Source organism: Ochotona curzoniae, unplaced genomic scaffold (assembly GCF_017591425.1).
Source record: "Ochotona curzoniae isolate NIBS_2020 unplaced genomic scaffold, NIBS_Ocur_1.0 scaffold_4701, whole genome shotgun sequence".
Taxonomy (NCBI): domain Eukaryota; kingdom Metazoa; phylum Chordata; class Mammalia; order Lagomorpha; family Ochotonidae; genus Ochotona; species Ochotona curzoniae.
In genome coordinates, this window is record NW_024467122.1 from 39,883,142 (window position 1) to 39,943,117 (window position 59,976).

The following is a 59,976-nucleotide window of genomic DNA, read 5'->3' on the forward strand; positions in this document are numbered from 1 at the left end:
AGCCATTCCTTTCCAATTTGGCAAACTTAGGGCCAGCATAGCACAGGAATGTGTGTGATCCTGTAACTCACCTTACAATCCTAATTCATAATTCAGTGTGGTAACAGGGCTTATCCTTTTGTGGTTGGTTTGGGCTGACCTTGGCAAGAGAGCGCAAATGAATCACATTCCTGTTTTAGCCCCTATTAAGTCTGTATCCTTCAAAGGAGACCTGAAAACAATCCTGGAAGAACCTGACTTTGAGTCTGATTCTTTGGTACTGAAATCCAAACAGAAGTCTTCCAATCACTCTATCACATTTTCCCTCCTTGTTTCCTAAAGTTGGCAGGAAAGGCCACATGCAGCTCAAACATTTCTCATTTCCTGTGACTCATCCCCTCCCATGGAGTTTTGTACTATATATTCTCTGCCTTGCTGAAAAATCCTTTATATCCTACCCTCTTTTTTTTTTTTTTTTTTTCCTTTTTTTCGCTGAGGCTTTCACTTCTCCGTATGTTGAGCTGGTAGGAGAAAAGATGAGACTTTGAAACCTCTTCATACTTGCTGAGTTATCAAGGGGTAGACAGAAAAGAACGGCTGTCGGACTTTAACCCATTTGTAACAGCCCTTGCTACGAAAGCTCTGACATTATCATTTTGGAAGAATTTAAGTACTCCTTTAACCCTTGAAACTCAAAGTCTTTACAAACATTTTTTCAAAAGGCGAGACCAGATTCCTGCTAGTGGTTAGTTGGGGAAACTTTTTTTGAGACGGTATTGAAAATAATTTTTGCATATTCGATAAGACTTAAGATAACTTCATTTTAGACTTAAATTGTTTGCACTGTTGTCTCATACTGTTGGTTTCTTGATTTTCTTTTTCAGTACTTTACAATTTGTACACAGGCAATTGTTTTCAGGGAGTTTCTGGTGACATTCTTCAAGAGAAGGAAATCAGGGAACTATGTGGAAAGACATTAGTTATCTCCCGCCCCACAATCAGGGAGGTGCTGATATTTCCCTTGCCTGCTTTTCAAATGTTAACTTAGCACAAATTGGGGAACTAAATATCTGAATCTTTTTTTCTTCTTCTTCACGTGTCAACCAGGCCTGCATAAAAACTACCACTTCCTGGTGCTTTTAGTTTTCTGTCTACTCTTAATGGCTCACCATCACACTGAAATGAACGTCTTCCCCATTTTTCGCAATTCCTCCCCACCAGGGGATCGCTCCGCCCTTCAGACAAACTTGAAAAAGACGCCCTTACAAGCTACCTTCTTGTATCCCCCAAAGATTCTGCCCCAAACGTCCACTTCTGGGGCATTCAATTGCGGCCGCATAACTGTCCCTTTATTGGATCCTAAACGCTCACTGGCGAGCGCTCGGCAGAACACCTCGGCATGCAAGGTCGCACCTCGGCTTCGCGACAAGGACAAAGACGGAGAAAGGCGACAACGACCAGGAACAACATCGCTGTCCATTTTCCCGGCGCTCTTGGTAGGGGCAGGGGAGGGCTCTGTCCTCAGATTTAAATGGCAAAGGAGGGAGGAGACGCGCCCGAGGATGGAGAGGCGCAGAGGCGGCGGTGTCGGGGCGGAGCCTGGTTCAGCGAATAAAACCTCCGGCTCCCAGGGACGCACTTGAGCGTGCGGAGGAACCACTCGCCTGCAACCCGCCGCGATGGGGGCAGCCTGAGCCTTGAGCTACGAGAGCCGAGCGAGCGAAGAAGCAAGGGCATTAAGACGGAGCGAGCCAGAAGCGGGCCTCTGGGGAGAGCGGAAGCCGGAGCCCTGCAGGGGAGAAGAAACGCACAGCAGGTGGAAACCAGATCTGGCGCGAGCGAGCTGGTCGGGTCCTGCGCTTGGTGTTAGGTGTTTTTTTCGGGGGGAGGCGAAGAAAGTACCCGAGGATCGCCTATTCGGTTAATGAAAACTACTTTTACCCTAAGCCTTAGAGGCTAAAGGGGGAGGTCAAGGCAGTCTCCGTGCCATCAAGAGGCGAGCTGAAGGGAACCCAGGACTGTTTGTTTGGATCAGGCAGCGGCTCGCGCGTTGAGGCGCTCCACCCTCGGGAGAACACATCCTTTTCAGGAACCGTCCAGTCGGAGCCGCTGGTGCAGGTCTATTTTTATACTTACATCTATATGCTCTCCCACCCCACCCCCTATTTCCAAAACCCCCCAGCACTTTCCTGGTGTGTAAGCACGCGTGATGAGAAAGTGTCGATCCAAAGTATGGGTGAATTTTCAAGCCATGCACCTGCTGGTCTGTTGTAGACCGTAGAAGCGGTCCCTATTTTGGGGAAGGGGCATTTTAGTTTGAAAGGCTCTTTCTCCTCTTTTCTCTCTGTGTATTTATACGCGTACGCATTCACACAGAGAGACAGCTTTTGGAGGGTGAAAATCTACTGAAAAAAAGATGGGAAAAGGAGCCAGGCAGCGACATAATGCCGAAAAGAACCATGCAGGTGGGAGTGAATCCCCAGCTACACCCGAGACCGGCTCCGGAGGGGGCGGAGTAGCCCTGAAGAAAGAGATCGGATTGGTCAGTGCCTGTGGCATCATCGTAGGTGAGTACAGTTTCTCTGCCCCATGTCCCCTCGGCCTCTATAAGGTGGGAGTAGGGGTGTCCTTTCTTGTGGGATGCTACGCCGTCTAAAGTACTGTTTTGGTTTCATTCCTAACTTTAAAAATTTTTTTGCAAGACACCTGCCTCCCTTGATCAAGTTTGAGAGGTGTTAGAAGTCATGAAAGTTAGATGTCCGCCCCCCTCCCCCCCAAAGCCCCTGTTCAAAGCAGACTGAACAGGGCTGCCCCGAGCGTGCACAGAATGGAGCAAATCGGGGTCAACGCACCTGCTGATTATGCGTCTTTGCGTCCTGCCTTGGCCTGGCACCTGGTTGAAAAGAGAGGCCCCCAGGCCTGAACACTAGGTCATTCTGATTCAGTAGGCTTAAGGCTGAACCGAGGCACCTGAGTGTTTAACAAGCGTAAGCAGCCCCTCAGTAGGCTGTGGACTGGTTTCAGGGACCACATCTGTATATGGTGCACATATCTTGTTGGTTTGTGTCATATGAAACTGTGAGACATGTCCTCAGAACAACACTAGCAGCCATTGTCAGGCTTGGGCCTGGAAGCCTGTGTCCCCTCACGCAGCCACTGTGTGACAGAGATGCACTGGCTGGATTCGTGTTCTCACTTCACAGATTGGGACCTTGTGGGAGAAAAGAAGAGATAGGTTGAGGTTGTGCCTTTCTGTAAATGGAGCATTTGCTGTTGGTTTGTGTAGTCACTCAGTGGAATGAACCTGCCTGGGGAACACTCTGAGAAGACCCATGAGGGAATAGGAAGTAAAGAGAAGCAGAGTTGAGTGAGAACTCGCAGGTGGAATGTGTGCATGTGTGCATCTGGAGGTGGGGATCCTGGGACCCGGAATGGCAGTGCAGGCCACTGCCTTCTGCAGGGCACCAGGAGGTCGGGGGTGAGAGCGAAGTACTATAGCTTTGTCTGCAGACTGCACCTCCACTTGAAGAGAGGAAAGACAGAAAGATCTTCTACCTGCTGGTTCACCTCCCAAATGACTGCAACGGCCAGAACTGAGCCAAACCCAAGGCAGGAGCCAGGAGCTTCTTTTGGGTTTACCATGTGGATGCAGGGTCCCAAGGCCTTGGGTCATCCTCCACTACTTTCCCAGGCCACAGCAGGGAGCTGGATGGGAAGTGGAGCTGCCGGGATTAGAACCGCGCATAAAGGATCCCAGCGCATGCCGGGCCCTAAATCTCTATCCTTCCAGAATCCCTGGTGAAGGCTAATAGTGTCATGGTGCCCACCAACGGTTTCTCTGGCGAACACCGCGTGCCATGCAGCAGCTCAGAGAGGTTTTTGGCACCTGAGCCATGGTGACACTGGAGAACTCTCTGGAAATCAAATAAAATCACAACAGTATTCAGTATTCAGATAATCCTCTGCACCTTTCCAGCTCCCTCCAGTGTCTTTTCCCAATGGAATCCCACTGCAACTCAGTCCCTGGAACTTTTCCAGGTATCCCCAGTTAGAAGATAATATTCTAGGGGGGAAAAAAGGATATCTTGGATCCATATTTCTCTTTACATTTTACTTTTCGTCTCCTTTACTTTATCTCAGTTGTTCTTAAAAAATGAGATCAGCCAAGGACTCATTATGTATAGCACATTGCCAATTCAAGGACTATAAATAGGTCGGAGCCTGTTACCTCTCTCACCAGTTTGACTAATACAATGAAGCAATTCTGCCTGCCTTTGGGAAGGTTCTGCTTCTGACCCCCAGGGCAGACCACCCTCTTCCTGTTTCACCTCCCCCACCTCTCCCTGCAGGTGGGCAAGTACCACCTAAAAGGGTATTTTCCTGTAGATGGAGGTTTTCATCTCTTTAGGAATTTTTCCCCAGACCATGAGAAAATGTGAGTGTTAGGGATCCTATGGACAGTTTCCATAGAGTGATTTGTTCGTGACCTCATGGGTGGTTGTTCAATATGACATGAGTCCCCAAAGTCCCCAATGGTGGCATTACAGTGACAGAGAGGGACAATTCTGGTGTTCCGTGGTGAAAAGACATTCTAGATATGTGATTTCAAAGAAATCAGGACATGTTCCCCAAAATGGAGGGTCACTGTAGGCTTTATCAGCTCAATTCTACTCCCATACAAGATAAGGTGAAACCCAGATGTCCCTGGTAGGATGATACAGGGACAAAACTCTTTCTGTTTTCGCTCATGCCCAAATGTCAAGGAGCAGATGGGCCGGCGAGCTGTGCTGCCCTCATGTGTAGGGCTTTCCAAGTGCATGAGAGCAATTCCAGTTTTTCCAACACAAAATGCAAAACTGGAAGCGATATTTTCCATGTGGTGTTTAGTTGCCTGGTGCTCCATGTCAACATATGATAGAATTACAAGGCACAAAGAGGGGTGGGTGTTGTGGCACAGTAGATTAAGCCACTGCTCAGAAAGCACACATCCTATATTGGAGCGCCAGTTTGAGCCCCAGCTGCTCGTATAGTCCAACTTGCTGCTCAAGGTACTTAGGTGCCAGGCTCCTGGCTTAGGCCTGGCCTGATCATTGTGCTCCTCAGGAGAGTGAACCAGCAGATTCAATGTGGATCTCACTTCTTCTTGGTTTCCCTTGCTTTTTGTCACTTTGCCTTTCAAGTAGATTAAAATAAACAGACATGCAGGGAAATTTGGAAGAAAAAAAAAAAAAAGGCAAGAAATTTCTCAGTGACTCAAGTCATATGGTATAGGAAAGTAGCATTTGTCCCAGATAGGTCTCATCCCCCACTGAGTTACAGGATTATGCTTCATGCAGGTTCATGAGACTAGTAGTCATTGTGGATGATCAAAAGTAGGAATTACAGAATGACAGATATTATAAGACTATAAAATGAACTAGCAGAAGATTCGTACTCTGGAGTTGTTTATAAGCTGATCAGATCCGTGGGTATTAGAAAGAGAACATTGACCATTCTCGATATGATGGAGTTGTGTAAGAGCTGAAGGAGGACAAAGTCAGGTGAATGATAGGAGGCCCAAAGAGGAGGAGGCTCTTATATACAGAATTAGATTAAGAAACCTCTTGAAGATATGTGCAAAGAGGAAGCGAAGAAGATAATTCAGGAAGATTTTAGAGTAAGAGGCTAAGGACTAAACTTATTTCTTTGAGCAAAAGTTATATCTTATGCATCTTTAAGTCTACTACTACTGCCACTACTACTATTATTAATTTACTTGAAATTTACTTTACATTCACTGGCTCACTCCTCAACTGAGCACAATGGCTAGGGCTGAGCCAAACTGCAGGAATTGGAAGCTGCAGTCAGATCTCCCACTGGGGTTCAGGGGCCTAAGTGTCTGATACAGAACAATTTCTTGAATGATTGTTGAGTTGACATGGCTCCTGTACGGACATCTGAAGATGCTGGTAGTCAGCAGCACTTACCTAAAGGGCTCCTGGGGGCTTGGCTTGGGAATCTTTATGCTAGGAGTAATCTCATCACCTGAACAATTTGTTTGGCTCATTTTTATTTAATCTTATCTTTATTGATTTGCAAGGTAGAACTCCAGAGAGAGACACACTCAAACACACACACACAGATCTTTCATACACCAGTTCTCCACCAATTAGCCACATCAACCTGGGCTGAGCCAGACCAAAGCCAAGAAACTGCAGCTTCTTCCAGGCCTCCAGTGTGGGTGCAGAGGCCCAAACATTTGGGCTACCTTCCAAGGTACATTAGTAGGGGGGCTACATCAGAAATGGAAAAGCAGAGTGACAGGCGGCAGCTTAATCTGCTTTGCCATAATGTTAGCCTCAGCCCATTTGAGTTTTTTACCATCACCCTTGCCCTAACCTAGTAAAGCTCCTGCTCTCTTGGCTAAGGAAACTCACCAGCAGCCAATCAATCTCTGTAAATGTGGAGTACCCCCTAAAATCTTTTTTTTTTAATATGTATTTATTTTTGTTGGAAAATCAGATATACAGAGAGGAGGAGAGACAGAGAGGAAGGTCTTTTGTCCATTGATTTCACTCTCAAGTGACTGCTACTGCCGGAGCTGCGCCAATCTGAAGCCAGGAACCAGGAGTTTCCTCCAGGTCTCCAATGTGGGTGCAAGGTCCCCAACGCAGGTGCAAGTTCCCATAGCTTATGGGCTGACCTCGACTGCTTTCCCAGGTCACAAGCAGGGAGCTGGATGGGAAGTGGAGCTGCCAGGAATAGAACCAGCGTCCATATCCTGGCGTGTGCAAGGCAAGGACTTTAGCCGCCAGGCTACCATGCTGCACCCTCTCCCCCCCCCCCCCGCCTAAAATCTAAAACAGGTATGAAGGATATGAAGGACAGAAAAACTGCCAACACCATGTATATTGGTGCTAAGCCACTTGCTCTATGCCAGGTGCTCACCTTATTACCTAATATGCCTTAGTTGTTCCTCAAAATAAACTGTGTAATAGGCACTTATCTCTTCGTACCGATAAATAGGGGCTCAGAGGGATAAGCGACTTGCCAAAGGTCATACAACTAAAAAGTCTACAGAAAAGATTCAGACCTGCACTTTCAGTCTTGAGTCAAGCTCTCTCAGGCAGTGTTCTCTATTATTTCTTTTCTTTTTTTAACTATTTCGTTTTTATTTACTTGAAGGGTAGAGTTATACAGACAGGAGGAGGCATTCAAATATATACAGAGTAACAGAGATCTTCCATGTGCTGGTTAACTCCCTGATTGACTACAATGGCCAGAACTGGGCCAGGCCAAAGTCACAAATTGGGAGCTTTCTCTGAATTTCCCAAGTGGTTGCAGGGGCCCAAGAACTTAGGCAATCCTCTGCTGCTTTCTCAGATGCGTAAGCAGGGAGCTGGATCAGAAGTGGAACAGCTGAGGTTTGAACTCTCACCTCTCTGAGATGGCAGTGTCACAGGCAGAGGCTTAAACTATTACGTACACCACAACACTAGCCCAGTATTTTGTGCTATTTCTATTTTTATATCCTAATGGATTTTTTTTTTCTCTGAAGAACTAGGCCCAAAACTCTTATTTGTTTTTATAGAGGGAGTAATTAGTGTTGTATATTTCCAGTGAGGGGGGTTACTGGTTCCAGGAGTAGGGGTGGCTGGAAGTCAGCTGGGCATATTGAAATGTCACACTCTTAGTGCACCCATAGAAGGACTCAAGGCCACACTGGCCGGTGTAGACCACGCTACCATGAACTCTCCTTGTACACACCTCTCCTATAGTGCCCCTGCAGCATTCCTGACGGCTTCAGTAACTCTGTGCTAGTCACGTATTTAGGTAAACGGGAGGGCTGAAGGCCAACAAACTGGCTTACGGAGCCTGAAGAGAAATGCTCATGATCTGATTTTAGCACAATGAATACTCATCGCAGACTTGCTATTTTTGTCCCAAAACAATGCCAGAATCAGGTCTGTTATCACTGTCTCCCAATACACATGAAATTTTAAATAATTTTGAAGGCTTACAGGCTTGTTTCTTTTTTTAAGGCAGAGAATTACAAAGAGGAAGAGACAGATCTTTCATCCACTGATTCACTCCCTAAACGGACAGAACAGAAAGGCCTGGGGACCAGGAGCTGAAAGAGCTACATCCAGGGCTTCCCCATGGGTGGCAGAGACCCAGGATCTTGGGCCATTCTCTTCTGCCTTTTCAGGTGCACGTGCAGGAAGATAGCAGAGCAGCTAGAACTGGAACCACCATTTCAGTGTGAGACGCCAGCATTACACCCAGGGGTTTAACATACTGTGTCACAACACTGGTTCCTAAAATTTGTTTTTATTGCGGTCTTACTAACTATCAATTCTGTGCCATAGGCTCTCCTTTTCAGAAATTTTATCTGACCATACTCCTAAGGCATTTGATAATACAATTATCTTATGGGGAGATTGGGTCACGGAGCTGGTAGTAAATTAGCCCGGAGTCGTATAACTGACAAACAGGTGGTCTAGTTTTATAGTGCAAATGCTTAACCGTTCCCTGGTTTTCACTGGTACGCAGGAGAGAAGGGAGGGAGGCTGTGAGTAGAATCTGGTAAAACAATGAATAGCTGATGCTATAAAAGCTGAAGGACAACTTTTTATACCAAAAAAAAAAAATGTCTGTCTGTAGAGATGTGTGGCTGTAGGCATCACTGAACTCTAATGGCATCTGTTGACTTGGAAAAACTTCAGGTCCCAGAGTGTTCAAACCAACATGGTCTGTTCTGCTTTGAAGATTTTATGTTTTTAGTTTCTAATGTGATATGTTAGCTTCTAATCCCCAAAATGTCTAGTGGATGCTGATCAGAGGGACAGAATAGAAAAGTTGCTTCTTGATTTTGTACTGTACTTCAATTAAAAAGAAAAGAAAAATGTAGGGATTAGGATTTGGTTCATTCAAGATGAAAACATGATTAAAACTCCCATTGTTACCAAAGAAAACTCTGGGACAGAAGCCAGTGGGGAGGATCAAACACACACACACAACTTGGTGAGTAAGGAAAGGCCAAACTCAACGGTGTCAAAATAAGCAGCTACCTTTTGTTGAGCACTTGGTGTGCGCCAGGTACATAGCACCTGACGAGTACTTCGTGAAAATTCTAAACCCATGCAACAAATACTTTTACAGAAAGGTTTAAGTAGCAAAGTGACCCAGTGGTGGTACAGTTCATTAGCCACCCTGATCACTACTGGGCTGGACCGTATGCTGTAGAGCATGGTGGAGTCTAGAGCGGCCAGGATCAGGGAGCACAATAATTTGGTTGAAGCTGCAAACATCAGGGTTACAATATGTTCTCTTGAAAATATATTCTTGGGCCCCGGCGCGGTGGCGCAAGTGGTTAAGGTCCTCGCCTTGCACCCCGGGATCCCATATGGGCGCCGGTTCTAATCCCGGCAGCCCCGCTTCCCTTCCAGCTCCCTGCCTGTGGCCTGGGAAAGCAGTCGAGGACGGCCCAAAGCTTTGGGACCCTGCACCCGCGTGGGAGACCCGGACGAGGCTCCTGGCTTCGGATCGGCATAGCATCAACCGTTGCGCTCATTTGGGGAGTGAATCATCGGACGGAAGATCTTCCTCTCTGTCTCTCCTCTTTGTATATCTGCCTTTCCAATGAAAAAAATAATAAAAAAATAAATCTTTAAAAAAAAAAAGAAAATATATTCTTGTACAGAATGAGAAACCAGCAGGAGTAGGGGAAAAATGGGAACCCAGCAGGTTAAAAAAAAAAAAAAAAAACTGTATCCAAGAAACAGAACCAAACAGCCTGTTTGATTTAGGAAAACAACCATAAAAACATCTCTTGCCCAAATCAAATGACCTCAGAGAAGCTGACAGTATATCCAAGTGGTTTTGTTTGTTTACTTATAAAGATTTATTTTTTTTTTTAATTGGCAACTCAGATTTACAGAGAGGAGAATCAGGGAGAAAGATCTTCCATCTGCTGGCTCACTCCGGCAGAGTGGCTGTAACAGCTGGAGCTGAGCCAATCCAAAGCCAGGAACCAGGAGCTTTGTCCAAGTCTTCCACGTGGGTGCAAGGTTCCAGAGTTTTGGGCTGTCCTCAGCTCCTTTCTCAGGCCACAAGCAGGAGCTGGAAGGGAAGTGGAGCAGCCTGGATACCAGCCAGCACCCTTATGGGATTCCAGCACCTGCAAGGCAAGGACTTACAGCCACTAGGCTACCGTGCCAGGCCTGTTTGTTTTTTTAAATGTATTTATTTGAAAGGCAGAGTGACAGAGAGAGATTTTTCATCCACTGGTTCATTCCCCCAAATGGCTACAACAGCCGGTACTGGGCCAGGCAGAAGCTAGGAGCCTGCAACTCCAACCAGATTTTTTCCCCCTCAATCTTGGACATGGATGGTAGGGACCCTAGCACTTGGGCCATCTTCAGCTGCTTTTCCCATTAACTGGGAGCTGGATTATAAATGGAGTATTCAGGACTTGAACTGGAGTTCATTTGGGATACTGGCATGACGGCTTGTGGCTAACCCCCTGAAATATAATAATGCTGGGATGGGGGAGGGGAGCATATCTCCGGTTTTTTTCTGAATTGAATTGGGTTATGGAAATGTAGAGAGATTTGGAGAACATGGGTTGGAGCTTCCCAAGTTGCAATGCTTGCTCGGTTTTCCTCTGAGAGCTAATCTATCCCATGGCTGCCCACAAAGAATGGCTCAGGAATTTCTGTTGTTGCTATTATTCTACTGTTATTCGTGATGGGGTGGGGACAGAGGTGAGGAAGCAGATCTAGAAAAGCAGGCTTGAGCAAGTCATTCCAGGAACAGATTGTGAACTATAGAAAACAAGACCAGGGGATAGAAAATCTTTCCTCCCAACCTTGAACTCCTTCCTTAGCAGAGCAAGGAGGACCAAGCCTCATTCCCCTCTTGGAGAACCCCACCACCTTTACCCTGGGGATCTGGAGCTGACTGAGTGCAGGCTGCTCCCTGGGTCAGGGCGGGGCGGGGCAGGGCGGGGGGGGGGGGCGGTGTGTTGCTCCTCCTAGGATTAAGGGTTGTAACACACTTTGAGCACAAGACAGGCGAGGCCCCTGTGCTGAACCCTGGTGAGTTTGATTTCTAAGAAGCCAAAGAATACCACACTCTATTTTAAGCCGTTTTATTTATAGAACGAATGAAGTTAGAGATAAAGAGCTGCATCGATCGCATCTCGGCTCTCATCCTTTGTCACAGTCACAAGTATTCCCAGTGGTTGGCTCCCTGCTTTAAATATCTCTGGCGTGAGCGATGACATCACTTGGGGTGGAGGATGGCTTCACCACGAGCCTGAGGATGCATCAGGCAGCCTCACACGGGCAGTGCACATGGGGAAGGACTATCATTGTTCCAGAATTACCACTGTACCTTTCTGATCTGTGTGTTTTTCTGTGTGCCTGTTTGTATATCCAGGCATTGCATCAGTACTTCAGCTGCTTCTTTCAGGTACAAGTCTGCCTCGGGTCTGTAGCAGCACACAGTATAGGCAGTCTGAAAGAGGCAATGGGATATGGTGCTGTGAGTAGGAAGCTTGAAATGTTTTTCCGTGATTTGCAGCAGTGTATTGGGGAAAAGGAAGAACCCTCAACCATCTTAAAAGAATAGGATCCACCTTGGTGATGCTGTTGAGTTTTGCAAACTCTTTCCCTATTTACAACCTTAGCAGCCTGAAACAAGTTAATTATTGGCTTACTGGAAGGTTCTTATGGAGTAGTAAAACAAAACCCCTACCCTCTAGGGTGGTTCCAGTAAATGGCAATTTCTTTTGGTCCCTATGGTCTTTCACACACTCATACTCAACTGGTTTGGAAATGTTTAAAAGATTTATTTATTTGAAGGTAGAGCAGCAGAAAGAGTGAGGGAGAAACAGAAAGAGAGGGAGATTTTCCACCAACTGGTTCACTCTCCAAATGGCCACAGCAGCTAGAGCCGGGCCAAACCCAAACCAGGTGCCAGGAACTCCATCCAGGTTTCCTGCTTGGTTGTCAGGGGCCCACGCACTGAGGGCAGGAACTGGCACTCTGATGGAGAATGCCCATGTTTGACCTGCTCTGTTACAGCACATTTTATTCCCGGAATAAATGGTTCAGAAATTTGGACTGTGGTGAAGTGAAAAGAAGAGTTAGCCATCTCTGCTCTCAAGTAGGACCTGCTTAGCAAGCAGCCAATTGCTTTTCCTTTTCTCTCTGTTAATGTGAGTCTTTTCCCTCCTCAACATCTGTCTCATTCCCCTGTCTTTTCAGGAAGCCTTTTCTCCACAGCCCATCCTAGTGACCTGTTCCGAGCCTAATACCTTGTCATGTTTGCAGTAGCGCTCATGCCCCCTCCGCCCTACCTCATCAGCTCCGTGTCTGCATACGTGCGTCTTTCCTTCTCCAAGAAATTCCTAAAGATCTTCCCTTTTCACCTGGCTCTCCCCTGTCCCCCATCTTGCTGCCTTCCCCTGCCCTGGCAGTCCCCCATCCTGGCACCATGACAGGAGACGTCATGGTCCAGGAGATGTCCCTTCTAGTTTTCTCCCCTTCCACCCTTCACTTCCATTCCTACCCTATTGGAATAAAAGGACCTCCTTAAAAAAAAGGAAGAAAGAAAGAAAGAACAAACATAGTACATAGTACAGCAGCTGCTAAGTGCTGCAGTGACAAGATTTGTTGAAAACACCCAGCCCAAAACCAAATAATCCACCAGCACCAATTTCACCACCACGTGAATGCATGCACTTGACAATACCAAACTATAGGCTTCAAAACGGGTGCAGGTGTCCATTTATCATGCATTTGGACCACAACAGAGTTATTCAGATCTTAAAAAAAATATTTTAAGATTTACTTATTTTTATTGGAAAGGCAGACTTGAAGAAAGAAGGAAAAGACAGAAACAATGATCTTGCCCTGTTGGTTCACTCCCCAAACGGCTACAATGGCCAGGGTTGAGCCAGTCTGAAACCAAGAGCCAAGAGCTCCTTCCAGGTCTCCCATGTGGGTTCAGGGTTGCAAGGCTTTGGGCTATCCTGTACTGTTTTCCCAGGTCACCAGCAGGGAGCTGAAAGGGAAGTGGAACAACCAGAACATGAACCGGCACCCATATAGGATGTTGGCACTTGCAAGGTGAGGATTTAGCCATTGAGCCTTTGTACCAGGCCCTAGAATTATTCAGTTTTAAAATAGCTGTTCCCATGAACAATATATTTTTTGTGCTTAGCTTTAAATAAATAAATAAATAGCCATTCAAAAAGAGACTTTGGGCTTACCTACATGGTGACATTGACACTGGAAGGTACAGAGTAAGGTTTCTCAGACCAGGCACTGTTTTACTATGAGAAGCTCTCCTGCTCATGGTAAGATGTTTAATAGTATCTCTGGCCTCTGTATCCATCCCCAGGTGCCAGTAGCACCATCACCCCATTGTGATAATCAAGGAAATCTCCAGACAGCTGGGTTCCTGGGAGAGGGAGGCCAGGGAACAAAATTGTCTCTGGTTGAACGTGACAGACAGACCAAGCTTCTCATTGCAGTTGCTTGCCTCCCAGTCAGCCAGGGAAATGCTGGAAGGGGTGCTGGGGGGTTGGGAGGCAAGATGTGTATCTCATGTGCCTATCTTCACATTGCTGGTGGGTGGTGGGTGGCTCCATTTATTTCATTAAAAGTCTATGTGTGGACAAGTGCTGCACAATTACCTTCTAAAGCAAGCATGTACAGAGTGGGCTCTCCATAAATACTTTCTGAGATGCAATTACCTGCTGTCCGCCCACCTGCAGCATCTCCAAGTTGTATCTAGACCGACAGACCAGTGACTCAGGAGGGTACTTCACGGTCCTGGCTGTGCAGGGCTGTTCTGAAGCCAAGTCTCCATTCCCTCCTGTTACAAATCCTAGTAATCCTCCATATTTGTCAGCATTTCATAGATGGGGAAGTGCCTCAACTTGATCCCCTGGAAAGTAGTCAGGGCAGAAGCATTCCCCTTCTGCAGTAATCCTCAGCAGATCTCAAGTACTGTGGCTGGGGAGTGGCAGAAGAGGCAGTGGCAACTCAGTGGCCCATCAGGCTCTGAGAATAACATTGTCTCACCTTTCCAGTAAGGAATCCCAGAGTCCCCATGCATCCTCCACAGCTCCATTCTGCAGGAGATAGATAGCAACTCTGCACCTGCTAGACTCTTGCCCCATCCTTTCCACCCCCAAGATACCAGTTTGTACAATTCTGATGCGAAAGTGTATGGGAGTGTAAGAAGCGTGAAGCACCTGCCAGGCCTGGTGTGGGGATCAAAGCCCAGCTTCAGCAGGCCATACTGGACTTGCTTCCACTCCGTTCTGCCAGGCCTAGAAAACTCCAAGACCTCCCAAGACACTTGATAAAAGAAACAGAAAGCATGTTTTTGGAGCCTGTTGGAAATAGCTGGAACCTCCAAGCCTCAAGAAGCAGCTGTGGCTGGATTCCAAGACTAGTATGAGTAAGGGAGGAAGGCCAAAACCTTCTAAACCTTCTAGGGCCTGGGGGCTCCTTTAGCGTTACAAGTCTGTAATGCTTTGCCCTAGGAAATCATTTGATGGCTCCAGCATTCTAGTGGAGACAGGCCTGGGTGTGAGTAATGTCTTAATTGGAGTCATATGGATATTGGCCTCTCCGTAGGTGGGGAAGTCAGTGAATAGTAAGGGTAAATGTGGATTTTCTCAATTCCAGTAATTTTTCTAGTAAAGACTTGCCGACGGTTAATGCTTTTTAATGGCAGAATGAGCCAATCGGAGCCTCATTGTCCAAGTATTCCAGAACTTTTTTGCCAGAGACGATCTTTGGATAAGATGGTTATCACGGGGTGAATGGGGACAGTCTTGAGTGTCTGGCTGTGCCAGACAGCTGTGCTTCTCTTTTTCAAACGGCTTCACTGGAAATGAATCTAAGGCAGCGAAGGGAAAAATCCCCACAAGAATCCAGCGCCCTTTCTCATCAACAAAGGTTTCTAATCCAGGCACATAAGTCGTCCCCAGTTCTCCTTCAAAGCAACCCAGGAGAAGTGTCCTCTGGACATTGGCCAAGTTTCAGAGCCCTGTGGTTAGTGTCTATCCCAGAGGAAATCCTGGCCTCCCAGGCAGCCCTTGCTGCTGAGGCTGCACATGCTTTCCCGCAAGCCTCCCGGTGTCTTTGAGCCTCAATTCAAGTGAAGTGGGAAAGTGATTGGGAAGGAGCTTCAAAAAGTCTGTGGAAACATGAGATGGAAAACCAAATGTCTTTTGGTGAGAAAAATTATGAAGGCCATGCCTAGTTTTTCATAATGCACGTTTCCATGAACTTTTTCAAGACACCTCCCTCCCCCCCAATAACTGCCCTGACCACCTAAGAAAGTTGTTATGGGGATTGAGTAAGGTAATGACTGTTTTAAAAAGAGTTACTTATTTTTATTTAAATGTACTTATTTTTATTTGAACAGCAGATCTACAGAGCAGAGACAGAGAGTTCTATCCAGTAGAGTTCTGCTCTACTCCCCAGATGGCCAAAACAGCCAGAGCTGAGCTGATCCGAAGCCAGGAGCCTGGAGCTTCTTCCGTGTCTCCCATGTGGGTGCAGGGTCCCAAGGCTTTGACCCATCTTTGACTGCTTTCCCAGGCCATAAACAGGGTCCTGGAAGGGAAACAGAGCAGCTGGGACATGAATCAGCTCCTATATGGGTTGCTGGCATTATAAGCAGAGGATTAGCCTTTTGAGCCACTGCACCAGCTCTACTTATTTCTTTTGAAAGATAAAACATTAGAGAGAATGGAGGAGAGAGAGAGATTCCATCCCTCTTATTCCTTCTCCAGGCTCGGTCCAGGCCAAAGCTAGGGGACTTGAACTCCATTGTGGTCTCCTACATGGGTAGCAGAGACCCAGTACCTGCGCCATCCTCTGTTGCCTTCCCAGGCACATTAACAGGATACAGACCTGAAATAGAGCAGCCAGAAATTAAGAGCTGCATGCATACTGGGATGGCAGCCTCGCAAGTGCCCCCTTGATTAGCTGCACACAGTGCTGGCTGCAGTTGCAGTACTGAAGGTTTTGGACACTTATTCAAAGAGGTCCTGCATCAGGAGGCAGGAATTCACCTCTGTGTTCTAGCTCTTTAGTGAATGCTCTGTGAATTGCTTACAGAGGGACATGTGTAAGATTGACCCCAGTGACCTTGACTCTTAAGGAAATGCTGGAGGCTGTGTTGCAGGATTTAAGTTCTAGCCTCAGCTCTAACTCATCCTAACCTGTCATCAAAACAAGTAGCTGAGACCTCCCTAGGCCTGTTTGCTTTTCCATAAAATGGGGATATGAATCTCTTCCCTCCTATATTTTCCCCATTTGGAAAATAAGGAGAATAATTGCCCCACTTTCTGGCACTGAATTGATGATGGCAATAATTTTCTTTTCTCAGTGGCCAAATAGATGGTTGTTTTACCCATTTCCTTCTTGTACACAGTATTCTCAAAGCATTGGAGGTTTCAATGAAAGGGCACATTAAATTGCTCTTTGGAGATGCAGTGAGTGATGTCAGGCATCCTATCTATCTGTCTGTCTATCTATACATGAGATCTGTTTTAGGGGCACGTACTGTGGCATAGTGAGTTAAACCACCACCTGCAGTGCTGACATATCAATATGGATGATTTTTTTTTTGTTTCCAGATGCTCTACATCCTATCCAGTTCCCTGCTAATGTGCCTGGGAAACAGAGGAAAATGGCCCAAGTGCTTGGGCCCCTGCATGAGTGCAGGGGCCCCAGAAGAAGCTCCTAGCTCCCTCTATCTCTGCAGCTCTGCCCTTTGAATAAAATAAAATAAATCCTTAAACTCTTTTTCTTTAAAACTTGTTTGAAAGACAGAGTTAGGGACAGACTGACAGAAAGTAATCTTTTATTGTTCTGGTTCATTCTGCAAATGACCTCAGTGACCAGGCCTGGGGCAGGCCGGACCTAGGAGCTTGGAACTCCATCCAGGTCTCCTACCTGGTGCAGGATGTGAAGCACTTAGATCATCTTCCATTGTTTTCCCAGGTTCACTAGCAGGGAGCCGGATCAGAAGTGGAGAAACCAAGACTTAAACCAGCTCTCATACATGATTAGATTTCACAGGTGGTGACTTAACTGGCTGGGCCATGAACACTTTTTTTTTTTTTAAGATGTGTTGATTAATTTGAAAGTTACAGATAGAGGGGAGAGACAAAGAGAGAGGTCTTGTGTTGGTTCACTCTTTTCTCTCCAAGTAGCTGCAATGGCCAGGCTGGAGCCAGGAGCTTCATTTGCATCGTCTGTGTGGTGGCAGGGGCCCAAAAAGTTGGGCCATCTTCAGTAACTTTTTCCAAGCAGTTAGCAGGAGGTTGAATCAGAAGTGGAGTAGTCCAGACATGAGCCAGAATCCCTATGGGATGCTGGCATTGCAATCTGTGGCTTTATACCCAGTATGCCCCTCAGATATAATTTTTTTAAAAAAGTATAATTGGCATGGTAGCCTAGTGGCTAAAGTCCTCATCTTGAATGTGCCAGGATCCCATATGGGCGCTGGTTTGTGTCCTGGCAACCCTGCTTCCCATCCAGCTCCCTGCTTGTGGTCTGGGAAAGCAGTCGAAGACAGACCAAAGCCCTGGGACCCTGCACCTGCGTGGGAGACTGGGAAGAGGTTCCTGGCTCCCAGGTTTGGATGGGCTCAGCTCCAGCCGTTGCGGTCACTTGGGGAGTGGACCATCAGACAGAAGATCTTCCTCTCTGTCTCTTCTCCTCTCTATATATCTGCCTTTCCAATAAAAATAAATAAAATCTTAAAAAAAAAAAAAAGTACATTCATTTATTTGAGCTGAAGAGTGACAGAGCAAGAGGGAGAGAGAATGATCTGCATTTACCGGTTCATTCCACAAATACCACAAATACCTACAACAGCCAGGGCTGGGCCAAGCTGAAGCCAGGTGCCTGAAACTCCATTTGGGTCACATGAGTCACATGGGCCATCTTCCTCTGCCTTCCCAGGCACATCAGCTGGAAGGGATCAGAGGCTGATGGGCTGCAGCTGAAACTAGCACTTCAATAGGGGCTGTTGGTGTCCCAAAGGGAGGCTTAACTTGTGTCACAGCACCAGTCCCCAAAGCATCATTTACGAAGTCAACATTTATGTACTGTGCACGAGGTGACACTGCACAAAGAAAGCAGCACAGTCCCTGCTCCTGCAGCTTACAGGGAGGAAGATAAATAATCAAATAGTCACACCAAAGAGTGTGCGTAGTAGACACTACTTTGGAATAAAGGTAAACGTGGTGTAAATTTTCTTTCCGCTCCAGACTATAGCCTGCTGGGAGTGACGTTCCTGCCCCTGCCGGAATTCCAGAGGCTGCAAAGGTGGAGGAAATGTGCTCCAATTCTGGTTTGCTAGGGAGTGGCCTCCTAGAACCACAGAAAGGTTTTCCTCTGTTTCCTGTTCCCAGGGGCTTGGTCTAGCATGGCCCAGTGTTTAAACTCTTCTTTACACTTAGTTTAGTCGGTAGTAAGACTGGAATGGGGAGCTCAGCCTTCTAAATCCTCATGTCTTATCTACAGTGACCCCCCTCCTCAAACACATGTGCCAGTCATTCTAGGAACCTCCAAAAGTGGAGGCTCGAAGTGGGTTAGACCCTTCAGGGGACACTTGTGTTGGATGTCCCGTGTGCCACGGACTCATGGGACCCAGGACAAGAGAGAGAGCACACATGTGCTGTGGAAATGTCAGAGCTGACTCATTCCTGATTTTCTGATCCCTAGTGGGGTACTTGTTTTCCAAGAACTCTTAGTGGAACATTGACTTGCTTCATTCCTGAGAAGATCCAATCTTTTCCATCACACCCACCTCTACATTCTGCCTTGCGGCGCCGTTCCTGGCTCTGAGAAAGGCCTGGCTAGCCCTCTGCTTTCTCAGTACCTACAGGACCAAAGTCAAACCTTGTTTTTCTCCTGGTGCTGGTTGTTTTTCTAACCCCTGGAGCTTATTTTATAACCCTAGTTGTATTGCTCACCTCTTGGCTGCCTTTGATATGCCCTATAGATCTCTCTGTCGATAACTTCCTGCTAGGCAAGAAATTTACTATCATCTGGCAGCAATATTAGCAGCTCTGTCCCTGGTTTTGTCCTTGCCCCTCACCTGGTGGCTTCCTAGGAATAGAAGCACCGTTAGTTTGGGTGGGTGAAGTGTCATTTGGCCAGAGGAACATGTCCTGAGGACTGGGGTATTACAAACAGGTCTTTTGGTCTCCACTAAACCCAACACTTGTATTTTTATTTTTATTTATCTACTTACAGAATGGGTTTGATGATGGGATTTCTTTTTCTCTTTAAGTTTGAGAGAGAAGAAATCTAGATCCACTAACTCGTTTCTCAATGCTTGCAGCAGCCAGATCTGAGCTAAGAGCCAGGAACTCTGTCCAGGGCTCTCCCCTGGCAGGCAGGAGTCCAAGGACTTGAGCCATTACCTGCTGCCTCCCATGGTGCACACTGGCAGGAAACTGAATAGAAAGGGTAGGAGCCAAGACTTGAACCAGGCACTCCAATATGGGATTCACATGTCCCAAGTGAGCTTAACCATTGTACAAGTACATGAGCCTTCTGTTAGCTCCTTTAAAAAAATGATTATTTGTTTATAGGTTTAAGTAACAGGGGTGAGGGGGAGAGAGACAGAAACAGGGATCTTCCATCCACTGGCTCATTCCCCAGATGGCCACAGGGAGTCAGGAGCTTCATTTGGGCTTCCCACATAAGTTCAGGGGCCCAAGCAATTCTGCTGATTTTCCCAGGCCATTAGCAGGGAGCTAGATTAGAAGTGGAGTAGCTGGGCCCTGGCGTGATAGCATAGTGGTTAAAGTCCTCGCCTTGCACGTGCTGGGATCCCATATGGTCACTGGTTCTAATTCCCATCTGAAAGTCAGGTTTTGAGATTTAAGCATAAGACTGTATTCCCTCCAGCTGGTTGAAAACCACGGACAGGAAAGGGTGGGCGCCCAGAGACCTTCACCGGCCGCGTCCGGCTGGCCTCACCATACACGGGGGCCTCTGTGTCTTACCTCAGGCGTTCAGTGCCATAGCTGGGCAGAATATGAAGTGAGAGCTTTCCCAGAAGCCATCCAAAGCACCCTGGTTATCACCTTTAATCCCCACAAGTGGACAAAGGAAAACTTGGGAAGAAGCATGTCAGGAACTGCCCAGCACTAACACCTACACTCCTCCCCTGCTTGGCACAAACAACCTGAGAGCCAACCATTCAGTCCTTGCTGCTGGCCTCACCTCTTAGGAGGCAGAAACAGCCTGGAGCATACAGAAGCAGAGGTGGATTAGTGGAAAAAGCATGGGATTAAGCAGCAGGAGACTGACTTTAGGATCCGATTTTACCCATCAGTAGCTGTGGAATTTGGAGAGAGCCACTTACATCTATATCTCGGTCTCTGTGTTTGCAAAACGCTTGATCTTAGCCAAAAGGCTGAGAAGCGATGTGTGTTTGCAAAATGAACACCTGCCCTTCCGCCTCTTCTTGACTCCCAGAGTTGTTTGTGAGGGTTCCGTGGGATGGTGAAAGGGAATGACCTGAGAAAGAACCAGGTGCTGAGGCTCTGCATGGATTGTACCCCTACAAACCACCTCCAGACAAGAAGGGTTGTGTCTGTGTGCTTCTTGCATGTTCTGCACCAAGGGTGGGGCTGCTGTGTCTGGTGGCAAAGCCAGCCTCCAGGGGTGCTAGCTATGAGAACCCCTAATCAAAGGGGTGTGGCTGCAATCTAGCCAAAAGAGACTGCCCTTGAAAAGCTTTCTAGCTGGCAGATGGTCTCTGAGAACCAGTCACCGACCCAGGCCTGCCATCTTCAGCGTCTGGAGCCCTCAGGAGCTCAGGTGGATACACCACGTGTGGCCCAGTCCCAGGGTCCCAAGCTGTGAAACTCATGGCTTACTTGGTGATAGTCCACTTGCTATCACCAAGACTTAGTTGTGTCTTCTGCAAAATGTGGGACATGATTATAGGTGTGACTCTACAAAGAAGCGGCCAGTATGTGACACTGCCCTATTCCCTTTGTCCTACCTGAGGGATCATTTGTACCAGACGCCCCTCTGCATGAAGAGCAACCAGCTCAAGGTACTCTCAGGGCAAAACAGACATGAAACTAGGCAGCCAGCTGCCCTTACTCTGCCCCTCTCGGTTCCTTTATGCAGGAAACATCATTGGCTCCGGGATCTTTGTCTCGCCAAAGGGCGTGCTGGAGAACGCCGGCTCAGTGGGCCTTGCCCTCATCGTCTGGATCGTGACTGGTCTCATTACAGCTGTGGGAGCCCTCTGCTATGCCGAGCTCGGGGTCACCATCCCCAAATCTGGGGGTGACTACTCATATGTCAAGGACATCTTCGGAGGACTGGCTGGGTAAGATGATCTTAGAGTTTTGAGGAATGGTCCAAGAGGGAAGGAGAAAGAGCCCAGAAAAGACGTTAGCTCAAGAGAGGAAGCCATGGCAAAGCTCTGTCTCCAGTGAATGTGCCTCCACTGGGCAATGTGGCTCTGTGTGCTCTCGATGCCCCTGAGAATGACCAGGCTGTAATTCGGAGCTCTGTTGATCTTATGGGCAAAATGCTTGGAGTGAGAACAAATAGAACCAGAGGTCACACAGACCATGAGCACCCTCACAAAACAAAACCCTTTGATTTTGAACAATGGGAGTGACCACTAAGATACACCCACCCGTGCCCTCTTCTTACAATGCCAAGAGAAGTGGACTTCCGGGGAAGTCGGGCTCTGAGTTTCTGGTTTCTACAAACCCTGCCATGGTAGTCAAACCTTCCCATGGGCCAGAGGAAGAAGGGCCCAGAAACCCGCTCTCAGTGCAACCCCTGGAAGTGGCTTAAAATGCAGTTAGCCTGCTGTGACTATCAAAATTCTGGGGTTGCAAATTCTATATTTGCACTGTGGGCTGGTGGGAGCCCGAGTGGTTAGAGGAGGGAGGATGAAAGCCAAGTACAAAAAGGACACGCCAAGAGTGTGTTGGAGCTCGTTGAAACGCAGCTCTGGATTGTTAAACCATTTTATTGTCATCGCCTGGAGCTGGCTGTCTCCTTAGAGGGTGGGGCTGGGCTGGACTCTTTTCAGCATCCCTAAGCGAAGCTGGGAATGCACCCATTCAACCCTGCTAAGGGAAGGGAGGAGGCCCCACTTGCCCAGGCTTTCCCCATGACTGACCCCCGCCCTGCCCTTTGGCGGTGTCCTGTTCCTCCTTCAAGGTTCCTGAGGTTGTGGATTGCTGTGCTGGTGATCTACCCCACCAACCAGGCTGTCATCGCCCTCACCTTCTCCAACTACGTGCTGCAGCCACTGTTCCCCACCTGCTTCCCCCCGGACTCTGGCCTTCGACTCCTGGCTGCCATCTGCTTATGTAAGTGTCTCCAAAACCTCGCTCGCTTGCTCATGGGTGGTATGGCCTCTCTGGCCTTCATGGAGGGCCACCCGCCTCTGATTCTCCTTCTTTCCCGCCTTGGTCTACACACACATACACACACACACACACACACATCGCCCCCACCCCATTCCCTGCTACTTTTCTATGAACGCACAAGTGTTTTGGGTGAATGAAAGAATTCTGCATCCAATTATCTGGTGTTAAGAAAAAAAAACTTAAATAGCACAATTAGCTATTTAAAGATTGCTCTGTCATTTCCTTTCTGTTTTTAAAGATTGATTGCTTGATGTGAAAGGCTGAATTACCAAGAGAAAGATATCTTTCATTTCCTCACTGGGCTGGGCCAGGCCAAAACCAGGAAGCTGGAACTCCATCTGGGTCTCCCACATGGCCAATTTTTCACTGTCCTTCCAGGTGCCTTAGCATGGAGCTGTGATTCATTCTGGCTGGGTTTTTCATGACACAAAGCACTTTCACCTCTATCATCTGATTTGAGCCTCATGCCAGATCTACCATGTCAGCTGGGCCGGTTTTATCATTTTCCTCAAATAGATAAGGGAACAGGGGAACAAGCAAGTGCCTGCCCCAAGAAGGCAGCCCTTGAATGGAGTCTAGATCTCCTGATTTCTCCTTCTCCCCCTCCTAGCACATAGTGTCCATGCTGGCCTCTCCCAGCCACTGATCCAGAAGATGATTCTGGCCTATGGCAGTGAGTCTTTGTCTACTACCTCACCTTGCCCAACCACACTTTATAAACTTAAGGAGGAGAATGTGTCCATGGTTATTCCCCTAGATGGCTTTTCTAACTGGAGGAAATCCTGTGTTTAGGATTCACCTGGAACCGTAATTCAGTAAATAGGGAAGGCTCTCTAGAAAAAGATAGGGACACTCCATGAAGAAGTTCTGCAGAGGAGCCAAAACAGGTAAAGCTGCCATCTGCGATACCAGCATCTCATGGGCACAGGTTCAAGTCCTGGCTGCTCCACTTCCTATTCAGCTCCCTGCTAATGTATCTGGGAAAGCAGCAGAGGACGGCTCCTGCCCCCCTTGGATCCTTGGGCCTCTGCTGCTCTTGTGGAAGACCTAGAAGAAGCTTTTGGCTCCTGGCTTTGGCCTACCCATCCATGGCCATTCTGGCCATCAGGGGCGTGAACTAGCGGATGAATATCTCTCTGACTTACAAATAAATAAACTAATGTTTTAAAAAGTTCTGCAGAACATTGTACCAGGAGCAATTGGTGCATAATTTCTATCAATAACCTCAAGGGATTGGAAGTATTTTCCATCTTTTTTAAAAATAAAGGTTTGTTTATTTGAAAAGCAGAGCAGCCAGCACTCCAGCCAATGCCCAGGTAGGATGCTGGTGTCTCAGGTGGCGGCTTAACCAGTTATACCACAATGCTATCCCCTTATTTTCCATCTTTACCCAAAGACTATTTTCTAAAGTAGGGCGTGGCTGTGTTTCCTAGGCTGTACTTCCAGAGCTCGTTCAGCACTTGCCTTCCCCCACCTTTTAGACACTCACCAAAAGAGTGGCCATCCCAGGCATACCTCTCCCAGATCCCGATACTTCTGTCTTGCTGGTGGATGGGCAGTGAGGGGTAAGGGGATGTTCTGCATCAACTCGTCCTCACAGTAACATCTCGCAGGCCAGGTGGTTGAGACCCAAGAGGTTCTTGACAAGCATGTCCTCTTTGGCCCTGATGGTCAGCCCTGGTCATAGCAGGTAGCCAGGTTGTAGCCTTGGCTACATGGGAATAGGTTCCTCCCACCGGATCAGATCAGATCAGATCATACCTCTCTAGTGGTGGAGGGGGATGCACCCAGGATGGGGCTGCCTGGGCCTGTGTGTCCCCTCTCAGCCCCCTTCCCCCATGTAGGAGACTGGCTCCAGGAGTGCCAGGACTAGGACAGCCCAAGGGAAAGAATGAGACATTCCCGGCCCCCCCCCCCGCCCCAATCAATCACTAAGAGTGGGCTAGGGCATCATGTGGTAAGGCTCTGCTTCCTTGTTTCCTAGCTGGGGCCAGAGCAGGTGGGGGCAGGGAGGAAGGAGGCCGTGGGAATGCAGGAAGAGTGGCAGTTTCTGCCATGAGACAGGCCAGTGGGGGGTGATGGGGAGGAGGACCACAGGAGTGCTGGCCGCTGCTGTTTTGGTGTCTTGTGCACACAGACAGCTTCCTTTTTCCTGCTGACGCTGCTGAAGTAGCTCAGACAAGAGGCTGTCCCTACCCCTAGGACAGGAGCCCCGACACGGCCATGGCCAAGGTCAAAGCCATGGGCTGCAGTTCCTTTGTCTTTTCCAAACCACCATATGAAAAAACCCTCTCCGTAGGCCGTGACCTCATTGCAGGTGGGGAGGTGAGAGCCCCTTCCTACCCACAGCCCCTCTGCAGCCTAATATCCCATCACTCAGCACCAACCACCTAGCACCAAGACCCATGAAAACACACACACACACACACACACACAATTCTGCCCTCTGCTTTTCTGGCCATCAAAGGTTCCATAAAGTGTCAGGCCTGGGCTGTCTCCGAGATAAAGCGCCAGGAAGCCGGCTTCAGCTTAGCAGCCGTCAGAGCCACCCCCAGACAGGAATTTTTCAGTGTCCTTGAAATCTGTGTTCAAGAATTTCCCACAGGCAGAAGCAGAAAAATCTTCTGAAACCTTTTTATTGCCAAGCGGATTTGGAGAACAGCTCCTTCACTCTCCCTGGGTAGTGTCCCTGCAGGGTGCACACCTACAGGGAAATGCAACCCCCCCCCAACATACACACACTTCCTCTCGCCTCTTCGTTAAGCCAGACACTCCCTCCCAACTGCTTTGAGTCTGGTTTGTTGAATTTTTTTTTTTTTTTTTTAGACACTACAGGCCCTGAAATTGTCTTAATGTAGTCAGTAAAAGATTTGGTGGATAGCTGTCTTTCATGAAGTGCTGGCATCCATTATTTTAGCACCCACCCACCACCACCATCCTACCCACTCCATCTTCTTAGCAGGTGCCGGGCATGCCAGCCTAGCCATCCTCTGGAGAGAAGCGGGAGAGAGCGTGGGTACAGCCTGAAGGTCCCTACATAGGAAACTCAGCTTTCTGTTGTCTCATTTTGGCACGTCCGCTGAGCTGTGCAAAGCTTTGGGGAAAGGCCACCACCCTCTGCGGGGAGGTCACCGGTGTGTAATGCCAGGCGCTGCCGGAGGACAGGGCATGAAGCCCAGCAGGGAGAGTGGCTGTAGCCAAGGCCCTGGCTAGGGTTTGCTGTGAGAGGGGAGGAGATGAGGTCAAGTCTGGTTCTGTGGTGGGGCCGTGTTTGGAAGAGATCTGATGAAAAAATGAAGTTGGGATGAGCCAGATGGTGGGGGTGGAAAGGCAAAAAGAACCTGCTGTAACTGGCTTGCCTGCTCGGGAGCCTGGAGGGGGTGGAGGAGAGGAGAGGAAGGAGAGGGAGAGCCAGAAGGAACTACAGATTTGGAGCACGCTTATGCAACTGCAGCCGACCCTTTGGATTTCTTCTATGATTTAGGTCAAAGCCGATTATTCACTGCTGAGTCAGCAGAATATCCCTGGCTTCCAGGCAGTAGAGAAAATATTTTACATTTTAATTAAAGGAAAGGCCTTTTTCCTTTCTTCAGGGCAAGTGTGGGAGGATGAGAGGGAAGGAGGGAAGACAGAGGAGACTGGGCCTCATCAGAACCAGGGTATTCATACCTTTCTGTTTTCTTTTTGGTTATTGTTATCTCAGAAGCAAAGGCTGTGTGACTCATGTCAGAGATTCACGGGGGGCACAAAGGAGCTCAGTAGTGCTGCAGAAATAGCGGTTGGGTGCCTAAATAGAAGGCATCAAGGTGTGGGTCTGAGTAGCTCACCATACACATTGACAGGTAGATATTCATGCACACATCTGGGTAGATCAGCACATACACATGAACAGGTTGTTTCTGTAACTTGCCCTTGTATCATGCAGTTGAACCTTTATGGTGTCAGAAAACAAAGTTGCAAACCTTTGAAGATCTTAATTGGCCTTACTTTCAGTTCTAAAAGTCAGCAACATTTCAGAAAATAGGGTGAGTGCTCCAAGGACCCAAGTTGAGATTGTTTGTTGTAGGTTTTCTGTTTGTTTAGATAAAGAAGATCTCGGAGAAAGCAGAAACAATGCAAAAAAGCATTGATTGTTTCAGTTACTTTCCCTGGCCTGAGGTGGAGGTGGGGTGGGGGAATGGGGAGGCAGGGACAGAATGAAATGAAGATAGCTAGTTAGCCAACCTCTGTTACTTCTTTTTTGTTCTGGGGATTAAAGCAATGTCCCATTGAGTATTTGAGAAATGTGGCCGTTATCTCTCTAATCCTGCCTGACGGGTCAGATCAAAGGTCTAGTTTCAGTTTGGTGACCCGAAACTTTAGCTTGAGTGACACCATTTTGACTTTTAGTTCGGTCTGGTGGGGACCAGAGCCAAGCTGTGTCTAACACAAAGACTTTTCCTGTCATTTTTACTTAAAACACCTGTGCTACCCAGAGTGGCCATGGTGACACCTAGCACCAAGTACGTGCCTGGAGGGTGGGGGAATATCCTTTCTTACATTTATTTATCTTTGTGTCTTGTCCCTAACTTGGATTTTCCATTGGGGTCTGTCTGTCCTGCCTTCCTTCCCCTAGGGACAGAGCCACCTTTAGCTGAGATCACTCCAGGCCTGCTCCTCTTTTGGGGCTGGGGTCACATCTCTCATCTCGGTAGCACATTCTCTCTGAAGATCTTGCCTCCCAGAAGTTCCTTCTTTCTCCTCACCCCTCAACAGAAAGGAGTACCCTGCAGCGCATTTCACAAAGGAAAAAATGCTTATTATCTTGTTTTCTATCTTTCTGCTGAGATTCCTAAGAGGCTACTTTTCCAGAGCTTCATATTTCTCCTTCTCCTTCTTCCCTGAGTTATTTGGAAGGCAAAGTGCTTCACCTATACCTTCTGATCCCAGTGGTTTTGCAATCCCTCTGCAGAAACTGTGCCACTGCCTGAAGCCTAAGGTTGCATGTTATTTTGTAAGTTTCTTGCAAATGAATCCTTTTACCAGTAAAGGCTTCGGCACCCTTCTCTAGTATTTAAATCTCCTCCTCTTTGTTCATTTCCTCCTCCACTGCACACCCCTGCACCGTGCCAGCCTTCATATTCTCTAGCTGCAAACTTCCCATCCCCAAGTACTAAGCCTGTTGCCCCAAATACCTGAACAGTATTGCCTGTCCTCTTGTTCTTCCCCCAAAGAACTCTTTTGGCGTCTGAGCAGCCTTACCTGTAGGAATTCGGAAAATACAATCTGGTCAAGATTTTGACCTCTCTTTTCTCTGTGCTTCCTCTAGCTAACCAGCATTAAACTCTACATGCACTGAACATCTCTTGAGTTTTATTCAGGCTAAAAATCTCATTCTTCATTTTTATGATGTCCTAAAACGAAAACCATTCTGGGAATGGTTCTTGGGAAAAGGAAAGAAACTAGAAAATGCATCAGTTAGTTACCCTGTTTGGCTCCTACTTTGAGTGGTGATGAGACATTGCTGCACAGATAATTACAGGACAATGTGATAGAGAAAGTCTGTCCAATACAGAGAAAGGTGCTTGGAAGTTGGTAAGAGAGTGCTAGAAATGGAATGGCTCCCAGATTGGGCTATATCTTTTTTTTTTTTTTTAAGATTTATTTATTTTTATCACAAAGTCAGATATACAGAGAGGAAGAGAGACAGAGAGCAAGATCTTCCATCCGATGATTTACTCCCCAAGTGACCACAATGGCCGGTGCTGTGCCGAACCGAAGCCAGGAGCCCAGATCCTCTTCTGGGTCTCCCACATGGTGCAGGGTCCCAAGGCTTTGGGCCGTCCTCGACTGCTTTCCCAGGCCACAGGCAGGGAGCTGAGTGGGAAGTAGGGCTGCCGGGATTAGAATCGGTGCCCATATGGGATCCTGATGGGTTCAAGGTGAGGACTTAAGCCACTAGGCCACTGTGTCAGGCCCTGGGCTAAATCTTAAGGTAAGTAAGAAGGTGCTACATGAGTATAAAGTAAGAAGGTCAGGTAGAGATTAGGTCTCAGGCTAGTCTTAGGATCAAGTGTAAGGACAGGTTCAAGAAAAATAAGTACTTGAGTAGAAGTGAGGCTGAACAGGTGGGCAGGAAGCAGATCTCAGGATCCCGTATATCATGCGGAAAAGAGCAGATGTTATCCAAGGAACAGGGACCACAGAAGGATAGCAGGCCGAGGAGTAACATGATTAGATTCACATTTGAGTGAAGGAAACATTGAAACTTGAAGCGAGGTGACAAACAAGTATGTGTCCAGGCCAGAGAGGTGATGACCTGAACTAGAAAGAAATAACAAGGATGGAATGGTGACAGAAACAAGAAAGATTTAGGAGTAGAATCAGCTGGTCATGCTAATGGATTGACTACTCAGGAGGAGCTATCTGGTTCTATCCGGTTTGCCTACAAATCAAAATGAAATATGTTACAGTGTGCCTCCAGTGTCTGTGCGGAGCTGGGAGACAGTTCTCTCTGTCCTCCACTTCCTCTCTGGGGTCCTGAGGGGTGCTGAGCAGTGTTACTCAGAAAGGGACTGGCACCCTTGGGGAAAAAAATGACAGATAGCTGAGAATTTCGACAAACTTTGCTCATCCGACCAACATTTATCAAGAGCCAGGAAGAGGTAGATCCTGTCCTTGGCACAGGGGCCAGAACAGTGAACCAACAAGCCCTCATTTGGATTCCAAACAGTAGCAGCAAATTAATTATAACTTCTCTCTTAACTACCAGGAGTCTTCAAGAAGTTCATGGAAAAGTGTATTAGGAAAAAATTGGATTTCAAAACATTATGGTGCCAACATAAAACTATCTTCTACCTCCCATTTTTCCGTGAACTTTTTGAGGCACCCTCCTATTTGCTGAATCTACGGTGTTGGCTACAGTCCCACAGGGGACACAGGACATTTATTATCTCCAGGCACTTTCAAATATTGGAGTGTCTGCTCTGCTCCAGGCGCTGTGCTAGAACTGGAGAGACAAGTTCCTGTACTGAAGGACTCACAGTTCATAGTGAGTTCCCTGGGAAAGCAACACTAAGGGTCTAGGTGTAAGAAAAATGATGGGAGTGGACTGAAGTGCAAGAAAATTGTAAGTGGAGGCTAATAAAATAAAATCAGCTGGAAACAGCCAAGCAATGACCTACTTGAAGAAAAGGGAGGAGTAGGATGCAGTGGGGACAATGCTCTTGCAGGAAGGATTAACAAATGCCAAGGTATGGAGGACAAGAAAGAGCATGACCCTGGGGGAAGTTACAGGTTTAGGGTAGCATGGCTTGGACTGCAAGGGAGGAAGCAGGGAGAGAAGCAGTGTCCATATCATGAAGGGCCTTTCTGGTCGGTGTTGAAGACAACTGGGCTTTGCTCTGAGAACCGGAGGAAGGCAACAAACACTGCAGGGTTATAAGCAAAGGAGTTACATTAGCATATTTATTTTAGAAGAATCATCATGGTGCAAGGGTCGAGGATAGCTTGGCAAAGAAAGAAGATCAGAGGCAAGAAAACTGATGACAGTGCAAGAACCCAGGGCAGGAACAATGATGTGAACTGTGTATGGGGCAGAGGCAGAGTAGAAAAATAGATACTACATGGCATTTAGGAGGTAGAGTTGGCAGAACTTGGTGATTAAGGTTCAAAGAGTCAAGAATGAGGCCTGACGCAGTAGCCTGGTGGCTAAAGTCCTCGCCATGTATGCCCCGCGATCCCATATGAGTGCTAGTTCATTTTCCAGCTACTCCACTTCCCATTCAGCTCCCTGTTTGTGGCTTGGGAAAGCAGTCGAGGATGGCCCTAGGCCTTGGGATCCTGCACCCACGTGGGAGACCCAGAGGAAGTTCCTGGCTCCTGGCTTTGGTCAGCTCAGCTCCAGCCATTGTAGCCACTTGGGGAGTGAATCAGCAGACAGAAGATCTTTCTGTTTCTCCTTCTCTCTGTAAATCTGCCTTTCCAATGAATAAAATTTGGAGGGCACAGTTAGAAAGACGGAGAGATCTTCTATTCACTGATTCACTGCTCATGGCTGTAACAGCCAGGACTGGGGCAGGCTGAAGCCAGGAGCCCAGAGCTTCTGGGTCTCCAACATGGGTCTAGCAGTTGGGTCTGTCCCCTGCTGATTTCCCAGGCATATTAGCAAGGAGTTGGATCAGAAGTGGAGCAGCTGGCACTTGAGCAGGCATCCATATGGGATTCTAGTGCTGTAATCAGAAGCTTTGCTCACTATATGACATCATGAGGAAAGCTCCCTTCCCCCTGGTCATCTTTCTACATCTCATTGGTGTACTTCAGACTGATTGACTTGGCTCTTCTGTGTTTGCCATTCTTCCTAAATCAGTGGCACAGTGCTAAAGTTGCCACTTGGGATACCTCCATCCCATATCAGGAGCCTGGGTTTCAGTCCCATCTGCACTCTCTATTCCAGCTTCCTGCTAATGTGCATGATGGGAGGCAACAAGTGATAGCTCAAATTGGAGACCCAGATTGCATGCTTGGCTCCTCCTTGTGTCCTTGAACATTGGCATTTAAAAAATGAACGGACAGATGGGAAATCACTCTGTCGTTCAAATAAATAACAAATAAGAAATATACATTTTTTAAAAATTTTTATTTTTATCGGAAAGTCAGATTTACAGAGAGGAGAAACAGAGAAAAAGATCTTCCATCTGCTGGTTCACTCCCCAAGTGATTTTGAACTTCATGTCTGTAATGGCAGAATAAATGTCCACTCATTTTCCTTCGATGCCTAAAATCCCTTGGGTACTGGGTACAAAGCTTATCTCTGTTACCCTCATTTTACATTTCAGTAATAAGCATTCCAACTTGATTGCCAATAAGCAGCACAGCTAGTGGTACCACGGTTTCTAGTTTCTGTGGCATAATAAGCAGCTGTGAACACCATAGAGAATTCAAGCATTTTCCAGACATCTTCCTTCCTAGTGATGCACTTGTGTTGGACACTTCTGGTTTGAAATCCTAACTGTTCTCGGACCAGGTTGTTGCTGTTGGCAGTGGTGGTGTGTGTATGTGCTTTAAGATTTATTTATTTGAAAGGCAGAGTTACAGAGAGAGAGGGAAACACAGGCATCTTTCATCCTCTGTTTTACTTCCAAAGGCTTGGGTTGGACTTAGTCAAAGCCAGGAGTCTGGAACTTCATGTTGCTCTCCCACATGGGTGGCAGGGGCCTTCGCACCTGGCACATCTTCTCTTGCCTTCCGAGGTGTATTAGCAGGGAGCTGGTTGGTACATGGTGGCACCCAGAAGAGATGTGGCGACTTAACTGGCTGTGCCACAAGCCAACTTCTTGCCTCCCTCTGGCAAACTGAGAAGCTTCAACAAGCTTCAGTTCCTGCTCCCTCCCGACTTCCCCGGGACCTCTGCTGGTCTCCCGCTTTTACTGTCAACCTGGAGTCGTGTCTTCAAAGGGTGAACCCTCACAGCCACATCCTGAGGGAATAGTGTGTGGGATCAAGGTTCCCTAAAGCAGGAAGCTTTCCTGAAGTTCAGCTTCCACCAGGTTATGCCAGCAGCTTGTTTACTTTCTTGAACCAGCCCAGCAGCTCACATTCTCCTTGGGCGGGCACTTTGTTGCTGACTTGAAAGGGTCACTTGTTTTTTCCCAGGGGAGCCAGCCCCTGGGTAGATAGTCACCCATTCGTTGCATCTGGTGAGCTTTTAAGAGTTAGCAACAACACAGTTGTACAGGAAGAAAGAAAATCTCTCATCGGCTGGTTCAGATGGCTGAAACAGGATTGGGCCAGGCTCAAACCACGAGCTCCATTGCTGAGCTCTCTGCCACATGCATGCGGGGCTCAAGTACTTAAGCCATGCTCCGCTGCTTTCCCAGGAGCATTAGCAGGGAGCTGGTTCAGAAGTAAGACATCCAAGACTTGAATTAATGCCCATGTGGTATGCCAGTGGCTCTTCAGACAGCGAGTTAATATGCTGTCTCAGCCCATAGAGCTGGCTTCAAAAGCCAACAAACATTTACATCACATACCCCAGAGCACAAAACTAGGAGACTTGTGGGAGGGAAACCTAGAAGTACTGGAAAGTGGGTTATAACCATCAGCAGTGGGTTTTAGAGCTCTGTGTGATAACATAGTGGCTAAAGTCCTCGCCTTACGTGCGCCGGGATCCCATATGGGCACTGGTTTTTGTCCCAGCAGCCCACTTCCTATACAGCTCCCTGCTTGTGTCCTGGGAAAGCAATTGAGGATGGCCCAAAGCCTTGGGACCCTGCACCCACATGGAAGACCTGGAAGAAGCTCCTGGCTTATAGCTTCGAATCAGCTTAACTTCGGTCATTACAGTCCCTTGGGGAGTGAATCAGCGAATGGAAGATCTTTCTCTGTCTCCTTCTTTCTATATATTTGACTTTTCAATTAAAAAAAAGTGGGGTATAACTTAACCATTTGGGGAACTCTACACCAGATTTCTAGACCTTGGTAAACACTAACAGATCCCACAGCCAACCAGTCCCACAGACCAATCAGATCTCCCAGGTCCCACTCTTGTTCCCACCCCCTCCAAGACAGGTACATCCAACAGCTTACTGCCATCCACCTGGCTTGTGTCTTGGGAGAAGCAGCTCTGGCCATCAGGGTCTGAGATATTGAGCATCTTTCTGGCCCAGGCTGGAAAATTAATGAATAGGATGAAAAACAGGCTCCCTGAGGTCACATAGCATGTCAGCCAGGTCACCCCTGGCTTGTTTGCAGGGTGACAGAGTTCCGCTCTCCTCCCCTGCTCCACCCAGCTCAGAACCATGTGCTCCCGCTGAAAAGAGAACTACTCAGCTTTTGGAAAACGCTGAGCTGGGACTTCGGGCTTCTTGGCTGAACTCAGCCATGGGTGGTGATTCAGCAGAAATGCCAGGTCCAGCAGCTGGCACCTGAGGGGACAGGGCAAGAAGGAAGGGGTAGGGCGAGGGCAGCCTGGGTGGGAGTTTAGCTGGAACTGGAGGAGACGCTAGGGAATTCAGGAGCTCCCCAGGTTCCATAGCTCCTCTGCCCCCACCCACTCCTCCCGCTGGGCTTTGCCCTGGCAGGAGCCATGCCCCTCCTGAGAGAGGCTCTGAGATTTCTGAGTCGGTGGTGTCGCTGCCCTGAGATGAAAAGGGCTGCAACAGACAAAAATGTTAATGGGAAGATCAAGTTCTAAAGCAATTGTGTGCTTCCCAGAAGCCGGGATCAAAGCTGCATGTCCAAGGAAGGGCCACTTTGATATTTTTTTTTTCATGGTTACTGTTTTGATGTTTATTTGCCTTTCACGGGTCCAGCTGTTTATCCATATAATTTTACCCCGCTGAGTCATAGGACAGATACAATACTACAAACCTTTGTTTTAATTCCCCGGATGCCTATCTTGGGTAGGAGGAGGGAAACGGGGAAGGTTTCTAGAAGGGTCACCCCACTCTTACCCTGCTTCCCGAAGGCTACCCCGAGGTCTCACAGTGGACAGCATGCCTCGGGCAGAAGTGAAACCTCCCCCAAAGCCTCGGGTGGCATGCAGACCGCAAAAAAAGACTATGGTTTTGGTTTTTTTTTTTTTACCCATCCGGGCCTGCTGGCTGCCGCGACTGCTTACCTTGTAGATCACAGAACGATTGCAGTTAGACCAGCTGAACCCAGCCAGCTTTTCCACAATTAGAAACACGTGCTTAGTGGCTGCCACGCGCGAGCGGGGAGGCGGCCCGGGAGCGAGGCCCAGCCAATGGCTGAGCCCAGTGTCACCACACACCCCCGCGGGTTGCAGCAGCCTGGGCACCACAGGGCCACTCCCAGGGCGTGACTAAGGGAGCTGGCTGCCCCCATGCCACCCCACCCACCCCGTCCCGCCCCAAGCAAGTGAGCCCCAGGTGAAACCTCGGCTGTTTGCCAGGACCGCGCTGCATGCCGGCCAGGCGCTTATTTTGAAGTTCAGAGGAGGAACAGGCTGTTCTGATTTCTTCAAAGTGGCGTCACTGCTTCCTGTTTCTGGGCCTGTCTGCTCGGTACATTCCATCTTTCTGGTCAGTGGCCCTGGCCTTCTCTGTTCTGCTGATTGTCATGTGGCTGTGGGACTCTCCCTCTTCTTCCTCTCCTGGTCTCCCAGATCCACTCTCCCTGCCTTCTCCACCATCTGCACCCTTCCCCTCCCATTTCTACCGTGTGTTTTCACTTATCCCAGGAATCCCAGGAGGAGGGCAGGCCTGGTTCTGTAGATGTTAAAGGGAAGCCAACCTCTCAAAGCAGGCCTATGGGCCACTCCTGGGAGACCCAACGTGAAAGGTAGATTTACAGAGAAGGCAAGAAAGAAAGAGGTTCCATTTGCTAATTCACCCCTCAAATGACAACAGCTAGAGCTGAGCCAATCCAAAGCCAAGAGCTTCTGGGTCTCTCATGAGGGTACAAGGTCCCAAGACTTTGGGACATCCTCTACTGCTTTCCAAGGCCACAGGCAGGGAGCTGGATGGGAAGTGGAGCAGCCAGGACACAAACAGGCACCCATTTGGGTGCCGGGTTTGGAAGTGTAGGATTAGCCAGTTGAGCCACCACACCAGCCACATCCTATTCTTTCCTGTGTTGTCCCTTACACCTCACATACCTCACCATTTACTGAATCAGGATGGGTTGATTCAGGCTAGAGAAATCACACAGTGAGCCCTGCCATAGTGTGCTTGGTGTTGTCCATGCCTACGTGGTAACACAGGAAAGGCCCTTTCTGTACCCTGCGACTGTGGATGTTGGGATGAAGTTCTCTCAGTAGGGAAGACGGGAAAAGCACACTGGTGCTAGGAAGGGCAAGGCTGTTTGTGACCGTGCGGGATAGCCAGGGGGAGGCCGAGGAGGTGGTATCCACTTGTTGCAGGAGCCCTGCTGGAGTTGGGCCGCTGCCATGGGGTGGGGAAGTGACCGGCTCGCTTAGCCCTCAGGTGACCTTGCCTTTGCTCCCCACCTCCTGGGGGGCCCTCCGCTTTCCTCCTGGTGTCCCCACCCCTCTTTGGGGTCTAAGTATGTGTTTCCTGACTGTGCTTTCTAGACTGTTCTCTTTCAGGGTGTGCCCCTGCTCTCTGGTCCTTCTACCTGTCCCTATTTTGGTTTCTCTTGATACTATATCAGATAACTGCAGATTGAGTGGCTTCACACTGCACTTGTTTTTGCATTCTGTAGGTCAGCACTCAGGTGCAGGAATGGGTTCCTTGTTTTTTCTAGCCTCTGGCAGTCTCTGCCTGAATGCTTTTTCTGTGTTCCAAGCCAATAGTAGTTGCCTAAGTCCTCTTGCTCCCTAACCTCTGTCTCGCTCCTTGGGCTGCTCCAATCTCCCACTTGTACAGAGATCATGGGTCTCTGTGATAACCCAGCCTAATCTGCCCATCCCTGGATCACAAACCTAATGGTGCCTGCATGGTGCCTTTAGCACAGTCACCAAGTGCAGAGACTGGGATGCTGGCACTCCCGGGAGGGCCGGGAGTCCACCTTTCCAAGACCCCGTGAGTGCCACTGTCATTGTCCCAGGGAGGAAGGCAAGGACAGGCTTCCTGCGATGCTGTGGATCAAAGTCTGAAGGGCAGGCCTCTTGGTGTGGGGGTGCTGAGCTGCTAGCTCTGCAGAAGCAGGACTTATCCAGCTCTCTGCTGGGCTAACATGGTCCAGGTTGGCATGGAGAGGAAGTACAGAACCCGTCTCTGCTGCTCTGCTACTTAGCTGTGAGCGGCCCTGGGCTGCATCCAAAAAAGTCACCAGTTTGCTGGTCTGATATTTTCCTTTCCTGCCTGCTCTTCTTTTTTTTTTTTTTTTTTTTAATTGAAAAGGCAAATTTACAGAGAGAATGAATGAAAGACAGGGAGAAAGATCTTTCACTTGCTGGCTTACTCCCCAGATAGCTGACGTGAAGCCAGGAGCTTCTTCCAGATCTCCCATGTGGTACAGGGGCCCAGAACTTTGGGCCATCTTCTACTGCTTTTCCAGGCCATAAGCAGAGAGCTGGATGGGAAGTGGAGCGGCTGAGACACAGGCCAGGGTGGAGGATTAGCATGTTGAGCCACCACACTGGCACATGCCTGAGTCATTCTTTGCATGTCTCCTGCAATCTTGAGTTCTTTGAGGTTAAGAAAGCAATTGTGTCTTCTTTGAGTCTCATCTTGATTGACTCCTTATCCAGAAACCTAGGAAACAAAAGACAGAAGGTAGAAAATGACCAAGAAATGCAGTAAGGCCACAATTCTACCGGGGCCGTGCAGCAGCTGCAGCACTCTTGTGCTTTCACTACAGTGTGTAAGAACCAGAGACCTTGCCTTCTGATTTCGTCCAGGCACCTCTCCCTGTGGCTGGGCTCTCTTCCTGCAGGAAGCCGTCTCTGATCTCCCCAGGCAGACTTAGGGGCTGCTAATGGCTGCCCACCAGCCAGCTCCCATGAGTGGCTCTGCTGTCACCACTTAAATTTGTGGTCATTTCGAAAGTTATTCATTGGGCCCAGCACGGTAGCCTAGCAACTGACTTTGCAATAAATAAATAAATCTTTTAAAAAAATAAAATCCTCACTTTACACACATCGGGCTGGTTCTAATCCCAGCAGCCCCGCTTCTCATCCAGCTCCCTGTTTGTAGCCTTGGGAAGCAGTTGAAAAAAAGCTTTGGGACCCTGCACCCACGTGGGAGACCTGAAAGAGGCTCTGGGCTCCTGGCTCTAGATCAGCACAGATCTGGTCACTTGGGGAGTGAATCAGTGGACAGAAGATCTTCCTGTCTCCCCTCCTCTCTGTATATCTGACTTTACAGTGTAAGTAAATAAATCTTTAAAAAAACAAAAACAGAAACAAATAAAAAACCTCCTCCTGATAGTGTTTAACTCCCTGAAGGCAGGAACTGTGTCCCCACTCTCCCCCCCCCCTTTTTTTTTTCCTATTTCTTTCTTTTTGTTAATGTATTCATTTGAAAGGAAGAGTGGGAGTGGAAGGAAGAGGGCTTTCATTTGCTGATTGACTCCCCAAATGACTGCAGTAGCCAGCACCAGGTCAGATCAAAGGCCTAAGAGCCAAGATTTCCTACTTGGGTGGCAGATGCTCAGGACTTGCTTAAGCTGCTGCTTCCCAGGCACTTTAACAAGGAATTAGATTGGAAATAGAGTAGCCAGGACTCAAACTGGTGCTCTAGTATGGGACACAAGTATCCCAAGCAGCAGCTTAACCCACCTGTACCACTTATTTCTAACTTCTCTACAGACCTGAGTGTCTCCTACTTATAAGCCCTAGGAGGATGACAGATGGACAAATAGACGTATGCATGGACAGGTGGATTGGTGGGTGGGTGAGTGGATAGATAGAAACTCTTGTGTTTCAAACGACAGTGGCTGCTCATTCTGCTATACATGTGGCTCTCCTGAGGCCACCAGGTCTAGGACATGCAGAGTTCAGGATCTAGCTGAGCACAGGAAGAGGTGTTGGGTGGCAGATGGACAACCGCAGGTCTGATCAGAGAAGGGGTTTGGCAGGCACCTGTGAGTGTCGCCTTTACTCACTGACCTGTCCTCTCTAGATGGAGGCTTGGGTTTCAGCCAGCTGGGAGGGAAGCCAGCCTGTGGTGAGGGGAGCTTTCTCTCCACCATCACCCCCCTCCCCCCCACTGTACCTGCCGTGATCCGTAATCACATAACCGCAAGGCAAAGGGGTGAACCCCAGGGATCTGCATCCCCATGGTGGTCCCACACACAGCAGATGTCACAGGCAGCCTGCCTAGCCTTACCTCATCTACACAAGTTTTCTTTCTTCAAGATGGCTGTGAAGGTGAGAGGTTAAATTTTAGTCGAGGGTTGGGTTGTGGGGAAGTTGTAGAGATAAGATCAGCAGGGACAGAAGACACAGCAAGGTTCCTTGCCAAAGCTTTGTTCCTTACCTATAATGTCTCAACCGAGACAACCTGTCTGTACCAGGACATGGCCTATCTTGCAAAGAGATGAATTGTCGCTTCCTAGTCCAACACACCTAGAGGTGGCCACATTCCACCTCCTGCTTGGGGGAAGGAGGATCTCTTTGAGGTGCCCTCCTCTGCCCTTATTTGCCCAGGCACTATCTTGTCACCTGTCTGCCCTGCTCTGTCATCTCCTGTTCCTTATTCTGTAATTGTTACCCATCTTGGAGCCACATGGGCTTTTGTTTGTTTGATTTGGTTTGTTTTCCACTCATTCTTCATTTCACAAGTCAATCTTCTTTACCCTCTAGTCAACTGTTACTTGTGCCTGCTTGAATTTGAGGGTACAGAAGAAGCCCAGCCTTGTACTCATCATGTCGAGCCTGGGGAAAGATCGTTGACACAGCTGGCTAGAGTGATGTGGGTTGGATTGTCACCAGGCACGTGATCCTGAAACCTTTATTGACTTGAGTAAGATGAACCCCATGTGTATTTACCAAGATGCCTCTGTCCATCTGGAACATTCATGTTATTTACAACATGTTCTCCCCGTTTGGGCACTAAAAATCCTTCCCCTGACAATATGTTCTGATTCTCCTAACTTGACACCATCTTGGACCACAGCCTCTCCACAAGGAGTGAGAGTTTGTCTTCCTGAAATCCAGCCTCCTGTTGTCCTTTTGGCCCCATTAAATCAACAGGGGATTATATCAGTTCTGAGCAGCAGGGAGATTGGCATGCACTGTGGGGTGTCTAGATTGAGATGAGATTGGAGGGCATGCTCTTAGTTCATTTACTAAATATTTGTTGAGCACCAATCCTTTGCAAGCATCAGAGATCTGCTTAGGATGCAACACACACAAAAAGGGCACAGTGCCTGTCCTAGTCTTTAGGGGGAAAGGAACAATGAAGCATCTTATTTTGCTGCAAAGAAAGAAGTAGGGAAAGGAGCTGTCAACAGTGTGGTGTAGGATTGCTGTCCCAGGGGAAGGCAGAGACTTTGCCTGGCAGGAATAGACAAAAGTGTAGCAACTCACAGAGCAGTGGTGACATTGGAACAGGATCTTGAAAGATGAGCAGTTAGCCAGGTGGAGACAGGACACCTAGGGAGGTTCCAGGGGAGATGGTCATGTCAGGATCTTCTGACCTGGCTCACATGTTCTCAGAACCAAGTACAGTTGGGAAATCCTAGGAAGGTAAGAACATTGAAAGGAACAAGCATTGATGTCACTTCATCCACCTGCTTGAAGACTTGAGGAGACAGAAATAGCCTTGGACTTCTACCTGGCTGGCAGGGTAGGGCAGGAGGTAAGAAGAGCCTTCTGAACTCTTGGGTCCTAGTCACTGTGCCTGAAGATGGGAAGCCAGAAGCGTTTTGAGTCCTGGCCCCACGTATTCCCAAACATCTCACAGCCATCAGGAAACTGGAAAGGATAGAGGAGTGGTAAAACAGAGAGTCCCTTCATCCACCGCTCGCTCCCTCCCCATGCTCAGCCTCAGCTCTCACCAGCCCTGGAAGGGTCACTTCGTTGAGATTTCTGTGTAAGCCCTGCCACTCCTGAGCAAAGAACCAGAGTGGCCAAACACAGGGAGACTTGCTCAATATCTTTAGTCATGAGGGAAATAAACATCATGATGGAAATACTACCAGATATATTTTTACCTGACAATGCCAAGTGTTGGCAAGGACACAGAGCAATAGGAACTCTCATCTCACTCCCTGCTAGTGGGGGTGCAAAGCCATTCTGGAAGAAGTTACAGCAGTTTCTTGCCTTTAAAATATATATAATTTGGGGCCCGGCGCAGTGGCGCAGTGGCGCAGTGGTTAAGGTCCTCGCCTTGCACACCCGGGATCCCATATGGGCACCGGTTCTATCCCGGTGGCCCCACTTCCCTTCCAGCTCCCTGCCTGTGGCCCAGGGAAAGCAGCCGAGGACGGCCCAAAGCTTTGGGACCCTGCACCCACGTGGGAGACCCGGACGAGGCTCCTGGCTTCGGATCGGCATAGCATCGGCCGTTGCGCTCACTTGGGGAGTGAATCATCGGACGGAGGATCTTCCTCTCTGTCTCTCCTCTCTGTATATCCGCCTTTCCAATAAGAAAATAATAAAAATAAATCTTTAAAAAAATAAAAATAAAAATAAAATAAAAAATATATAATTTTTTTCCATTGGAAATGCAGACTTACAGGAAGGAAGAGAGACACAGAGAGAGAGAGATCTTCTGTCTTGGTTCACGCCCCAAATGACCACAATGACCAGAGCTGAGCCAATCCAAAGCCAGGAGCTTTTTCTGGGTCTTCCATGTGGGTGCAGGATTCCAATACTTGGCCCATCCTCTGCTGCTTTCTCAGGCCACTAGCAGGGAGCTAGTAAGGAAGTGGAGTAGCTGGAACACAAACTGGTACCCATATGAGATGCCAGCACTGACAGGTAGAGGTTTGGCCAGTTGAGCCATCACACCGCCCTTCCCCCTACCCCCACTTTTTTTAAAGACAGATCTTTCAACCACCAGTTCATTCCCCAAATGGCCACAACAGCAAGAGCTGAACCAGGCCAAACTCAGGACCTTGGAACTCCATCCAGGTCTTCCATGTGAATGGCAGGGCCCAAGCACTTGGGCCACCTATCATTGCTTTTTTTAGATGCATTAGCAGGGCAGTTGGTCAGAAGCAGAGAAGTTAGGACTCAAACCGGCAATTGAAAATGAGATGCTAGTGTCTGTCACTGGCAGTGGCTTAATTTGCAATACCACAACCTGTCCCCTAGTAATCTTTCTTTTCTTTTCTTCCTCTCTTTCTCTCTCTTTTTTCCTTCCTTTTTTTTTTTTTACTTGAAAGATAGATTTACAGACAGGGAGAGAGAAGAAGAAACACAGAGAGAAATTTTCCACCCACTGGTTCACTTCCCAAATGGATGCAAGAGCCAAGGCTGCACCAGGCTGAAACCAGGAACTAAGAACTTCTTCTGGATCTCATACATGGGAGCAGAGGCCCAAGCACTTGGGCCATCCATCCTCTGCTGTTTTCACAGTAGTATTAACAGAGACTATGATCACAAGTGGAACAGCTAGGACTCGAACTGGCCCCTCCATGGGATGCCAGCACTGCAGGCTGTTGTATCGCTGCCCCCTAACAATCCCCTATGAAGTCAAATATATATTTGCCATGTGACTCAGAGCCCTATTCCTAGATAGTTACTCAAGAGAAACTAAAACCTAAATCAAAAACCTTGATGAATCATACAGTGACGTCTCTGTGGTTGTAACAGCTTTATCCACATAATTAATTGCCTTCAACTGGGAGTGATCAACGACCCAGCAGCCAGTGAATGGAAAAACAAACCAATCCGTTCCCATAATGGAACCTGATCTGACAGTAACAAGGAGCAGATTGCCAAAATGTGCAGCAATGCAAATAGATCTTAAATCATTATGTTGAATGAAAGAAACCAGGGGTCACTTTTGTATTATAGTGAGGCTGCTGCCCGCAATGCCAGCATTCCCTGTGAGTGCCAGTTCAAGTCTTGGCTGCTCCAGTTCCAATCCAGCTTCCTGCTGTTGTGCCTTGGAAAGGTGTGGAAGCTGGCCCAAGTACTTGGGGCCTTGGCCCCATGCTGGCAAGCCCAGTGGAGTTCCTGGCTTCTTCTGCCTGAACCAGCTTTAGCCACTGTGGCCATTTGGGGACTACAAAGGGTTAAAACATTCTCTCTCTCTCTCTCTCTCTCTCTCTGTTAACTCTGCCTTTCAGATAAACCAGACACAAAAGCCAAAATAGTATATGACCCTCTGGGGGAAAAAAAACTAGAGGGACAGAAATCAGATGAGTAGTTGCCATAGGTGGGGAAAGAAGATTGCGTACAAGAGCGCATGCCATAGGAGAGCTTTGGGGAACAGTGGGCGTGTTCTCTGTATTGACAGTGGGAGTGGTTTAGTCAAAGTTTACGAGACTGTGCACATAATAGCCATGGTACTCACTGTAGATTGTATCTTGGTAACAGAAGATTCCTCTAAACCTCTCACCCCAGAATGAGGCTTAGGAGGAAGGGACATCCAGGATCCCCTTGAAGACAAAGCCCATGTATGTTTCCACGCCCTGATCAGATGCTGAATTCTCCTTTGCTAAGGACCATGTCTGCACTTCCATGCCTACTCCCAACCCACAGCCCTAGGCAGGCCACATGCAGGCCAAGCTCTCATTTGGAGCATATAATCACCTTTTGTAAGCCATTTACCTCATCCAGGTTTCTTTCTGTCACCAGAGTGAGCCTGTAGCACCTTTGGCTTGCTGGTTCTAATCCCAGCCCCTGGAATTCAGTAGTGTGGCCTGGGCATCTGCAGCCTCGGCTGGCCACTGAGGTCATGTCTGGGATGTCTCATTTCAGTGCTGCTCACATGGGTCAACTGTTCCAGTGTGCGGTGGGCCACCCGTGTTCAGGACGTCTTCACAGCCGGGAAGCTCCTAGCCCTGGCCCTGATCATCGTCATGGGGGTTGTGCAGATATGTAAAGGTGAGTGTCCCAAGGAGCTCCCTGCCCACACTCAGTCAAAAGGGAGGATAAGTTGTGTTCCCCCAGGGTGGCTAGGGGTAGGAAACCCTCCCCCTTCTGGGCAATGGTCTTCCCAAGCTCCCCTCTTGGCCCTTTGGGGTCCTCACCTTGTTGCCTTCACTCCAGGGAATTCCACTTAGCCTTCAGTTTCTTCTTGTCCCTATCTCAAAAAAAATATATATATATTTATTTATATATACATATATACATATATATCCTTTTATTTGAAAGATGAATTTTTTTTTTTACAAGAAAGAGATCTTTCATCTGCTGGTTTACTCCCCAAATGGCCTCAATGACCAGAGTTGAGCTGATTGAAAACTAGAAACTGGGAGCCTCTTCCTGGCCTCCCACATGGGTGCAACAGCCCAAAGCTTCAGTCCATCCTCCACCGCTCTCCCAGGACATTCATAGGGAGCTGAAGCAGCAGTGGAGTGGCTGGGACATAAACCAACATCCAAATGGGATGCTTAGAGGCGGAGCATTAGCTACGTTTGTCCTTTCTTGTCCTTATCTTACAAAGGAGACTTTTTGCATGTTTCAGAATTACTAATAATCTCTTCCAGAGAGCGCCTTGCATTCCTGGGGCCGCTGCCAACATTCTGCACTGGATTTGATTCTTTCCAAGCCCATGTCTGTATTTGGTTTCTATGGGACCCAGAGCACCGCGCATCTCATGGAGAAAATGAGATGACAGCCCCTTGCCCCAAATCAGCGTGAGAGGCAGAACTTGGCCCCAGGAAGCACGATCCTGCTGTGTAATGGGTCTGAGGGGCTTCATCATTGGATGAACTCTGTTAGCAGTCTATGTTTTTTCTAATAGTTTAGATGCCAGGAAATCACCTAGAGGAGTTCCTCATAAACCAGTCTTGGTTCTTGCTCCTGGCCACTCAAATCTTATTTCCTGTCCAAAAACTAGATTACAGGGATCAAATCATAAGGCACCTCTGATTTATAGCAGCCTTTTGGGAGGCCCGCTATGCATAGAATAGAACACTGAGTTGAGGGTTTGGAAGGCAATTCAAAGACTCTTGACTTTAAAAACAAAAAAAATCATGTTCTCAAGGAACCTATGCCCTGAAAGGAGATCAAACACACACTTTGGAAAGAGATAGGAGAGCTGGGTATTGACAAAGCAAACAGGACAAGCTTGACCCATTGTAGCTTGTGCTTGAGGGTTATTCTTGAGGCTTGCTTCATGACCATGCATAGAAGCTTACAGATCAGGGAGTAAGGGCAGGAGACTGCCAGGGACTGCACTCCCACATGTCCGAAGCTCAACAAGCCTAGCCCATTGATTTACCCTGCTTTGCCTCTTAAAGAAGGAGCACTCAGAGAGCCAGCACCATGGTATAACAAGTTAAACCACTGCCAGTAGTGCCAGCATCTGATATAGGCACCAATTTAATTCACAGCTGCTCCACTTTCAATCCAGCTCCCTAATAATACACTTAAGAAGACACAGAAGGATGGCCCAGTGTGGGCTTTGGCCCCTGCACCAACGCAGCCCACGCTGGGCCCAATCTTGACCTTTGTAGCCATATGCGGGGAGTGAACCAGAGGATGGGAAGTTTCTCTAACTCTGCCTTTTAAATAAATAAACTAAATCTTAAAAAGAAAGAAAGGAAAGGGGCATTGAAGGGACAGCAGGCCTTCTGTATCTAGGTAACTTCAATATCTGCTTCCAGGTGCCAACTCCAGCATTCCTATTCATGCAGACCATGAGAGGCAGTAGTGATGGTGCAGATAATCCAGTTGCTGCCTCCCAGCTTCATCTTGACCCAAACCTAGCCATCATGAGCATTTGGGAAGTGAACCGGATGGCTGGCTGGTTGGCTTGCTCTAGCTCCCTGACCCTTTTGGTCCTCTTTCTCCCATGCCCTGGGTTTACTCCATACAGCAGGACAAAGGACTGGCATGGCTGGGGAAGGGGTGAGAAAGACCAGACCAGCAGACTTGGGGGACACCTACAAGCAGCTCCTGCCCATTGTATCCCCAGGAGAATACTTCTGGCTGGAGCCAAAGAACGCCTTTGAGAACTTCCAAGAACCTGACATTGGCCTCATCGCGCTGGCTTTTCTTCAGGGCTCCTTTGCCTATGGGGGCTGGAACTTTCTCAATTACGTGACTGAAGAACTGGTGGATCCCTACAAGTGAGTGGCACTAAGACAGTCTTTCCACCTCCCCAGTGAGGCCACAGCACCTGTGGCTGACAAGGAGGGATAGTACCCACTGCTCCTCCTCTCCTACCCCCATTCTGCCCATGCAGTGCTCTGCTCCAACATGTTGGTTTATTTCCCAGCCACCCTCTTGGGAGGCAGGAAAGGCTGTGGAGATGATGGCTCAGCCTTGGAGAATGAAATGTAATAGGAGAGGCTCCTGGGCCTCTGACCAGTTTCCTGTCTCTGTGGCCGGAGATAGGGAGGGGTACATTGTGTAGCTTTGGGCAGAGAGACCCCAGCAGGTGCAGAGCATGTTGACAGCCTGATCTGCCTCATTCAATCCCTGGACCAAGATAAAGTCCACACCAGCCCGGAAGGAACCCCTTCCTTGTCCCCCCACTGCACCCAAACCTCTCTCTCACATCCTATCCCTCTACAGGAACCTCCCCAGAGCCATCTTCATCTCCATCCCCCTGGTCACCTTTGTGTATGTCTTTGCCAACATCGCCTATGTCACTGCAATGTCCCCCCAGGAGTTGCTGGCGTCCAACGCTGTCGCTGTGGTAAGAAACCTAAAACTCCTGTGCCGTCTAAGCAGGAGTGCTGGCCTGGGCTTGGCCGCCCAGCCCGCTCAACATTCCCTGCCTATGGAAGTGTACCTGAGTCCCTGGGGTGGAAGCCACACGTGTCCTTCCTGGCGGAGGGGAGGCCTTCCAGCAGCTGGGTTGGACCTAGAAGAACTCTGGCAGCAGTGGTGAGCAGTTTCCACAGAGACCACATGGCCCATGCACTGGGTCGGAGTCCCTTCCATCTAGCCCTCCAGCAGGCAATGTTTGCCAACCTTCACCCAGGCCACCGGAAACCCTCCTGGCGACAGCTGCATGCAGGAGCCAGGCAGCTGCTCTTTGGGAGGACACATTCTCACTTCTCTGCCCACTCGCCTCCCTTGGAACACCTGCAGGCTGACTCTTTCCACCACTGGGGGAAAGTGGGTACTGGTCCATGAGTCTTAAGTCAGAGCGCCAGGAATGAGGGGATCCTTGCTAAGAAGAAAGGACATAGAGGCCCTGCTGCTTCCTCCCCAACTCCAGACTGGGGCCTTTGCCTGGCAAGCTTATCTCTGAGAGGCTCCAGTCTCCTACCAGCAGCTGCCTTCCCCAGTAGGTGCCCAGCCCTTGCTGGTCATACCCTACCCTCCTGGCTCTGTTCAGGGAAAAACTAGTCTCCTGTGTTGTCTGTGCTGTTGGAGCATGAGAACTGAGCTGTCATGGCATGGGTGTCTCTTTCTCAGCCCACTGGCCACTCCTTGTTATCCCACCAATTTCATCTGCTCCTGTGTATATAGGAATTCTAACCCTCTCACTCCCACCTGCCCTGGGAATTAGACTCCATCCTCATTTTGCAAATAAGGAAGCCGAGGCCCCAGCGCAATGACTCAATTGCCTAATCCTCCTCCTTCAAGCATTAGGATCTCACGTTTTTTAAAGATTTATTTATTTTTATTGCAAAGTCAGATATACAGAAAGGAGGAGAGACAGAGAGGAAGATCTTCTGTCCAATGATTCACTCCCCAAGTGACCGCAACAGTGAATGTTGCGCTGATCCGAAGCCAGGAGCCAGGAACTTCCTCCAGGTCTCTCATGCGGGTGCAGGGTCCCAAAGCTTTGGGCTGTCCTTGACTTCTTTCTCAGGCCACAAGCAGGGAGCTGGATGAGAAGTGGAGCTGCCAGGATTAGATCCGGCACCCATATGGGATCCCAGCACATTCAAGGTGAGGATTTTAGCTGCTAGGCCACCTCACCAGGCCCCATAAAATTTAAAAAAAAAAAAGTGAATCATCTAAAGCTCCAAAGTGCCACATCCTGTTCAAGGTAGCAGAGCTCCCGGATGGAGGGTTAGGGAAGGCTGGAATCGGAACTGAGACCTTCCGGCCTCACAAGCCTGTGCAGGGCTCAGAGCTGAAGGAGTTGGATCATGTTCTTGAGATGAGGACTCATACCACCTGGCTTCCAACTGTGGCCCTAGGTACGCTGGGTGCTCCTAGGTACGCAGCTTCCCTGCTGTGTGCCTCAGTTCCTGCACCGAGAAAGCAGTTGATAAATGTTCATTCCTTAGTATCAGTAGCACTATAGCCCGTCTGCTCCAGGTCACTGGCCCCAAAGCAATACACTGCCCATGTAGCTATCTCTGCAATGAGAGGAGGTTTGAGCTGGGGGCCGGAGAGAGCCAGCGAGAGGCTGGTGGCAGGGTGCAGGTGCAGACAGGAGAGGAGCATTTCCAGCTAGGAGGGGCAACTGTCCCCTCTCTCTCCATCTCTTCCCCTGCATTTCTCTCCCCAGACGTTCGGAGAGAAGCTGCTGGGGGTCATGGCCTGGATCATGCCCATCTCCGTTGCACTGTCCACCTTCGGAGGAGTCAATGGCTCTCTCTTCACCTCCTCCCGGTAAGTGCTGCCTCAGGCCAGAAGCACAGGGGTGGGGAGGGTGGGGCTCTGCTGTGCAGCTCTGCGTGTGTGTGGTGGGCTCGTCTCCGTCTGCAGGCGTGTGTGTCCCCGTGAGTGCTGGGGGTGGGTACTGTTCACGCAGTTCCCTACCACATCACAGGTGCTTTGTTGTGAAGAGTCCACTGCATTCCTCAAGAAATTGAAGGCTGAGGAACCTACTCACCCACCCATGCAGGGCAGGGCACTGTGTGTGGCAGACCTCAGGACAAGGTCTTAGCTGTAGTCTTAGTAAGTCCCCACCTCCCCCTAAACTTGTACTTGTCTGACTGCTCTGGCTAGCAAGGAGCCTCACTTTGCAAGGGCCCCCATGAAGGAAACTTGTCCAAGGGCCTCTGGGTCTGACCTGCCAAGAATGTTCTAGAACCAGACTGCAGGTGTGATGGGATCCCCGTGTGTGTGCATCCTGAGGATACAGCTTCCTCCCCAACCCAAGAGAGAGGTGCCTGTGATTGGGGATGAAAAGGGTGGAATTGGCACCCAAAATGCATGTACTGTGCAGGGGTGTGAGGAAGAATGAGATGAGAGCACTTGTCAAAGCAAGATGCCAACCCCATATCTCTCTTCTCCCAAGCCCCCCAGCTCCTGCAGGAGCATTCTGGGCCCCTCCTTGGCAGCCCCTCATTACCGCTTCCCAAATGGGCACAATCAAGGTGAGCATCTGTTGGACATTTTGCATTTGTGAGGCTCACAGACAAACCTCGTCCACTGGCACTTAGGAAGGACAGCGCACCACAGCTGAGTCCCTGAGCCCAGCATCTGTCACCTCACATCAGGAAGCGGTCCCTGTTCTGAGGACCCAGGGCAGCAGAGGGATGGACAGCATCCCTTGTGCTCCTGCGCTGATCCGCAGCAACCCCATGTGTGCGTGTTACACAGGAGCAGTGGCCACATTGAGGCCTCACCCAGGGCGAGCGGCGGAAGCACAGTGACCCATGAGGCTCCCTGGGACCTTTTGGAAGAGCAGTGACTGGCTGCAGTCGCTGTATCGTGGGGTTCGTCCCTCAGGCAGGCCACACTGTGGATCTGCGTGCATGTGGGAGAGTCGTGTGCATGCAGGAGATGGTGGCGCGTGGCGTGCCCAGTTTTAGGTTCAGGGGCACGCCTTCACCCTCCCAGGCCCTCCTTACCCCTTGCCTCCTTCTCTCCTGGGTCCTGGGGCCGTGCAGAGGATGAGACTTCGTGAGGAGTTGAGTGTGTGTGTGCGCACACACGTGTGTGTCACGCTTCGCGTCATCGTCTCCTCTGTTGTCCACTAGCTGGGCAAGGATTGTCTCTCGTCTGCTTGACGCTTGCAAGTACTGTCAGGTCTGGACAATGACACCTGTTCCTGGCTGCATGAGGAGGGGGCCGTGAGTGCAAGTCTCCAGCTGTGTGCACGGATGAGGCCCACCAAGCTCTTGCTGGGGCTTAGATGGAAGCATGAAACTGCCCAGGGGAAGGACGGAAGCATGGGGCAAAAGGGGCAGGGCAGGGAAAGGGTGCCTGTGTCTGCATGAAACAGGTGACTGTACGTTTCTAAGATGTATTTATTTGTGAAGCCAGCTTGCCAGTGAGACGAAGTGGAGCGAGAGACAGAGCTCTTTCCTCCATGTTCTCCAAATGGCTGCAACAGCTGGGGCTAGGTCAAGTCAAAGCCAGGAATCTGGAACTCCCTCCAGGTTTCCCACATGGGTGCAGGAGCTCAAATGCCTGGGCTGTCTTCTGCTATTTTCCCAGGTGCATTAGCAGGGAGGTGGATTGGAAGTAGCACAGCCAAGACTCAAACCAGCACTCTGACATAGGATGCTTATGCTGCAAATGGTTTAACTCACTACACCACAAATGTCAGCCCCTCACCAATTTTTCTTTTTTAAAAATAACTTTCACTTTTATATCAGGTTGAGGGAGAGAAAGGACTCCCTCAGGACCTCATGGTGGTCACTTTTATTTGTGAGGAGCTGGCACCATTGTATAGCAGGTAAAGCTGCCACCTATGGCGCTGGCATTCCACATGGGCACCAGATTGAGTCCTGGCCATTCCAGTTTTGATCCAGCTCCCCTGCCTAATGGTCTTGGAAAGCAAGCAGAGAACAGCCCAAGTGCTTGGGCCTCAGTACCCATGTGGTAGACCCAGAGAAAGCTCCTAGATGCTGGCTTCAGACAGGCCCAGCTCCAGCCACCACTGTGGCCTATGGGAAACGCCCAGTGGATGGGAGCTCTCCCTCTGTTTCTCTCTCTCTTTTTCTGTAATTCTGCCTTTCAATAAATAAATAACTACATCTTTAAAGAAACCTGTGGGAAATATTTTTTTTAGATTTATTTATTTTTATTGCAAAGTCAGAAATATATAGAGAAGACAGAAATATCTTCCATCCGATGATTCACTTCCTAAGTGACCACAACAGCCGTTGCTGCACCGATCTGAAGCCAGGAGTTTTTCCGGGTCTCCCATGTGGGTGCAGGGTCCCAAGGCTTTGGGCCGTCCTCGACTGCTTTCCTAAGCCACAAGCAGGGAGCTGGATGGGAAGTGGAGCTGCCAGGATTAGAACCGGCATCCATATGGGATCCCAGTGGGTTCAAGGCAAGGACTTTAGCTGCTAGGCCATCGTGCCGGGCCCAAGAGATAATTTCAAAAAGAAAACCTTTATTCCTTACAACTGCATGCAAATCTATAATTATCACAAAATAAAAATTTTAACTTTTTAAAAGTTTAAAAATTGGTTCTGCAAAGTATAAAGAAAAATATTGGAATTATTCTTAAATTACTTATGATTATAATCCTACCATCCAGAGATAAGCAATTGACATGCTAAAGTATTTTTGGCATGGCTCTAAGTAGATTTAAAAGTTAATTGGAATCATGTAATAAAGAATTTTTTTTAATTTATTTTCACGAAAAAAAAGATTTATTTACTTTTATTTGAAAGAGTTACAGAGAAGGAGAGACAGAGATAGATCTATTAGCTGGTTCAGTCCCCATATGGCTGCAACAGCCTAAGCTGGATCAGGTTGAAGCCAGAAGCCTTAACTCCTCTGGGTCTCCCATGTGGGTTCAGGGGCTCGGGCACTTGGGCCATGCCCCACTGCTTTCCCAGGCACAGTAGCTGGGAGTTGGGTCAGAACTGAAACATTGAAACCCAAATCAATACAGCTGTTAAGACTAGACTAAGTAGCTCTAAGAAGATAAATGTGAAGTCCAATTCCATACAGCGAAATGCACAGAACCTAAGTGTGATAAGTGTGGCCAGCCACAGACAGTTGTGGAAACGTAACCCAAAACACAATACTGGATATTTTTATTCAGACGTGCAAACCCTGAAGGTTCCCCCCCCCCACCGACCCACCCGAAGGCTGCTGCTCTGTGACAAGGTCGAGAGCATTTTTAATGCATCCGGTGCGCTGTTCCATGCCTGTGTAGGTGGACATCTGCATCCCTGAAGGGTGGGAAGGAACACTATTGACAGAAACTGAGTCCTTTGGCAAAGGGAGGTCGCTCCTGCAGGCTTCCTCATTGAAGGACAGGAGGTGCCTCTGCCACCCTGAGTCCTGTGGCTCAGCAGGGTCTGGGATCTGTCCTGTTATCCATGGACTGCCTGGGTTTGCTTGCACTCGCATTGGTGAACCTGGCTCCTGCGGCCAGCGGACTGGAGGGTATGCACGCAAGGCTGGGTTACCTGCTTGAGGACATGGCGACTGGGGAGCCTGGACCCTCAGTTTCTGGGCTACTCCAGACTGACCTTCTTTTCTCTCTTCCAGGCTGTTCTTTGCTGGAGCCAGAGAAGGCCACCTGCCCAGTGTGTTGGCCATGATCCATGTGAAACGCTGCACCCCAATTCCAGCTCTGCTCTTCACCGTAAGGACCCCTCCTGCCTTCGTCCCACACATACATCTTGCCTCTTGCTCTGAGCTGGGAACTCGCCCTTTACACACACACACACACACACACGCACACACACACACACACATATCCCAGCGCCCTCCTGACCCCTCCTTGGGTAACCTGACCAATGGTATCGTCACCCTTGACCCTATCAGAGATCTACCCAGGAAAGTCCCTGTATGAAGGCCACGTTGATGTGTTAAGAGCACATCAAAGAAGGAAAATCACAGAGGCAGGGATGATATCCGAAGGTGGAGGTTCAGAAGCAGGACGAAAAAAACATGGACTGATTTATTTTCATTCTTATTTTACTTTATTATTATTATTATTATTATTATTATTATTATTATTATTATTGGAAAGGCAGATTTACAGAGAGGAAAGGCAGAGAGGAAGATCTTCTGTCTGCTGGTTTACTCCCCAGTAGCTGCAATGGCCAAAACTGAGCCAATCCCAAGCCCGGAGTCAGGAGCCTCTTCCAGGTCTCCCACACAGGCGCAGGGTCCCAAGACTTTGGGCCGACCTCGACTGCTTTCCCAGACTATGAGCAGGGAGCTGAATGGGAAGTAGAGCATCCAGGATATGAACCGGTGCCCATGTGGGATCCCAGCATATGCAAGATGAGGACTTTAGCTACTAGGCTACCATGTCACATCCAGTACTGTATGATTTTATGAAATTTTTTTTTAAAAGGAAGGAAAGTAAATTAGATGACTGAACCAGGAGGAAAAGGGCACAAATAAAGCCATAATCTGCAGTTAACAATCTTCCCTCGAGGGATTAGACAAAGGAAATGAGCTGGAACGATCACCAAGGGAGAGACAGAGTAAGACCAGGACTGACACTGAGCCAGGTGGCATCAGCATGGCTGGCCCAAGGGTCCTTTCGGACTGGCCTGTGTCCTGGGGGCAATTCCACAGGCTAACTGCCGCTGCTGCACGAAGCACTGAAGGTGTCGCCGGGTCCTGTGGGTTTGGGAAGTTACAGGGATACTGCATTCAGAGGTAGTGTCTCCCCTAAAGGCGGGGTTAGGAGAGGGGGGAGCATCAGCCCTGCATCACCTGCCCACCGCTGAAGCCCACCTGCCTCTCTGCTCCCCCAGTGCATCTCCACGCTGCTCATGCTGGTCACCAGCGACATGTACACGCTGATCAACTACGTGGGTTTCATCAACTACCTCTTCTACGGGGTCACAGTGGCTGGACAGATAGTCCTTCGCTGGAGGAAGCCGGACATCCCCCGCCCCATCAAGGTCGGAGCACGCACCCTCCCCAGGTGTCTCCCTTACCTCTCCCGCTTCTAGCTGTGGCTCAGCTTTCCTTCCTTTTGTCTCTTTAAAGATGTATTTATTTATTTGAAAGAGTTGCAAAGACAGATCTTCCATCTGCTGCTCCACTCCCCAGTGGCTAAGACAGCTAGGACTGGAGCAGGCCAGGAGCTAGGAGCTTCTTCCAAGTCTCCCATGTGGGTGGCAAGAATTCAGCACTTGAGCCAGCCATCCTCCACTGCTTTCACAGGCCCATGAGCAGGGAGCTGGAGCTCTGCCCCAGCACGGGGGTCCCCTCTGAGATGGGCTGATGAGGAGGGAGGCGGCTGGATCAGACTTCCTCTAGGATGCAGAGGACGACAGAGCCAGGCCAGTTCTTGCCTGCCTGTCCTCCCCGCAGGACCACAGAAAGCCACCTAGCCTTCCAGAGCATCTCTGGCTTCTGTGCCCACATGACCTGGGTGATGAGGCCTTGTCTGATCCCCTCCTCAAACCCCCACCAAGAAGGAAGCCATGAGCAGCGGCCCTTCCTCTAGCCCTCCCATCTTCCTGTCTTAGCTTATCCCAAGTTCAACAACACTGGTTGCCAGAGCACCTGCCTCTCCAAGGGCTTCAAGTTGGGGAACTGAGATGCCTGACCTTTGCTCTCGGAAATGCAGGTACCCTGGGGTCAGCAAGGGCCACACAGGTCACAGTGTCTCCACTCCACAGATCAACCTGCTGTTTCCCATCATCTACTTGCTGTTTTGGGCCTTCCTGCTGATCTTCAGCTTGTGGTCAGAGCCAGTGGTGTGTGGCATTGGCCTGGCCATCATGCTCACAGGAGTGCCTGTCTACTTCCTGGGTGTCTACTGGCAACACAAGCCCAAGTGTTTCAACGACTTCATTGGTGAGTTGATGGGGCATGGGCTCTGGTGGCTCTGCCCAGTCCAGGACATGATGGTCTGGAGGAGGAGCCTTCTGACCAAGGTCAAAGGCCTTACGCTCATCCTGCCCTGAACTCACAAAGTTCAGGGGATGGGTTTCAGGGGATGGGAGAAGTGGATGTCTTCCCAGAGGCCTCTGGGGGGAGGAAGACAGCAGAGGTTTGCACCCAGACCTTAGAAACCCATAAATGCCTGAGGATAGTGTCAGCCAAAACTACGGGGGCTGCCTCGGGCTGGGTGTGGACGCCGGGGCCAAGGGATATGGACAGCTGGGTTCTGGTTGAGCACAGAGCAGCCATCTTAGATGTGTAGGAGGCAGGCAAGGTGGCTTCCCACAGGCACCTGCACCTGCTGGTCTCCTGCAGCCAAACCTGGGGTGGAAGAACTGGGGAGGACTCTGGGGTTGCTCAGCATTGACCTGACCCCATGGGACCTCCTTCCACAGAGCTGCTAACCCTGGTGAGCCAGAAGATGTGTGTGGTTGTGTACCCCGAGATGGATGGGGGCTCGGAGACAAAGGGGACGCAAGAAGACATAGAGGAGCAGCAGCAACCCATCTACCAGCCCCATGCCAGCAAGGACTTGCCCGAGCAGCCCCAGCCCTGAGTCCCCTTAGCTACACTCTGCCTCCTCCTCTCTGCCAAGCCTGGGTCCCCAGCACACACAGCCCCTCAAACACACACATACACACCTGTCTGCTTCCATCAGGCAGCTGTGCAGGACCTGGGCATGGTAGTGAGAAATGACAGAGACGCTGGCATTTGTACCCAAAGAACCAGCCTGACACGCCAGCATCCATGACCCAGGCCTCACTCCACGCTGCGAGGGGAGACTGCAGACAGACAGGGTACCCCACAAGTCCCGTCTCCAGGCCCTCAGGGGTCTCTCCGGAACCTGAGCCCACCACTGCCGTTGTTCCCCTTCCTACCCAGTTCTAATCCCTGCGTGGTTGGGAGGAGATCTTAATGCAAAGACAGGAGGCAACCTACCAGAAGTTAGCAAATCTATCTCCGTTAAGAGGCGGCTGGAGAACCCTAAATCCTCCCCACTCATCAGGGACCCAAAAATCAGAAGGGATCTGTTCCTTGCCCCAGCCTGGGCTCCTTGTCCCAAGCAAGGCTTCTTTCTGGATGCCACCTCCTCACTGAGCTAAGGACCAACCAGAGGACTGGCTCCCCTACCCCTACTCCTCAAGCCCCAAGCTAGATCAGAACATTCTAGAAAAGCTCTACCTGCAGACTCAGCCCTGCCCCTTGCCTCTGGCATTGTCTCCCCCAGAGTGGTGCCAAAGCTTCCTGAAGCCAGAAGTCTTGCTAGTTTTTACAGCTTGCCCCTCCTCCACCGCCACCCAATCCCCTTCATCCCTGCAGTAGCTACCACACACCCACCAGGGGGCAGCCATGCCATCTCACCTTTCCCCGCCCCTTGAGGCCTGGGCTCTGGAAGTGCGTTGAAGGATCCCCAAGGCCTGAAGTCAGAGCCACGTCAGCCTTAAGCCTCCACTTGTGTTAAGCACTGGGTCTGAAAATATTTCCTTCCTTTTAGTCCTCAGGATTGACCCGGTGTTAAATGCCTGCTCCAGAAGGCTGTGGGAAGGACACAAGGGTGCTGCCTTGGGGTGGGAGACAGAGCCGCGCCCCCCCTTTCTCTGATCCTTTCCTTGAGTGCAGGGGTATCTGTCCCCGGGCCCTGCAGCTTCCCAGCCATACTTGCTGTTCTGAGGCTGTGGATGCTGAGCCCAGAGCATCATTCTTCCAGTCTGCCCTTTGCACCTGCTTAGACTGGGGTACAGGGAGCCCCTCCTCCTGGCAGGACTCCCAACTGGCCCAGACCATTGTTGGTAAGACGCTGGATTTGGTTTGAGTGACAGTCCCTTCCGCCAGGTGGGCTAGGGTGGCCCCAGGAGGGCCAGGGGACCTTCTCATTCCTCCAACCTCCTCACCTCTTTCAGTTATTATTGGGTTTTTGTTTGTTTGTTTTATAAAGTGGATGCCTTACTTTTTGGATAAATGTTTTTGAAGCTTGTATTTCTATTTCTTTTGAGTCTTTTTTTTTTTTTAATGTTAGATGGTTGGGAGGGGAGGGGTAGAGTTGGTTCAACCTTGGTGGTCATCTCCTGTTGTTGAATTGGTTTAGGTGTTTTAAGAGTCCCATTTGTAAAAGCAAAAAAAAAAAAAAAAAAAAAAAAGGTCCCATTTGTTTTTGTGGAGGTTTTATTTTCTTTTTCATGTAATAAAATTTGAAATGGAAATGAAGTTGGTAGTGGCATTGATGATCAAATGACCTTTGGGAACAAGTCCCCCTGACCTGTCTTTCTTGGTCCCAAGTTCTGGCGGCTGGGTCCTTGCCAGGATTGCATTTCTAGAAAGCCTGGTAAGCTGCACCTGCCAGTTATCCCAGGACCTCAGTAATAACGTGTTTGAACACCCTCCCTCCCATTGCCAGTTCAAAGCCTTGTCATCCCAGCTGCTAAGGCCCTATGTACTAGAAGACAGTCTGCAAATGGACCAGCAGAAATTCTGGGAATGAGGGTGAGGAGGAAGTGAGGAATGGTCACTCCACTATTCCATCAACCTGGTCCGCCTGCTCCAGCATAACCTAAGGGAGGCGGTGGGCCCAGGGCCTAAGGGGCTTGTTGCCCTGGAAGGGGAGGCTGGGCTCACAGGTGACATCCACCCACCTGGCCTCCAGGCCATCTGAGAAGACTTCCAGCAGGGGCTCCAGGAGCAGAGAACTCTGGGATTAGGACCCTAGGGCTGAGTGACAAAGTGGGGGTGACAGAGTGAATTCCTCCAGGGTCGGGGTTCCGTGTTAGAGGAAGTTGATGGAATTTGTCCCAGTCCCTGCTACAAGTCTGTGTGTCCCAAGGACAGCATGACTGAGGGACATTGGAGGGAGGGTTTAAAGAACCCTCCCCAATTTCAGACATTGCAAGGACACAGAGGAGCAAGAGGCCAGGCCCCAACTTGCCTGTTTGGTAGCTATCATTGTCCCTGACAGCCTGGACGGTCGCCAGTCGCAGAGATGTCAGACACCTGGCACCTGTTTACAGCAGTATGCCCACAGGTAACTCATCTCACCTGCTCCAAACTGTACGTGTGAGAGTTGGACCTAATCTTATCTCAGCTGGTGCCTTAAATCTCCCAATGTTGAGTTGTCCCACCAAGGCCAAGGCCAGTCTTGGGCAGTTCTCTCCCATACCTCCCCTTCAGGAGTCCCCTTCCCCATTGCACACCCCTATCCTCTCCCTGCACTGCCCAGGTCTCCTCTGTGTTGCCCTTCCCAACTCCTCTCACTCCCTGGACTCTTGAGATTCATTTATTCTCATTGGAAACACAGATTTATAGAAAGGAGAAGAGACAGAAAGTCTGCCGGCTCACTCCCCAAATGACTGCAATGACCAGAGCTAAGCTAATCCAAAGCCAACAGCTTCTTCCTAGTCTCTCACATAGATGCATGGGCTCAAGAACCTGGGTCATCCTCCGCCATCTCTGCCACCTTCCCAGGAGCAAAAGCAAGGGAGCAGGATCAGAAGTGAAGCAGCTGGGACATGAGCCATTGCCCATATGGGAGTCCAGTGCTTTTAACTAGATTAACCCGTTGAGACACTGCTTGATGCCTGCATTTCTTTGGACCTTGGACCTGGGCCCTGTCTTAGCCTTTTAGTCACTTCACTTCAGATACTCTGCCCTTAAGAACCTTTTGGGAATTCCTAGTCTTGTGGCTAACCCGCCCGCAGTCATACAGCAAGGCACAGCATGCACGGCCTCCAAGAGCTCTGTTCTGTGCTATGGGAAGAACACATACAGTCCTGAATTGACCTCCAAGTCAGCAAAGAACTCCAGTCCTTTGTTTTGGGAAGGGACATTCGGCACAGCAATGAAGACGTTTGGGAGGCCCACCTCCCTCCTGAGAGTACGGGTTTTAGGGCCAGCGCTGTGACACTGCTGGCCTAGTCACCACCTACGATGCCAGAGTCCCATATGAGCGCCGGTTAGAGACTGTTCTGCTCTCAATCCAGCTCTCTGCTGAAGCGCCTGGAAAAGCACCGACGTTACTCGGGCCCTTGCCATTCACAGAGACCCAGATGGAGTTCCAAGCTCCCGGATTTGGCTCAGCCCAACCCCAGCCATTGCAGCCATTTGGAGAGTGAACCAGTGGATAAAAGACTCTCTCATTCTCTGCTTTTCAATAAAAGCAGAGGAAATACAGACAAAAATCTTCCATCTATTGGTTCACTCCCCAAGTGGCCACAAAGGCCAGAGCTGAGCCAATCCGAAGTCAGGAGCTTCTTCTGTGTCTCCTGTGTAGGTGCAGGGTCCCAAGGCTTTGGGCCATCCTCTACAGTTTTCCCAGGTCACAAGCAGGGAGCTTGATGGGAAGTGGAGCAGCTGGGATATGAACTGGCACCCATGTGGGATCCCACCTCATGCAAGGCAAGGACTTTAACCACCACTGGGCTACTGCCTTGGGCCCAAATTACTTCATTTAAAATTTCAAAATATCCTGTGCTTGTCCCCATAAATATTCAGATATGGCAATGTACCTATCGTTCATTGTTACTCCTGAATTAAGATGCCAAAGTCCAGAAGGATCAAACCAGTTCACCAGCAGATTAAAAAAAAAAAAAAAAAAACAAGAAGAAGAAGACGCCAAGAACACACTTAGCACGTGCGTGCATATGCACTTGGTGGCCTCACTGACCACACACCCCACCAGGTGACCTCTGGCTGTGGACTCCTGTGCTGAACTGCAGGGTATTTGCTGGCAGGGGCGCAGTGTCATGGGGGCGTTACGCCAGGCAGTGGCATAGCATCCCTGCTGGGAAAACACAAGTGAAACAGCAGTGGGTGGTCACAGGGGGTAGGAGGTGGCTTCCCGTTTCCTGAGGCCGACTCCTTTACACGCACTATCTTCTTGCTAGTGAGAACGGCAGACGCCATCTTACGGTAAAGGTTCCGGAGCCGGCCCAAGGTCACAGGCTGCTCATGGGAAAAGCCTCGGTCCCCTAAGGAGGTGGCGCTGCCAGGAGATCTGTCACAAAGTCCCCGAGAGGATAACAACGCAGCCTGTGCTGTGATGATTGCAAACAGCCGCAGCCATGCAGGGCGGAGGCCCAGCTGGCCCCACGCCACACACCCACCCCTGCTGGGCACAGCCCGTGCCCCCCGTCCTTCCAAGTGCCTCCTGCCCCTCGGTTACCGGGAGACGCTGTCGTCAGCAAGCCGGCGACGTCAACGGCCACCAGGAGGCCAGCGGCACAGATCACTTATCTGCCGAGGCCCACGCTGCCCACCTTCTGATTTCCTGCCAGCTCTGTTTGTACACGTCCCTGCCTCCTCGCGGAGCTGACTGTCCAGCGGCTGCCCTGAGCTGACGCACAGCTCTCCCAGAGACATCCGGAGTGACACAGGCAGCCCCCTCCCCATCCCCCTGAGTCCTAGACCCTGGCAGTTCTGAATCACAGCCCCCGCCTGCCCCTCTCCAAGCCCGTCAGCCCTGGGGTGACCTTGACGAGTTCAACCTCGTGCCCTTGTTTTCCTTGCTTGCAGAGATAAAAACCACCCACTGCCTGCCTTGCCTTCTTTCTGACTTCATTCATTGGCAGTCATCATCAACAAGTATGCGTTTCAAGGACTGAAAAGCCTAGTTTGGGGGGCTGGCAATGTAGCAAGCAAAGCCGACCCCTGCAACACCAGCATCCCATGTAGGTGTCTGTTGAGTCCCAGCTGCTCCACTTCTGATCCAGCTCCCTGCTGATGTACCTGGGAGAGGGGCGGAGGGTGGCCCAAGTCCTTGGACGCCTGCACCCACGTGGGAGGCCCTACCTCCTGGCTTCAGCCTGGCTCCTGGGCTGGCCACTGGAAGAGTGAACTCCAGGAGATGGAGATTTATTCGCCTACTCTCTCACTTTGTAACTGACTTTCAAAGTAAATGATCTTTTTGTAAAAAGAAAAGGCCTAGTTTATCAGAAAATGCAAGACTTTGCCATTATTGTTATTTCCAAGTAGGGGAGCGGGAGAAATTTTCCTGGATGTGAGACCCTAGCCCCGGGCTCCCCAACCTGCCCAGTGCCCTGTAACTGTCCACTAAGTCGCCTTTTCGGCCATGCTTCGCCTTCCTCCTGCCAGGGCACCGCCCTCCCCCTCCCCCCGCGAGTACCAGGGCCCTGGGGAGGCCGCCCTCTGCTGTCCACTCGATTTCCAAACACAGCCGCCCTGGCTGGAATCTCGTACCTGTATTGCCACCTGGTGGTCCACACGGACATTGCTGCCGGACTGCAGTCAGCTCTGGTATCTCCTGGGTAGAGTTGAAGATGGAAGGGAGAAATTTCCCCAATGGGGATTTATTTCTGGATGGCACACAATTTCTTTTCCTATGCCAGCC

General features: G+C 49.4%; 1 protein-coding gene across 1 annotated transcript; it reads left to right on the top strand.

Moving 5' to 3' along the window:
- Positions 1-2,361: 2,361 nt before the first annotated feature.
- SLC7A8 (solute carrier family 7 member 8) lies at positions 2,362-54,230 on the top strand. The gene is made up of 11 exons (XM_040969537.1): positions 2,362-2,546; positions 21,159-21,363; positions 22,215-22,366; positions 42,708-42,833; positions 44,872-45,025; positions 45,474-45,597; positions 47,374-47,477; positions 51,273-51,369; positions 52,499-52,648; positions 53,375-53,552; positions 54,035-54,230. Exons 1-11 carry the CDS (start codon positions 2,396-2,398, stop codon positions 54,193-54,195), a joined length of 1,602 nt encoding a protein of 533 aa, XP_040825471.1. The 5' UTR covers positions 2,362-2,395; the 3' UTR covers positions 54,196-54,230.
- Positions 54,231-59,976: the final 5,746 nt, after the last annotated feature.

Coding starts and splice junctions, on each gene's coding strand:
- SLC7A8 (XM_040969537.1), top strand. CDS start 2,396: ATGGGAAAAGGAGCCAGGCAGCGACATAATGCCGAAAAGAACCATGCA. Junction 52,649..53,374: donor ACATCCCCCGCCCCATCAAG/GTCGGAGCACGC, acceptor TCCACTCCACAG/ATCAACCTGCTGTTTCCCAT. Junction 53,553..54,034: donor GTGTTTCAACGACTTCATTG/GTGAGTTGATGG, acceptor CTCCTTCCACAG/AGCTGCTAACCCTGGTGAGC.